The sequence below is a fragment of the Canis lupus genome, chromosome 15, assembly GCF_003254725.2.
Source record: "Canis lupus dingo isolate Sandy chromosome 15, ASM325472v2, whole genome shotgun sequence".
NCBI lineage: Eukaryota > Metazoa > Chordata > Mammalia > Carnivora > Canidae > Canis > Canis lupus.
This window is the reverse complement of record NC_064257.1, coordinates 40883299-40944246: the sequence shown is the minus strand read 5'-3', so window position 1 is coordinate 40944246 and position 60948 is coordinate 40883299. Positions and strand designations below refer to the sequence as shown.

The 60948-nt window shown below is 36.8% G+C and overlaps 1 protein-coding gene and 1 long non-coding RNA gene across 5 annotated transcripts; one reads left to right on the top strand and one right to left on the bottom strand.

The window, feature by feature from the left end:
* Positions 1 to 1472: 1472 nt before the first annotated feature.
* Positions 1473 to 6579, bottom strand: LOC112654780 (uncharacterized). The gene is made up of 2 exons (XR_003133361.3): positions 5731 to 6579; positions 1473 to 1887 (listed from the first exon to the last, which is right to left on the bottom strand). It is a non-coding gene; the product is annotated as an uncharacterized LOC112654780 (long non-coding RNA).
* On the top strand, positions 6566 to 51309 carry WASHC3 (WASH complex subunit 3). 4 transcript variants are annotated; one of them, XM_025439391.3, is made up of 7 exons: positions 6566 to 6729; positions 7346 to 7444; positions 14153 to 14218; positions 16241 to 16348; positions 20040 to 20150; positions 37478 to 37542; positions 51060 to 51309. In XM_025439391.3, the coding sequence occupies exons 1-7, from the start codon at positions 6679 to 6681 to the stop codon at positions 51142 to 51144; spliced, it is 585 nt and encodes a 194-aa protein (XP_025295176.1). In that variant the 5' UTR covers positions 6566 to 6678; the 3' UTR covers positions 51145 to 51309. The 4 variants fall into 4 exon arrangements, with proteins under 4 accessions (XP_025295176.1, XP_025295178.1, XP_025295180.1 ...); XM_025439393.3 differs by having other exon boundaries at positions 6572 to 6729; positions 20043 to 20150; XM_025439395.3 differs by lacking the exon at positions 14153 to 14218 and having other exon boundaries at positions 6572 to 6729; positions 20043 to 20150.
* Positions 51310 to 60948: the final 9639 nt, after the last annotated feature.

Below are 60948 nucleotides of genomic sequence, written 5' to 3'. Positions count from 1 at the left end.
GAGGAGTGGCTTCCTCTTCAAAAGTAGGAAAGTTAAGACACTTGGAATTCTTGGAGCATCAGTTCCTCTGAAGGGGGGTGAAGTGCTTCAGGGGTTGCTGAGCAGGAGGTGTGAGAGTGTGGAGGGGTAGTAATTACACACACCCCTGTCCAAATACCCTCCCGTGGCTTGCAGAGCCAGGGGGTAATAGTTTCAGCAAGGCTCCTTCCCCTCTGATCACTTCTTCAGAAATTGAATGAGACTCTAGACTCAGAAGTGAGGTGACTTGCTGAAACTATTACCTAAAATCCACATACTGAAAGGTGAGTGTTCTGTTTTCTTAGATTCTGTATTTATCTTTTTAGCAGCCATTCATCACAGGACCAATTATATTAATGTATAATACACATTTTTTTTTCCTGTATTCTTGCAGCTCTGGCATTTGTGGCCTTGCAGACCCTGAGAGACACCAATCTCCCGTAACTAGCTAATTCCTAAGAAGAGTAAACTAACTGCCTTGGAAGTACATTGTTTCATACACAAACCAAGCAATCTGGAGCCCGTTAGCCCCAACAACCTCCTCATCTAACTCGTATGCCCAGCAGTATTCCCGTCCTGTACCTACCCAGAGCCGGGTACACACAGTGAGGGACAGCACAGATGTCTCGGAGCTCAGCGGAAGACTTCAAACTGCTTCCCCTGCCCTGCCTTTCCCACTGACACACCAGTAAAGACTCTGGCCTCTGCCTTCATCCAGCTCCTGCCTCTCTGCCTCCTTCCCCAGCTCCGCTGTTTCCGCTATGGCCACGTGGCGTGCTGTGCCCTTCTCTGGGGAAATGTAGCATCACTCTGTCATCACTTAGTTACTCCCATAAATTAAAACCGGTGGGTACAAACCACTGGTGAGAGCACCCCCCTCCAAGACTCATCAAAGGAGGGATCCCTGGGTGGCGCAGCAGTTTGGCGCCTGCCTTTGGCCCAGGGCGCGATCCTGGAGACCCGGGATCGAATCCCACATCAGGATCCCAGTGCATGGAGCCTGCTTCTCCCTCTGCCTGTTTCTCTGCCTCTCTCTCTCTCTCTCTGTGACTATCATAAATAAAAAAAAAAAAAAAGACTCATCAAAGGAAGCAGGATCCTCACCAGGCTATAAGCTGTCTTCCTGGGGACGGGGACCCCTCTTAAGGTAGCTTTCCAGAGGCAATCCAGCGTCCCACGTAGAGGATATAAGCCTACAACCCAATTCGCTTAACCAAGTCCCAGTTCACAATCTGTAAGATACATAAGTGTTGGGAGTAGAGTGGGGAATAGGGGACATTGGACTTCATTTTCCCGCTCATCCAAAGGAACACTGCACCCCTCTAACTGCTCATCCTGAACCAAGCAGGAAGAGATGCAGAAGAAAAACTGGCACCCTGTTCTCATGGTTTTGCCTACCTAAGAACTTACGATAAAATTAAATTATTTTCTAGCAATCTGCTATGATAACAAAGTTCACTGTCGAAACATCCTCAAGGTTTTTTTATTGAATAGATACATGTGGGTGTTACATTTAGTCTCTGCCCTTTGGAACCAGTATTGATTCCAATCTACTTGTTTTGCCTCCAAAATGCACCACAGCACATGGAATGTAATCCATCTCTGCTGGAAACCCGGAGGAAGGGGTACGCGGCAGAAGATTCCCACTAGCTGGCTGGGACTTGTAGCCACCGGTTGTTTCTGGTCGCCCTGGCAATCCAGCAATCCAGTCACTAAGCTGTGAAGGGCACTGCTGTCAGGAGCCACAGGTGACTCATGAACAGTATTTGCCAGGGATCCCGGGAGGCAGAGAAAAGCTGCCACTCTTCTTTCTGTTAACCAGAAATCACATCCAGCCTTTGGTGTTTTGTTTTAAGAAAGCAAACTGCTCTGAAAAAAAAAAAAAATTGTCAATTGGGCAACTGAGAGCAGGCTCATGTCTCTGTGATTCTAGACGATAGCTGTCCTTGCCTGCTGCTTACATATAACCCATGTAACCAGGAAGGCACGGTCGGGGTTGGTTCTCCTCTGCTCAAGGTAAGCTGGTTCAATGGGTTTACACAGAATTAGGGTGCTGGCCTAAATCAAAGATCCATGGAAGATCAAGTAAGGTGGAAGCACAGGGGCATTAGGCCCAAGAATCACTTGACAGATACTTAAAGATTTTCTTTAGGTCACAACCCCTGCCCTGAATCAACGGTCTAGTAGGGCATTCAGGCAAACAAGTGAGTCTAGAATGTGCCAGCGATAACATAACACAGAAGACACTGTGCAAGTATATATTCAGAGGTACACTGAGTCCAGCATTGGTGGATCAGGGAACGCTTCTCCTGGGAGAGGATGATAAAGCTTCTGCTACCATTTAGGAGATGGAACGATGTGAGAAAGCCTGTCACATCTGTGCTAATAAAAAGTGACCAGATAAAATAAAAATCATATTTTTCCATGGGTTGTTAGAAAGCAGTGGGTGGAATAAGACCTTAGTGAACTAAATTCTACAGAGAAGTCTGGGTCTAGGGGGATGGAAGTGTGTAGAGAGCTGTCACATTACCCTGCTCAGGGAGGTCTGGCCTAGCTACGGGTAGGGGAGGAACAAGCCTGTGACACTCTGAGGGACTCTGCAGAGTCAAGAAGAAGCCAGCTGAGATTTTTTGCCAACAGTATAAGCTGGTGGGACAGACTTGGGCCTGGAAGGACCCCAACCCCTCCAAAAAAAATTCACTTGGGCCTCCATCCCACTCCCTAAGATTGTTAAGATAGCAGCAGTAGAAGGAAATACGTCTGGTAAGTAAAAAGAACACTAAAAGTCTTGCACATTCTCATAGGTTTAGGGTCCTAGGCCTTGCTGAAGTTGAACACAAAGGTGAACCAAAATGTTCTGACACCATAGACCATTCCCCTCCAACTCAGACACTGACAAGATCAAAGAGTTCCACTCTTCACAGGAGGTCAGGAGTTGGGCTAACTGCAAGGGAATGCAGTCTGATTAAAACTAGAGCCCAGCACCAGTTCAACTCAATGTGTGAAGTATCTGAAGGCTCAGTTCTTCACTTAATTTCCACTGTTCCTTTTTTTTTTTTTCTCAGAAGGTCCAGAATAAAAATTAAAAATATGTGACATCCCAAAACAGAGGAAAAAGAACCCATAGTCAAACCTAAAAGAAGCAGACATATAGGTGAACCAGATACTGGAACCATTAGATAAGAATTTGAAAGTAACAGGGGTGCCTGGGTGGCTCAGGGGTTGAGCGTCTGCTTTTGGCTCAGGTTGTGATCCTGGGGTCCCAGGATCGAGTCCCACATCAGGCTTCCCACAGGGAGCCTGCTTCTCTCTCTGCCTGTGTCTCTGTCTGTGTGTGTGTGTGTCTCATGAATAAATAAATAAAATCTTTTTAAAAAGTTGAAAGTAACAATTATAAATTTGTTTTTAAAAATATACAGGGAGGGGCGCCTCAGTTGGTTAAGCATCTGACTCTGATTTCAGCTCAGGTCATGATCTTAGGATTGTGAGATCAAGCCAGGCATGGGGCTCTGTGCTGGGCATGAAACCTGGTTGAGATTTCCTCCCCCTCTCCCTCTACCCCTCCCTCCTCTCTCTCTCTCTCTCAAAAAAAAAAAAATATATATATATATATATATATGTATATATATATATATGTGTGTGTGTATACATAGACACACAGGGAAAGATGGGAGATAGGTGCAAGAAATTTAATTTTTTTAATATTTTATTTATTTATTCATGAGAGGCACAGAGAGATAGAGAGAGAGAGAGAGAGGCAGAGACGCAGGCAGAGGGAGAAGCAGGCTCCATGCAGGAAGCCCGACATGGGACTTGATTCTGGGTCTCCAGGATCACACCCCCAGCTGAAGGTGGTGCTAAACCGCTGAGCCACCGGGGCTGCCCGTTGCAAGGAATTTTAGGAGAAAAACAGAAACTCCTAAAAATGGACATTTTAGAACTGAAGAATCTAGAATCAAAATTTATTGGATGAGTAGTTTCATAATAAATTGAACCCTAGAAAACAAAGTTTCAGTGAGCTTGAAGATAGGTTGATAAGAATTACCTATTCTGGGGAGGAAAAAAAAAAAGCAGAGCATCAATGAACTGTGGACAGTACTAAGCAATCTAACATACATGTATCTTGGAGTCCCAGAAAAAAGAAACATGACAAAAAAAATCTTTTTTTTTTTTTAAATTAATGGCTAAAAAAACCTTCCAAAATTTTGACTTAGAACATCAAACCACAGATCTGAGAAGCCCAGCAAACTTCAAGAAGGATGAACACAAAAAATATTACATCCAAGTACCTTGTAGTCAAAGTGCTGGGAAGCAAGGATAAAGGAGGCAGCAGACAAGTAAGCAGGGGCAGGGGCAGGGGCGGGGGCAGGGGGGGGGGGTGGGGGGACAAGGGGCAGGCCACAGGCAGGGGACACAGTGCATTTAAGGCCCACAGCAATTTCCAGTTTCAAGAATTTAGAGATGTTCCAGGGCAGGGAGTTAAAAGGAAAGAAGAGTGGGAAGCGAGGTTGGAGAGGTGAGCAAGAGCCAGGCCCAGGCCGCGGGCCTCGTGAGCACAGTACACTGAGGGCAACGAGGAGCTAAACCACATCCCGGGATGGCCAGCACATCTGGTGTGTAAACAGTAGCTACCGGGCCGCAGGTGCTGAGGCTGGAGGTACACAGATGGGGCAAGAGAGGCCACTGCAGGATCCCGGGAGGCAGAGCACGTCGGAAGGTGACATGCGGCCTGAAGGTCACCTGAGCCTTTCGGGCAGATTCAAGAGCAGAGCAGGAGCTGAAGGTGCGCAGCTTGATGAATGCTTAAGCACAGCAGAGGATGGAGTAAAGGGTGACGGTGCAGCTCGGCAGCTTCTCCGGGGCTGCCACCAGCGCCCCTCATTACCTTGTGCCTAATACAATGACTGTCCTCAAACACAGTCCTGATCTTGCCACTCCCCTGCTCAGAGCTCCCCAGGGGTCCCCTCAGGCCTCTGCCTGAAGTCTTCCCGCCTGCCCACCTTCCCCGGAGAGCCAAAGCCCTTACAGTGGACCACGAGGCTCCCCATAATATGTCCCCACACGAGTTTTATCTCCTCCAGTTCCCCACCTTGCTCACTCTGCTTCAGCCACACTGGCTTCCAGGCTGAGATGGCGCTTAGATACATCAGTGTGGGAAACTCCAGGGGTTGGGAAAATGGCAAGGGACTGACAAAGGAAAGACGAATGGCCAGAGAGGTGAGAGGGAAGTCATGAAAGAGTGAATCATGTCTCTCTCCTGCTCAGAATTGTTAACGGCCTCCAGCACCTACAGAAGAAACGTCGTGACATTTCCGTTTAGAATAAAGGTGTGTGTGTGTGGGGGGGAGGTATAAAATGCAGATTTCTAGGCTCACCCCCAGAGGTGCTTGTTTTTCTAAGGTTAGTCCCTGGAATGCATTTTAAGAAGTCCTGACAGCTCCCAAATAGCTGATACAGGTGGTCCACGGATCACACCTCAGAGAAACCTGGAGTCTACTATCAAATGTGGCACCAAAGGCCTTTAATGAGCTGTTCTACTTCTCCTGACTCCTTTCTTACCATTCTCCATTTCTGGAAATTTTTTTTTTTTTTCCTCCAACAGAATCAAGCAGCTTCACGTCTTCCCTACATACCATACACACCCCAGGACTCTGTGCCTTTGTAGAAAAGTCCACCCCCAACTGTCTGTCTGCATCAACTCCACTCAAGTACCTGCTAAAAGGCTATCTTCTCCGGTTTCCTCAGATTTAGGAGCACCTGTTATCTGCGGTGTACCTACAAGTACGGGGCCACGCACACCCACGTGGGTGCAGATGCACAGCTTTCTCAGCGCTGTTAGCACCTCTGTCTAGATGCAGCACTTCTGGACTCCGTGTGTCTGCCCTCAACTAGAAGTTTTCTGAAGTGAGCCACTATTTCTGCATCTTTTCAGTGCTGGGTGTCCTGGTTGGTGCACAGAAAGGGCTCCAAGATTGGTTGGTGGCTGCCCTGGGTCCTACAGGTGCGGAGCTGCACGGTTAACATGGGAGCCAACATCTTCAAATCCCTGATGCCAAGTTCGGTCTCGGGGTCTGTGTGTTGTACGTTTCCGACGATCGAAGCGGCTGTCACCTCCGTTAGTGTACGCCTCACTTGTAGCGTCTGACTTTGTGTCTCACGTTCTAAAGCCCTAAGGAAACCAGTTCTGTCTCCTCCTTCGGGGCATAAAGAAACCCCTTCAGGGCAAGCAGGCTCAGTATCTGCATTCCCCACAGGACCGAGGCGAGCATCCGACACTTCCCAGGTATATACTTAAATGTATATACTTTTTATTACCGAACGACTTAGCTATTTGCCCGACGGTGGAGGGAAGCAGGGGTAACCCCACACGCGCCGCCCCCTTCTTAAGATCCCACAGCTAAAGCCGCGGTCTGGTCCTACCCCGCGCCTTGCGTCTGACGTCACAGCCCAGACTTGAACTACCAATCCCAGAATGCCGTGCAAAGAGGCGGGCTCTCCGGGAGCGGTCGCGTGATTGGCGGGCGGAGGTGTTTCCTTCCGGTGGGAAGGGCGCTGGGGGGTGGGCCCAGGGGGAGGTGTTGGCACATCGTTGCCGGGTTGGGCGGGCCGGGTTTGGGAGGGCTTTGTGGGCGAGCCTCTGGTCCCCCACCCGCTGACAACATGGATGAGGACGGGCTTCCTCTCATGGGGTCAGGCATAGACCTGACCAAGGTTTGTAAAAGGCCACGTTGCATTCAGGCGCCCTGGGAGGAGGATGGCCACCGGACGCTCGGTCCCAGGGACGCCCCATCTCTCCGTGTCCACGTCCGTCCTGACCCCCGGCCTCTCCGGTCCCGTCCTCGGTGGGGGGAAGCCCCACAGTTCACTGTAAAGATGCAGGGTCCTTCCTGACCCGTCCCAGCTGGTGGGGTGCCTTTCCCGGGGTCAGTCAGGGGCGCTTCCTGAGTGCGGACTCGCTACGCACGGGTTACGCGACGGCTACAGGGGCAGGTCGCGACCTCTCACCTCACCTCTTCTGTTTGATCCCCAAGTGTTCCGTGTGTCTGTGTGTCCTGCCGTTACCTCCTAAAGTTCGCACTTGTGAATCCAAAGCTCCCTCTTAAACTTTGCAGCTTCTGTCATCATCGGACACCACACTCCCACAGTGTAGGAAAACAAGTTCGTGACTATTTCTAGTACTTCGAGTAACTCCTATAGCATAGGAAAGAGGCCTGTTATTATTACATGGCAAGGAGTGTGTGTGTGTGTGTGCATAGATGCAGATGTCAGTGGGTTTGCATGGTGTACTTTGTCCTGTACAAACCATGTTTGTCTTTACATAACACAGGTGCCAGCTATTCAACAGAAAAGAACGGTGGCATTTCTAAACCAGTTTGTGGTGCACACTGTACAGTTCCTCAACCGCTTTTCTACAGTTTGTGAGGAGGTAGGTCCGGTGATAATGGTTTAATGGGTAGCTCAGGAACCATCTTACACTTTGAAAGGTGGCAAATGAGTAAAACAAGAATTGCAGTCTATGTGTTCATTTACCAGGACCTCTCGCTGTCCAGGTGTCCTGGTAACCTTCCTTACTTAAATCCTGCTCCATTCTGTACCATCAGTCTTGCACCCCACCTCTGCAGAATTAGTTTCTGGAGGCCTTCAGAGATAGTTTACTAAGTCTGTGACTAAAGAGAACAAAAAGGAATTCACAGTCAAAAACATTACTTTGAAATTTGTTTCTATTACCCCAAAGATTTACATTGTTTTCCCTGAAGATTTACATTTTTTTCTCTCAAAGATTTACATTTTTAAGTACACATTATTTTCAGTTTATATTAAAATTATCGGGGCACCTGGGTGGCTCAGTCTGTGATTAATCACTGCTGCTTTGGTTAAGCGCATCTGCCTTTGGTTAGATCAGGATCCAGGCACCTGGCTCCCTGAGCAGGGAGTCTGCTTCTCCCTCTACCCCTCCCCCTCCACTCATTCTTTCTATTAAATGAATAAATAAGTAAAATATTTTTTAAAAATACTATTTAACATTCCTTGATGCAAATGATGGTTGGGGAAGTAGCCTCAAAACATAACTTTAGTATCAAATATCCTTGATATCAAATATCAAATATTATGAAAATAATAAAAATACTTTTAGCAAATAACCAGTTAAGGATTAGGTACCAGGTTCAGGGACCCCTGTTTTTTCTTCAAAAGCCAAAAAAGAGAATGGGAAAGAAATGGAACCATGGGTTTAAATTGGGTTTAAGAAAGGAGAAGGAGGAATAAAATGAGATCATTCACAGGTGAGTCAATAAAAACAGTATTTAGTTCACTGTTTTATTTATAAGGTATAGCTTTAGCAAGTAGTTTTTGTTAGATGAATTCCTATTAGCAAAAATTTGCATGGAGACAGGGAAACTATTTTCACATGTATAGCATATGTTATTTTTGTCTAAATTAGCAATCTCTAGCCAAAATCTCTTCTGCCTTCTCACTAAAACAAAAGTGAAATATGATAATTGATAGAGTCAGGGACTCTGTTCCATGTATTTTATCGAACAGGCCCAGAAGTTAGGTGCTTGCTCCCATGAGTTTTATCGTATATTGCTGCCTCTCTAAATGGGATATAGAATCTACTGACCACAGAGCAGTAAACCAAAGATTACTGGATTTAGTCCCTCACTTTTTATACCAGGATAGGCAGGGTGGAGAGAGAGGGTTCAAGGATTGTTAGCAGAGAGGAGCAAATATTCCATCCCCATACTCCTTATCACCAGATTAAAAAAATAAAACAACAACCAGCAAACACACCTATGAAGGCAACTCAGTTAAACTGCCCTGAGACAGGGGCAGCCCCTTACTTTCCTAGTGTTTAGTAATTTTCACTGCCTGGATAGTGAATCCTATTTACTAAAGACTAGATCAAATATAACTAATCCTCTCCTGTTTATTTATTGCCTACGTATTAGCAAAACCACGTGATTCACTCTTTAACCCCCTTCTGTCTCTCTCTCTCTCAGCTTCCCCTCAACTGTTTTGAGTGTCTCACTAGTCCCTACTTCTTCTCTTCCTTAAACCCTAGAGAAAAGTTTGTTGACCAAAAACTCGTGAAGTTTGAAGGTAGTTTATTGCCACCTTCTTCTTATGGATGGTAGTCTAGGGTTGACTCTAACTCATTATTTGCAAATTCATATTTTAGCAGTTTGGATATTTATGTCAATTGTTGACTGGTGTGATGACACTAATATTTATTGTCTGCTTATTCTGTGCTAGGCATTTTACTAAGTGTTCTACATGTATTCAATCATCACAGCCCAGCCCTTTGAGAAAGGTCCAATTTTCTGTGTTTTAGAAACACAGAAATTGAGATGTAGAGAGATTTAAATCATTTGCTTAGTCCTTATTCATTCATTCAACATATATTTGTGTGCATAGTATTTATAGCTGGAGTCACTACTATTACTTGTGTGGACAAGTATTACTTGTGTCCACACTCACATAGAAAGTAACAGAGTTGGGGTTCTAATTCTGATCTAATAACTGGAAAAAATAGAAGTGTTTCACTGTTCTGTTACATTACACCTTCTGATCTGGTTAGGTACTGCAGTGAGCTATTTAAAAATTTGTTTTTTTTAGATTTGTATTCTCTTCTTTGCTATGCCATATTCATGGATGTGATGTCTTTTTTGATGTGATAAATTCCGAGGATATAATGTATGTATTCAACATCAAGTGCCATTTTTTTCCTCGAGTTAAGATCAATGTGATTTTTCAAAATGGGTTGTTTGTTGATAGCACCTATTAGACCTATAGTCCTTGTTTAGTGAAAGCCTTAAACAAGAGCCAAAATGTATTTTCTCCCTCAGTAAAAAAGGAAACGCAGATGTTATTTTTTGAATTGGAAGTGAACTGTGACAAGCGGGGGGGAAGGAAACCTTTGTTTGTTGTTTTTCACATAATTTGATTTGAACCAAACCCACCTGTAACAACTTCAGTCACAGCTAAACTCAAACTGGAAGTAAATTTGAAACAAATGATTAGGGCTCTTTCTTCATCAATAATACTGGTTTTAGAATTCTCTAATAAAGAGAAAACTGTAGAACTTCACTTTTTAAAAACTTTCTGGATACCAGGGTGCTTTGCAACTCTTTTAATGACTGTAATCAGGGTAAGAAGAAAGGTTGGAAGACAGAGAAAGGAAAGTAGTTGAATCAGACTCAAGTTACAAAGTTCTTCCTTCACAAATCCCAGTAAGCATTTCTGTTCTGGGCCTAATCAGAAAAGTCTTATGGTGGTCCATTGGGTTTGCAAATTTAAAACAGGATGGGATGAGGAGTGCAATGCAAGTTCTATGCCTATTACAGATAAAACTGAGCAGAAATTTAACCTTATAATGAATTTTAAATTCAAAGCTCCTCTATAAATAGGGCAATCATATGTGTTATTTTGACTCCAACTTGTAACATGTCTAGAATACAGAGTATTCAGCCAAGTTTAGATACTCTAAACTGTTTCTTTTTTCTAAATTCTTTAAGAATAGAAAAAAATACTGAGAATTTTCATATAACCTAACAAAATTTTATAGTGCTTATCTTCTGCATCCAATTTTTAACCCCGCTCTTGGATGTAACCTTCAACCAAATAATCTTGCTTAAAACTGTATTTACTTCTACAACTTTTATAACTGCTTTTACAACTTTTACAAATGCTGGGTTTAAGTGTCAGATGAAAATTAATAAAACCATTGATTGCTTCCCTTTCTGGCTTATAAGATGTATTCGACCCAGTGTGATATACCAAGAGATCCATTATTTTAAAGTATTGTTTCTCTTTTAGAGAATTGGATATGCAGACTGGATATTTTACAAACCTGAAAAGCCACAGTGTTTTATTTTTGTTTCCATGTTCAGCTGTTAACTCCAGATTTCTTCCTTTCATCTTCCTTTTCACTTTAATAAAATGCATTGCCTTAGAAATAGGTGGATGATAAATCAAGAAATTTTCAACTTATCTGGCAAACTTCAGGTACCTTGCAAATTCCCTTATTGTCCCAAACCAAGATATTTCAAGTTTGCTTTAAATGCTTATAAAGATAGGATGGTTATGTGGATGGAAAAACTGTTGTTTCAGTTTCTTCTTTCTGCTAGAACTTTCGGAGGTGGGGACAGTTACCGTCATTGATCATGTTATTTAAACCCATAGTCCTCTACGGTTTAAGCAGTGGTTCTCAACCAGGGGACATTTTGCAATGTCTAGAGATGTTTTTAACTATTAAAACTGGCATTTAGTTTGCCTGGGTGGCTCTATTGGTTAAGCATCTGCCTTCAGTTCAGGTCAGTTCAGTTCAGTTCAGATTATTTTACTTGTGTGAAAACTCAGTTTTCTCTCTAAAATTGGCATGATAACAGTTCCTGCTTTATATGTTTGGTGTGAGATTTCAAATGATATATTGTATGCACAGTGTAGCATAGTTTACAATGATGGTGATTATTGCCTAAAAGTACATTTATCTGGGGCCACCTAGGTGAGCATCTGACTCTTGATTTTGGCTCAGGTCATGATCTCAGGGTGGTGAGATAGAGCCCTGCATTTGGGCTCCTTGCTGGGCCTGGATCCTGCTTAAGGTTCATTGTCTCCCTCTCCCCTAACCCCTCCCCCCTTTATCCGCTCAGGCGCCCACTCTCTCTAAATAAAGAAACAAATAAATAAAAGTACATTTATATAAAGATATCTAAACAAAAATTAATTTTTAATTCATCTTTTTCTGTTTTTATTTTAATCAAACCAATATAAGTATTTTTAGATAAGCTAGAAAGTATCTCACTTACAAATTAATTAGCTGTAGGATTTCTGTAGTTACTAATCTTCTCTAATGAATTAAAAGACTAATGAAATTTGCAAAAATTTAATTTCCATGATTTCTAGGACAACACTTATAATTTGGAAAGGAATTCATTCATATGATTTTTCTATAAACCTATATTTATGTTTACATTAAAGCTTTATATGAACAAATGCTAGAAATCAAACTTAAACTTAGCTTTAAGTGCCATTTAAAACTAGATTCTAGGGGCACCTGGTTGGCACCGTCGGTTGAGCATCTGACTTATTTTGGCCCAAGTCATGATCTTCAGTTCATGATATCCTGTCCCAAGTTAGGCTCTATGCTTGGCATGGAGTCTACTTGAGATTCTCCCTCTCCCCCTCCCACTTGTGTGCTCGCTCTCTCTCTCTCTAAAATACCAAAATGTTTTTTAAAAACTACATTCTAAAATCTTCCAACATTTAAAAATCCAGATCCAGGCTTGAATCACTGCTGTACAAGGCAATACTCTCTTTCTGGACCACATCTGTGTGACTAGGCCACAGATGTTGCCATGACCACTCAATCAACACACCCAGAACAAGAAACTTAATTTCTAAATCCAAGCTTGTTCCAAATCCTCCTGGGGGAGTAAGCTAACTCCTGGGCACCTTCAGCAGAGTAAAAAAGCCTCTTCTTTTATGGCAGTAGCCCTATGTTTTTTTGTTTGTTTGTTTGTTTTTTTATTGGTGTTCAATTTACCAACATACAGAATAACCCCCAGTGCCCGTCACCCAATCACTCCCACCCCCCCGCCCTCCTCCCCTTCTACCACCCCTAGTTCGTTTCCCAGGGTTAGATTTTTAAATGTTGGACGATTTTAAATAAATGGGATTTTTTTCCTCTAAAGATTTAAAAAAAATTAAATTAAAGAGGATCATGTATGATAACTCAATGGGGTTCATCTGAGGAACACAAAGTTCATATAACATTTGAATATCTATCAATGTAATTCACCACAGCAGCAAATGTAATAAGAAAAAATATGATCTCAATAGATGCATAAAAATCCTTTGAGAAAAAAAAATAAAAACTAGATTCTAATGTTTTATTTCTAAATTATAGATTTGTAGACACCAGGATGCTCATCTTAAAAGTGTCTGTGAAGAAGCTTTAACCTGTGGCTGCTTTCTGGTTTCCCCCCCACCCCCCTAAATGTGGGCAAAATGACCATTACTTAGGGTGTTAAAATTCTGCTTAGGAGTTAGTCAGGATCTTGATAATATCCCAGAAAGCAGTCAGAATGCTGCACATCTGCCAACTAGTAAACGGGCCAACTGGTCTTGGACTGTGTCACTGAGTATAACAGTGTTTAGGATTAGGGAGTTTTAAGTAAATGCTCTTATGGATCATATTTTGTGATGTTATTTTTATTTGTGTGGCTGTAAATAGTATATACACATGGGTAATTTAATTGTACAGAATAACTAGAGCATGGTAAGCTTTTGCTTCTGTTTTATCTCGGATTTGATGGTAGGTTGATTCCTTTTCCTTTTTAGTACTCTAATTTTTTCTCTTTGTTTTACTTCCTTCCAACCTGAACTGGCTCATCTTTTAACTTCAGGTTCTTTTAACTTTCAACTTAAAAAATTTAAATTTGGATTAATTGCATAAACGAATTGTATATACTTGTTAAAGTAACTTAAAAAGACAGATTTTCCAGAGTTAGGAGGAAACGAACTAGGGGTAGTAGAAAGGGAGGTGGGCGGGGGGTGGGGGTGACTGGGTGACGGGCACTGAGGGGGGCACTTGATGAGATGAGGACTGGGTGTTATTCTATATGTTGGCAAATTGAACACCAATAAAAAATAAATTTTAAATAAATAAAAGACAGATTTTGTTCCAGGCTGTCTTGAGCTAATTTTTATTCTTTCTATGAAGCATTCCTTCATTCATCAACAAATAATTACTAGATTCCTGTTAAGTGTCAGATACTGTTCTGGGCATGGGGGATATAACAGTGAACAAAACTCTCTATTCTGGAAGAAGTTTATATTCTGGTCCCAATGACTGATTATGTCTCTCATAATGACTTTGATAAGGCTGATAATGTAACTTTTGCTTGTCTGTGAATAGAGCTTTATAAAGTAGCCATGAAACATGCTAATGAAGATAACAGAATCCTTGAGCTCCCATTCCTACTCAATGTAAATGAGAGAGTAGTATATTAGAAAACGACTAGTATCTAAACCATAGTTTTTTAAAAATTATTTTCAAATTTTCCCTTTGTTATCCTGTTAACAGTTCATTTCAATCAGACTTTATACTTTTGTTCTAATCTTTCTTTTCCAGAAACTAGCAGACCTTTCTCTTCGTATCCAGCAAATTGAAACAACTCTCAATATTTTAGATGCAAAGGTTTGTATTTCTGAATAACTTATAGTATAAACTTTGCTCCACATATACCACTTTCTCAGTCATACTTTAATTTCATTTGGGAATGAATTCAATTTAGCTCCTGCATCCATAAAGTGGTACATGTTTTTTGTTTGTTTTTAATTTATTATAACTGTTAATAAAATGATATCATTATGAACTGTTAACTGAGTTTGTTTAAATGTACATGTGAACTAAAATTTCTTTCATTATTCTTCGTCAAACGCATGTGAGTAACATGCTAACAAATTGGGGTGTTCTATAGTTCACTCCATTTGATGGAAAACTCACAATTTTCTTAATAGTAATCATTTGATAACATAGTAAAAATTATGTAAAACTTCAGGTGTTTCCAGAGCAAAATTTGGAGAAAATATCAGCTATTTCCTATTTGCAAATATACTGAATGCTAATGAAGAATACCAATTTTGATGTCAGAAATTACACAATATAACTAGCAAAAAATAGGAAAGAGTTTTTATTTGAAACCTTGCAGTTTTATGTTTTCCCCGATTATAAAATAGTGGAGACATTAGTATATTTTTGTGACCTTGTCCTTTTTTAAAAAAGTTGATCTGAAAAAATACTGAATATTTATGGAGAAGTAAAATGGCTAATAGCTTTGGCATAATGATCAGAATGTCTAGTTTGTACTTTCTGTATCTTGTGGACATAAGCCATTATATTTCTCTCAGAATATTTCTGTAGCCTGAAAATTTTAGAATATCTAGCCTTGGCTGTGTTGAAGATACTCTTCTAGCAGCCATACCTACTTGAAACTGGGCCGTGGCTACTGTGCTAAGTACTGACATCAGTCAGCAGTTCTCAATGAATACTGTTGCTTTAGATATTACCATTGGGTTGGGTTTTTTTTTTTTTTTTCATTATTCTTCATTATGAGCATGTGCCTTATTTTAATGTTTGGGGGAATTCTTGAGTTAGAGTCCATAGTTACAAGTTAAGTTACTGTATGAACAAGTTAACCTTAATTATTTCCATAGCCATAAAATTAATCCCTAAAGTTAGCCAAACATCTGACAAATGTCTATCACTGATCTCAGAATGAAATCAGAAAAGAGCATTTGCATGGATCTTGCAAATCCAACCTGAAATACATAACTACTGACAACATTCCCATCTTTTGTATATGAAACAGACACATTTTAGTAACATTTGGTGGTAAATGTTTAAAGAAAGGAAAAAATAATGGGCTGTGTCAGACATTAAAATGTGATGACAGAGTCTTGTCATTTCCCAGATAATTCAAACTTAAAATGTACTACAAAGGACTTTTTTTAAGTACAAAATATGTTTAATAAAAATCTATTTACAACAACTATTTGAGGTAAGTTTTCTTATCCCCACTTCATAGGGGAGAAAATTGATGTGTACGGAGATTTATAGAAGGTCATATAGCTTGTGACTTAACCCATGGGCAAAGCCCATGCTTTTATATCTTATACTAAGATCCCATATATTTTTTAAAATAATTCCTGGGAAAAAATGTTTATATGAGTGAAGTTAGATTTATGAGAAATTATTCAAAAATACTTTATTTTTGAATACCTTTCACTTTTAGATAGTTTATGGCATGGAGAATTTCAGACACCAACGATGAAATTTTTTAAACCCTATTTCTATAGGCTTAAAAACTTAAGATAGCTATCTAAAACATACACTCATTTGGAAACTTAAAACGGTTAAGCAGCTTAATATTATCTTCATATACTAGCATTAATTTTCTTTTTTTTAGCCAGAAGAGACCATTAATTTAATTTTATTTTTTTATAATACATTTATTTTTTATTGGTGTTCAATTTACCAACATACAGAATAACACCCAGTGCTCATCCCGTCAAGTGCCCCCCTCAGTGCCCGTCACCCATTCACCCCCACCCCCCGCCCTCCTCCCCTTCCACCACCCCTAGTTCGTTTCCCAGAGTTAGGAGTCTCTATGTTGTCTCCCTTTCTGATATTTCCCACACATTAATTTTCTTTTCTCAGTTGTCATCCATTCCAGGCCTAGATGATGTCACATTTGAAGTATCTCCTGTAAGCGTCACTGGTATCACAAATGAATCACATTCTGAAACTACTTCAGAGAAATCACAGGTAAGTTTTTCAGTTCCAGAAAACATGAGCAGATCTTTTTGGTTAAAAGAGACAAACCTAGCGGCAGGCTTGAAGGAAGAAGTTAAATAAAGATGTAAAAGTTGAATAGTAACATTTCAAAAGCTTGAGATAGAAAATGAAGTTTGAAAAAAGTTAACTGTTTTATGGTTCTTTTGAAGAACTCCCTGAAGTTATTTATTTATTTATTTTTGCCTATAAAAGAGAAACTATATAGAGGACTAGGAGAAATCTTGAACATAATAATATTCTTCAAGTTCACTATGGACATTTTCCATACATTATGATAAGAAGGATATTTTTAAATGTTTTATTATAAAAACCTTCAAACACACACAAAAGTAGACCAGTACAATGAAGACCTAAAGGCACATCACCCAGATCCTCCAGTAAAGATTTTGTTACATTTGCTTCATCTAGTTTTTTTGTCACTTGCTAAAGTGAATCCCAGGCATCATTATCATTTCACCACTATGTAATTCCTTGAGCGTCTCTGAAAAGTTCTGGAACTTTCCTGTATAACCACATGCCTGTATCATATATACTATAATTAACAGTAATTCCCAACTGTCATCTAACCCTCTGTTACTCAAAGTATGCTCCAAGCACCAGCCTGGGCATCACAGAATCTGAGGTCCATCCCAAACCTACTGAATCAGAATCTATATTATATATATAGTAAGATTCCTAGGTGACTTGTAGGCTCCTAAAATTTGAGAGATGCTGACCTAGAAATATCAAGTATCTAAAAAGTGTGGTTTTAGAGTTGATTTGTTCAAATTAGCATCCTAGTAAGGGCCATACTTTAATTTACATTTGGTTCTTAATGTCTTGATGTTCATTTATGCCCTGTATACATTTAAATTTTATATTACTTTTTATGTCAACAAATGAAATTTCTTTGTTGCAGAATAGATAATTTCTAGTGTATTTCAGTGAAGTATTAAAATTCAAAATAAAATGATCACTTAAATAGTGATCTGTCTAGTAGTACTGAACAAATAGACTTCTTATCTATATGGATTCTGCATTTGCACCTGGAGATACTTTTCACAGGATACTTATCAGGTTATGAGTACATTGGGTGTGACGATAATGACTAACAAGCAGAAGGTGCTTACCTACCAGGCATGCTTCTAAGTGCTTTTCAGAAATTAACTCATTTAATTCTTACAGCAGCCCTATGAAGTAAATACTGTATTATCACTGCTACCTGTGTGAAATTATGTACATCATTACGTAACTTGTCAAAGGTCAAAAGAACAAGTGTAAGAGCTGGAATTTTAACCCAGGCAATCCAGTGCCAAAAGTCCTAGCTCTTAACCTGCTATACTACACTGTCTCCAGCACCTGTGTTGAATTCATTAAATATATTGAACATACATGTATGAGGCCATGAGAGGAGCCATAAATTTAATTATAATATGTTTTTGGGGAATAATTAGATGACCATTTATTTAATAATTAGATATTAGAAAATTTAACATCTATCTAATCAACATAGTAGATTTCATTATGGCCACTGGAATATATATAATATGGAAGAAAAAAATCCAGATGTTTTAAAGGAGTTTAACTTCACAAGATCCTTTCAATTAAATATGAACCATGCTTTTTCTAAAACAAGGCATGTATAAAAAATATTAAGAAAATGTTTTCACTCTACCTAATAGTTATTCTTTGATGGATATTAGCTGTCATATGTCTTTAAGTAGTTTTTGTTTAATTTCGAATATTGCTTTTTCCAGGTGTTATTTTGAATGCCATCTGTAGTATGTATCCTAAAACTTAAGCAGTTGTGTTGGTCCTGCCTATTTAAAGTCTCAAAAAATTGATTACAAGTAGTCACAACTAAATTTTCTAAAATTCAGAATAATTGGTATATTTTGGCAATTTTATTTAAAAACTATACATTAATTCATTTGAAGAATTTATAAAGTTCTGTTGGCTTCCTGGGTTTAAAAAATTGTGGTCAAGTCTTGTGTTGAGTAGCTTAATACCTGTTTAGCATGTTCTTAATATACAAATCAACATCTTACTTCTTCTCCATTGTTATTATTTTTTTATGTAAAATATTTTGAAATGGATTTAAGTACTGCTTAACACAGAATCACTGGCATTACAGTCAGCTCACTTACCTGGTAAAGGATAATCATGTACTTTTTTAATCACTCATCCATTTCAATCTCTAATCTATGTGAGTTAAAGAAGGACCCAAGGTTTATATACTGACCTTTCTGCAACTTTAATTTCATAGTTCGGATCTTATCATTACTCACATCCAATTGTGCAAATTGAGATTGAGAATAAAATGAAGGACAGTTGAGAGATATGATAGAGTACTTAATGGATCATTCAAATAGCAAAAGTGTAAGAGCTGACATAATTAAACTTTGTTGAGATCTTGGTTATTAGGCAAAGTTAACAGCCAAGTTTTGAAAATTCATTGGTCCTGTGTGTAATTAATTCTTATTTGTTCCATTGTGCTATTGTATGGGTTTATTGTCCATAATTTTTTAAAAAAACATACTTGGGTCTTGTTTGAATTTTTTAGTTAATTAAATGTTTTGGATGTTTTGTATTTATGTATTTTAAAGATTATACACACACACACACACACACACATTCATTTTTGTATATTTAGTGTCATATAACAGGAGAAACCTAAGAGATTTGGGGATGTTTTATTTACTTCAGTGTTTCAACAGGTTTAATATATATTTGAATTATCTGAGGAAAAATCTTAATATATAATTCATATTCTAAAACCTGTAAACATTTAAAGATATTTCTTGATTTATCTACATTTCAGCATAGACATGTAGACATATAATTGATTTCATTCTGTTGAGGAGCATCCTGTAATGCTAATATATAGATAATGAGAATTCACAAAAGTAAACTTACTCTAAATGTTCAGGTTGATAGAAGAAGCAAGAACTTTATACAGACAGTCCTAACTTTGCATTCTGAGGACAGGATTCCAATATGGACAATTTTCATTTAACACAGTTCCATGCAAAATGAGAACTGCCTATATGATAAAATCATTTTTATCCAAAAAGACCATTCCCCAGTATTTTTTATTGTAAGTGGTATTAATATTAATAGTTCTATATGTAGCTGAAAGATACAAACTAGATAATTTTGTCTGAAAAAAAAAAAGGACTTCTCTTCCACAAATTCTCCATGTATTGCTTTCTAAGATGATAGAATAGCCATATACACTTAGACTAAGATTATTTAATAAATGAGGAATACCTAGAAAATCAATTTACTGTCTGCTAGAGTTGAACAGTTGGCAAATCAAATAGTTTTATTAGCGTTATTAAAAGCTTTATTAAAATAATGTGTCCATTTATATAATTATGAAAACATGGGGGACAAATAAAGCAGAATTCCAATATTTTTTAATGCCATGAGTATATTTACATTTTTAAGGAACAATTATAAGTTGATATTAAGTGGAATTTCCTCCAAAATCATATTTAAGTATTTGTAAATATTTGGAAGCATATATCCCATAATTACATTATTGGTATATAAATTTAGAAATATGATTTTTTTCTGATATTGATTGTATTAGAATTATAAAAAGATACATCCCTTTTAAAGTAACATAATGGACCCCTCTGTGAATTGTCTGAAGATTTACACGCAATACTCTCTACAGCAGAACAGTTTACAAGACTCTGGACCACAGAGAAGTGAAGTAACACCAGAAAATATCTTAACTGTAGCCAAGGACCCAAGATATGCGAGATATCTCAAAATGGTTCAAGTGGTAAGCTAATTTGGTCTGTCTTCTCTATCAGCCTCATTTGAAATTCTTAACCTTAGAGGTCTCATTGTTATTTTTTCTGAGAAAACTGCTAAACCGAGTGACCAAGTTTTCTAACACTCTTACTTCTTTCCTATGTTTAATTAATGCCCTGGTAAAAAGTAAGTTTTCCTAGTTAAAATTGATCTTTCTAGTTAAAATCTTTCTAGTTAAAATTGATCTCCACTTCAGACTAACACAGTTTAATATTTAATATTTATGTAATTTTTTTTTGCTTTATATAAAGTTATCATAGCAAATCTTAGATGTATCAGAAGAATGAAAGTGCACTATTTATTAAATCATGTGGCTTTGGCTTAATTCCTGTATGCTAGTACAAATAATGGGTTTTGTGTGTTTTTATTCTGAATTTCTTCTGTCACTGATTTGGTCATAAAAAAGAACCTAAGTCTTTTGGCCATTTAAGGTACAGCTTTTAATATTATATGACTTTAGAATTCATTTTTTTTAAATTTTTATTTATTTATTTATGATAGTCACAGAGAGAGAGAGAGGCAGAGACACAGGCAGAGGGAGAAGCAGGCTCCATGCACCGGGAGCCCGACGTGGGATTCGATCCCGGGTCTCCAGGATCGCGCCCTGGGCCAAAGGCAGGCGCCAAACCGCTGAGCCACCCAGGGATCCCAGAATTCATTTTTTTTTTCTGAGAAATCATTCCATGTATGATACCAAAAATATCTACAATTGTCTATAACAGCAGAAGTTAATTTCTTTTTATTTTTGTATAAAGGCCTATTGCAATGGTTGAAGGAATTAATTGAAAAAATAATGTATTTCTAAAATTCTATCAAGCAAAAGAAATATTAATATTAAAGAACGGTTAGATATGCTGTCCATGACATTATTTATCATCAAGATAATTAAAAAACAAATACTGTCAGATAATCAGAGTAGATTGGTTCATTTAGAAGCAACAGAAGTGACACTGGGGAGAAGAAAGTACATTCACTTTTCCTGGCTGTCAGAAAAAGTGGATTTGTCACTTTCAGAATTCTTCATTGACAACCCAAACCCTGAGCTCTAGGCTTTAGAAAAAAAACAAACCAGACTTGGGGATGAAAATACATAAAGTTCTTTTTATAAGAATAAAGGGCTAGTTTGAGTATGAATTATGATAAATTTTTAAAGCTAGAACCCAGTAAAACTGTTTTTATAAAAAATATGGACTATTAAAACCTGTGTCTTACTCTTTCAAATAACAGAGGAAAAGTTTCAGAATGACTCTGGAAGACTTTTTATTTAGTCTTTTCATGCCTAACATATATAAAATATGAAATAGGAACATCTACTTGATGATATTGATAAAAATGCCTTGAAATCTTTGATAGAAGACTACATCTTAGGATAATTGTTATATTCTTGATACCTTGCTTCTGACTTTTTGAGAAGTTCAAAAATTTATTATCCTTTTCAGTGTAAATTTACTGTCCATTTATTCCACAGATATTTATTATACACTCATTTTAAGGTAGTATGTTAGGAATTGTTTATATTTATTTAGCCAGATAGGGTTCCCAGACATCACTTGACATTTTTATTTTTATTAATTACTTAAGACAAATTCCATTGTTTTTCAGAATCATAAATATACTGTGTGTTGTGTGTGTGTGTGTAAATGACTGTAAATATTCACACAGCCTATGAGACCCTATCCAATTTAGCTCTCCTATTGCCCTTTTGATCTCATATCTTCACTCGCTCTGCTCCAGCTCTCCTGGCTGGTTTGATGTTCCTTGAATAAATATATAGACAGTCTCCTAGCTCAGCCCTTTATCTCAGCTATTCTACCCAAAACACTTTTTCCCAGGTATCTTGATGAAACATTTGCTCCACCACTTTTTTCAGATATTACCTTCTCTCTGGCCCATTCCTTTTACCGATTCCCTGCTCTTTTTTCTGATATAACTGGCCAATAAGATAAAAAAATACTACATATTTTACATACTTCGTGTCTCTTCTATCACTAAAGTACAAACTTTACGAGGGTAGGGAATTTTTTGTGTACTCTACTACTCTCAATTCCTACCTTGCACATAGTATTTACCTATGAATGAAAATAGCTACAAAATTCCTCTGTGCCATTTTACCTTTAGATAGGTTTTGGTGATAGGTTTCTTTTTTATACCAGCTCAGTGGTTTTCAGATTAGGAAGCTTTATCAAAACATGTTACTGATTCTTACCATACTAAATAAGAATCTCTAAAGTTGGGACTTGGAGCTAGAGCTATATTTTTAAAAATAGCTCTTTTGATTGAAAGCTATTTAAAAATATGTATAACATCGTTAAAGTATTTTTTATTTTAAAACTAAGAAGTAATAGTCTTGTTTTTATATTTAATTATGTGGCACTGCTTGGCACTTAGCTTCAGCCTATCCTTTTGCTTGGTGTCACTGAGTATGAGTAGGGGCTCAGTTTCTTCTGCCTCAGAATTTTCCTGTTTTTAGCCCAATTTTCCTGATTTCAGTCCTTTGCCTCTCTTTTGCCTTTGGTATGTGTGTTTCTAATTCCTAAACATTTCCAAGGTTCTGGAAGTGCTACTTCTTTGTGGTATCCCCTCTTCCAGCACTTGGACTTGGCCTTCCTAAACTATGCTAAGTCATCAATCATACTTTTATCTGCTTTTAATTTCCACATGTTATGGTTAATATATGCTGCTTTGTCATTAAAATTAGTGTTTGTATTTTATTTCTTTTTGCCTAATTGTTTGGGGGATAATTTTCAAGAAGAAAAAGGGGAGCAGCATCTTTACACTGCCATCCTAAAACTGCAAGTTCATCCAAGTTAAATTTAATTTTATTGTTTTCAGTTTATTGTGCCAACCTGAATCCCAGAATCTTATTACCCAACTTTTGTTTCCTTCTGCTTTCTATCCTGCATTTCATTCTTCAGACAAAACCACAAACCCTTCTCAATATTAACTTCATACTTTTCCACCTCTGAATCTAGATTCCCCTTCTCTTGATTACTACACGTCCAAATGCTGCTCATCTGACATGTTCCTATGAATATTACCTTCTGAACCCACCAACACATAAAGCTAGAAATAATATCTCCCTTCAGTGATCTGTCTAACCACTGAAGTTTCTTTATGGAATTTAGCACTTTATATCTTGATAATATATACATATTTTTATTGCCCCTGTTGAAAATGAACCATTAGACAAAATATTTATCTTGACTCATCGTGGCATTCACTTTAACATCTTACCCATAATGGTACTCAATCAATATTTGTTGTATGTTCTATTTTATCCTGCATATTAACTCTCCTTCCCACCTTTGAGTCACCTGGAAACAGAGATATATTACTGTTTTTTCAAGTCCCTTATTTTATTTTATTTTATTTTATTTTTTTTTTTTTTTTTATTTTCAAGTCACTAATTTTAAATGTTTTATAGGACCAGATTAGGAACAGAACAACTAGAGGTCTCCCTGAAGGTTGATAGGAATCTGCCAGTCATTATTCTTTGGATTATGGTCATTAAGCCATATATAAATCCACTGTTTTTCCTGTTTTCTAAGAATATCATGAGTGACTGTCAAAATATCCAGCCACAAATGTAGTTACATGTTTGACAATGTCCAGGATTGTCTTTCCTTGGCATGGTCACTACCAGAGCTCCTATGGCTTCTGCATAATCATTCAGTTCTGGGTTTTTGTTTATATTTATCCATGAAATAGTTAAATCAATTCCCTTCATTACATCCTTTATCTGTTGGAGGATGAAATTTTCAGCAAGGTGACAAGAATTTATCAGCAAGGTGACAAGAATTTACTCTGATTTGAGTAAAATTAAGCTGCCAGTACATGTGAATAGCTAATGCCCCCATCATGGCTGTATCTTGTATTTGTTTGTAACATGGTTTATGAAAGATTGATCTAAATCCTCCATCTGGTCAGGTGATCAGACTCCATTTGATAATACAACCATTGCCTTCTTTTAGCCTCACTTGGCCAGTGAGTCGGGAAGTTTCCTTTATCCCACGTTCAAGAATCTCCATGGATGTGTGTATATGTTGATTTATAGACATCTTCCATGTTCCATTGTAAAATATTGTAAGACATTCTTTTCAAATGCCAGTTCCCATTTATGAATTCCTTTCCAGTAAGTGTTAACAGTCCCTGAGATTTACTTATTTTGATATTGCAAGCTTGCTTTCTATAAACACATACTTTTTTTTTTTTTAGGCTATTGGATTTGTTTTCTATTTGTTTATATTTCTCCTCTTCATAATTACCTACTAGTTCTTCCACTCTGTTTTTTCTCCTATCATATTATTGTTACTTATAGTCATACAGTTTTAACTGAAGATTATTTTATTCTTTGATTTTAATTTAAAGCCCCTTGATCATACCTGGGTGGGTCTTTTTTTTTTAAGATTTTATTTATTTATTCATGAGAGACACACACACAGAGAGAGAGAGAGAGAGAGAGAGGCAGAGACACAGGCAGAGGGAGAAGCAGGCTCCATGCAGGGACCCCAACGTGGGACTCAATCCTGGGACTCCAGGATCACACCCTGGGCCAAAGGCAGGCGCCAAACTGCTGAGCCACCCAGGGATCCCCTGTGTGGGTCTTGTTAAGCATAATTTTTTGGTTCTTCTGAACTACTTAACACTTTTCCAAGAGTATAATCATTTTAGTGTTGTAAGTCATTCATTACCTAACATATGGTTCTTTGGCAGCATCTGCATAGCTGATTGTGTTTCTTTTTTAAATTTTATTTATTTATTTGGGGGAGCGAGAGAGAGAGAAAGAGAGAGAGCATAAGCAGGGAAAGTGGCAGAGGGAGAAGCAGGTTCCCCACTGAGCAGGGAGCCCGATGTGGGGCTCCATCCCGGAACCCTAGGATCATGACCTGAGCCAAAGGTAGAGACTTATCCAACTGAGCCACCCAGGCGCCTTGCTAGTTGTGTTTCCTAAATCCATACCTTTACAAAGCTATAACTTTAACTGGAAGAACAGATGACAGTACCAACTTGCTTTAGAAAATTCCTCACAGCAGTAAAAGAGTCATATAAAAATTTGAATCATTCAATTTCTATCAGTGATTGTGGGAGGTATCTAGATAGCTTTGTATCTCTATACTTAGGGTAGTAAATTGCCATCCTATTTTCTGTTTAGTCTTCTAATCAATTGTTCATTTGGCTGAGATGGTTCAGTTCCTTGAGTATAACTGAGAACAAATAGGATTCAGAGAGATTAGATAGAAAATCGAATTTAACCACTTACTATACGAAGGAGCCTAACCTCAGCTAATTCGAAAGGGTAGCTTCATTAGAAATTGCCTTATCTATATTGGAAAGTATTTCACCTCCCAACAAAATTGTAGATTTTTATTTAAATGCCAATTTTTCTCAACCTCAGAGGGTTACTAAGGTTCCTCTTTTTTGTCCACGACTAAAAATTGCATTTTGGGATACCTGGGGGGGCTCAGTCCTTTAAGCATCCAACTCTTGATTTTGTCTCAGGTCATGATCTGAGGGTTGTGATATCGAGCCCCATTTTGGGTTCCACACTGGATGTGGAATCTGCTTAAGATTCCCACTCTCACTCTCCTGCTACCCCTACCAAAAAAATTGGTTCTAGTTACTAATGTAGAGAAAGACCAATATACGCATAATCCATCATGTGAGTTGTATTTTGGCTATTGGTATGATCTTGAGTAGTTTGTCATCCATTGTACACATTGCTACATGTTGTGTTAGAAGTCTACAATCTGGAATGTAGGAAATTGTTTGTATTAACAAAAGAATAGAAGGTAGCATGGTCTCAAAAATACCTGTGTTTCTGAAAAAATCACTATATACCAACAGTATAAAATCTCTAAAATCCCCCAAATAACCATTTCTTTTTTTTTCTTCAAATAACCATTTCTGTACCCTGAAAAGGAAATTAACAATGCCATAAATTCTCTCACCTCTTAAGGACAATAATAGGATTTCTTCCATTTTTAATTGCCTTTATAATTTTGTCATTTAAAAGTATGAGCTCCTGCTCCATAAGCAGAGTCTTACATCTGTAATTCTATTTATGTTGTTTCTTTTCTTTTCCAAAGTGTAATATTCTTCTACTCAGTGCCTTAATACTTACTAGGCCCTCATCCCTCTTGTAATCTATCCTCTTGCCTCCTTCTTGAATTATTGTCTAAAACCATTCCATTCTTTCTAAGACAGGGAGTAGACAAGTATTTCTCAAACCCTTTAAGCTTCTTCACTAGTATAAAATCTTGAATTTGCTTTTACTTACTATCCATGTAGCAATCACTCACTTCAGATAGGAAGACATAAAAAGTCCTACAAGTTACAAATACAGATTTTTAAATAATTTTATTTATTTTAGAAAGAGTGAGAGCAAGAGGCACACAGAGGGAGAGGGAGAAGCAGAATCCCCGCTGTGTAGAGCTCCCAATGATGCTGGCCTCAATGCGGGGCTGGATCCTAGGACCCTGAGATCAGGACATGAGCTGAAGACAGACACATAACCAACTGAGCCACTCAGGTGCCCCTATAGCTTTTTTTTTTTTTTTTTTTTTTTTTAATTTTCAGGCTTCTAGGATGTCAGGATAAAACTACAGTCTTTTTTTGGCTCTCTAAGCTTCCATGCAAATTTCCTCTTCCTGAGTCCTGGCTATCTCCTAGAATGTACTGCTTTGGTATTTGCCCTGCTTTGCTTGCTACAGGTTTTAGTTTTAGAAACTAGGCAATTCATTTGCAAGTACATGGATGGAGCTAGGGTATATTATGCCGAGTGAATTAAGTCAGTCAGAGAAAGACAACATATGATCTAACTCATGTGTGGAATTTAAGAAAGAGAACAGATGAATATATGAGAGGAGGAAAAAGAAAAAGAAAAAGAGGAGAGAGGGAAATAAGCCATAAGTGACTTGTTCTTAACAATAGAGAAGAAAGAAACTGAGGATTGATGGAGGGATATGGGTGGGGGATGGATATTAAGGAAGGCACTGGTTGTGATGAGCACTGAGTGTTGTATGTAAGTGATGAATCACTGAATTCTACTCCAGAAATGAATATTGTACTGTATGTTAACTAACAAAATGTAAATAAAATTTAAAAAATTTGAAACCAAACCAAAAACATTAGGTAGTCAAACCTGCTTAATTATTAAAAACTTCTTTGAACAGAAGCCAACAGAATCTTTCAAGCATCAGAAGTATCAGTTCACAGAGAAGTAAATAGTACCTTGCTTTTTTGGTCTCCATTATCTTTTTCTATCACTCCTACGTTACTACCCTCTGTGAGGTATAAGAATAATCATGTTTCCAAAAAGAAGTTGTTTCTCTGTGCCACAACTTGAATGCCTGGGAGTACACCTAGATCTTTATTCTACTTCTGGGATGCAACATGGTATAGTTTCTTAGCTTTGTCATACAGTCCTATGTGACCACATTCAGGCCATGTCACCTCTCAAGTCTTCAGGTTCCTCATACATAAAATGAGACCTGAAGTTCCCTCTAGGTTTGAGATCTATTAATTGATCCCCAAATTTGGATCTCATTATTAATGAATGTTCCTGGAACACCTGCTGGCATTTTCCTATTTTTTTTCCCTTTTTAAGAAAGTTTTACACAAGATTTTTCAGTGAGTAATACTGTTGTCTTCCAAATGTGGCAGATAATCGATTCTGATTTAATGTTTGTTGTCAAAATAGTGCAGCACAAGCCTTTACTAAATTACATATTGCTTTTATAACTTAACTGGAATTGTGTACATAGATCACTTTCCCAACAGTTCTCCCCTTTTTACTGGCAAAGTTTGGTGAATCCCTTGCCAGTAATAAATTGTACATTGGGAAAGTCCGACTTCCACATTAAGCTAATGACTTGTATTTTTTGAAACCATATTTGCCAGTCTCTTCGGACACTTGGACTTTTTTAAAGCTCTATTTTCTTTGGCTGGCTTAAAATGTGAATTGAATAATCTCCTTGGTTTTGGTGGTTCTGATGCATCTGTTGCCAGCAGTGGATGTTGGCTTGGGGAAATGTGACTTCCATTACCCAACGATGAAGAATCTCCAACTGATTATTAAAGATGTTCATCAGGACGTTATATACCTTAGACCTGGGGAAAATAATCAAGCATGAAGTAGAGTGCTCTTTAGATAAGGTATAGTTTTTGTAAGGTAGTTAGTTAAAGGCTTTAAAGCCTTGTTTGGGATATGGCCCCTGGTGTGACCTCCCATGGTCTAGAGTTCCAGGGTAGGTTCCTCATCACTGATCAACAGTGTAATCAAAAAGGAGGAGCTACTATTTCATATATAGTCAAAGTTGTGGAGAACACTGGTATAGATTTAGTGTAACAAGTATATGATATTTTTTTCATTGCTTTTAGACTCAGTAAATATTATGATATATTAACATGTGGTTTTAGTTTCCTTTATAATACCCAAAGTTTACTGCTCAATATCAAGGTCAGTATTTTTTCAGTACATAAAGGTTGGGGTGCCAGGGACAACTTTCCATGGTGTTTTAGCATCTCACTGTGCATTGAAGATAAAAGCTGCATGTATAATGATTGATTTCCTACACATATGAATGTGGATGAAGTTGGATACAGAAAAGATACAAGTGAACATTTGCCCATTTAATTAATTGCCCTATTTAGTCAACTTTGCCAATTGAAGAGGAACAGCCAGGTCCATTTGACTACAACTAAAAGAAAAAAGCAAAGCTTAGCAGAATGGTAACTTTGAACTGGGGTAAATGGAACTCAAGAGAGGACAGTTATCCTCCTTCCTCTACATTCTGTCTTATAACGAATGCAAAGGGGATTAGATGGAGATTTCCCCAAAGGCAGAAAACTGTGACAGCCACCATTTGGGAGCCCTTGAGGTGTTATCTCTGCTTTTCCATAGCCTGAGTATCTGGAAAACCTAGAAATAGGTAACTTTTTGTTGTATTTTTGGCCCAAGAAAAAGAATTACTTATTCTCTGCTAGTTAGTGAACTAGCCTCTAAGGAAACCATGTGTGAAGAATTATGCCAGTTTTACTGGAAAGTGTTTCACTTTCCCAAAAAGATTGTAGATTTTCATTAAAACTTTTTTCAATGATTTCAAAATCACTTAGGATTTTTCAATATTTTGTGGATAAAGAAGATGTGGTTTATGTATACAATGGAATATTTTGGCTACCTTTTGAACCCTCTCCAAGGTGCCTTGAAAGTTAGGGAGTTCAGAGCCTGTCATACTACATACAGTTTAATGTTGAGAAGTATTCATTTTAAATTATTTATTCGCCCTTTTGTTTATTCTTTGCTATTTTATTTTTCTTATATATGTTAGAGAACAATAAACAATCATATTGCTAACTTCAGGTTTTAAATTTGCTTTTTCTGATACATTTGTTTTCCTGATTTCTCCTTTTCCTTAGAATACTGAAGGAAAAAAATGTAGTGGGCAGGTACTAGTAAGTTAGATGGTTGTCAGTATCCATTTGGTAATAGTCTATGCACCTGCCTTATCTATGCCTCATATATTCTTTGATAATAGCACTTTGCCATAAATATATAGCTGATACCACATATTTTTCATTGTAGTTTTCTTTTGTGGCAGTCATTTGCTAAGAAGATGTTGATTTGAGTAGTTTGTTTCCAGAAACTAGTTGTTTACCAAAACTATTTCTATTTATGGAACTTCTAATCTCTGGAAAAATACATTTTAAATTGTGAACTGCAGGAGCATTTAGAGTCCTCAACCATATTTAAGGAATAGTCACATGCCAACAAACTGGTGTATGTAGAAATCAGTGTTCCTTAGAGTTGTAGGAGGATATCTGGCTGCTCTAGACTCGAATTTTTTGTTTTTTAATAATATATCAGATAATTAAAAATCAAATTTAAAAACAATTTAAAAGGAGAAATAAATGGAACTTGAGATTATTGAGATTACAAAATAATCTTTTAAAAATAATCGATAAGGTATTACATTTAGTATGCTAAATTGGGAATCCCTGGGTGCCGCAGCGGTTTGGCACCTGCCTTTGGCCCAGGGCGCGATCCTGGAGACCCGGGATCGAATCCCACGTCGGGCTCCCAGTGCATGGAGCCTGCTTCTCTCTCTGCCTGTGTCTCTGCCTCTCTCTCTCTCTCTGTCTCTCTCTGATGACTATCATAAATAAATAAAAATTTTTAAAAAAAGTATGCTAAATTTGTCAGATCCGTTTTTTCTAAGTATAAAAGTTATGTATGAAAAGAATATATTTCTTTAGGAATTTATTTGCATATTTTTGTGTGATTAGTATCATAACTAAAATAATTTACATAGGATGGCCTATCTGAAACAGTCCTTTAAAACCAAAACATTTAATTCTTTATTTCAGTTTATTTTGTGGAATACCAGTAAAATTTATTTCATCTGCCTTAAATTCACTGTAACACAATACCTCTGTATGCCTCTCCCTGTAAAAGAAGGAAAAAGGAATTAAGCAAAACAGGAGAGAATATTTGGAGGATAAGCTTAAGGTAGTTTTGAATTTCATAGGAATCTCCTTTGAATGGCATATAAAATAGGAACCAACAAAGATGGGCTAAATGCAGAAAAGTATTTTAACTTTAAACTTCATATCTTTCATTCCAACTCATTTAAACAACTCTAACTTCAGAGGTTGTGACAAAAAGAACAGTAATCTATTATTAAGGTTCTTAAGGAAGCTTCTGAAGATACATATTAATAATGACAGTTTCTATAGTTGCTGAAATGTGTGTTATAGTTCTTTTATTCTGATCCAACTATAATTTTTTAGTCACTCAACTTCGATTTCTCAGTGTCCTTTTATCTTCTTTGCTACTACTAACCATTCTGCCAGAAATAAGGGACCTCGCAAAAAAGTTTTCCAAAGAGGAGGAAATAAGTGAAATAATAAATTATGTAGTTATTTACTTAGATTTACTCTTTTCAAAAATACTGTGATTCTCACCATAACTAAAATTTGTCTAAGATTATGGTTTATCAACAGGAGGAAAAGTAAAAGACCAGAGAAGCAAATGAGCTATAATAAGGAAGTAGGCTCAACACTGGTGGCAGAGAAATGTCTTAAGTGGTTTTAGAGACCATCAGCTTGAGAAAGACATTTTAGCACCATATTTAACAGAATCTAATAGTATAAACATTTATAAAAATGGGGTAGACAACCCTTGTCTAAAATGAAAGACACAATATTTCATTTGTAAGTAAATTTTTTGATAAGGATTGTTTTACAGTTTGGAAAAATGTGAATATGTTAACTATGTTTTAAAGGGAAGTAGATTTCGAAATATTAAATTTCATATTAATGAAAATTATTTCTCTACTTGAAGATACCTACATCTTAATACTGCAATTTTTAAAAATATCTCCAGATGTAAGTACATCTTACCGTAGCTTTTCATCATATAAGACAGCATCACAACTTTTCTCGTTGTTTTCCTAGCCCAAGTTCACAAATGACTTTTATTCAGTTAATTGGTTAGATCATGTGATGATGACACACACTGATAACAGATTCAGGACCCTTCTTCATTGTCGTTCTATAGCCATGTTGAATGGCTAATACTGATCATCCGTCTTTAAATGGGTACCTATGGATCACTAAGGGCACTGAACGAGACTCATGACACACCTGTTCAAACACATTATCACTATTGAAAAATTAGTTCAGAAGTGACTATTTTGTCGTTTCAATCAGTAGAATCATCTTTGTAATTAATTGCTAAGAATTTTATTCTTTACAACTTTTATTGCTATATTTGGAGATATTTCTTTGAATCTCCTTAAATAGGTACATGTAGTAATTTTCAAAAACTGAACAAAAGGCCATCTGAACTTATTATGCTTTTAATTTTGGTAGTGAATTCCAAAGTGATTTGTTGTAGAAATTTTTTTTAAGTTTTTATTCCTAGAAAGTAGAAATATAGTTAAATTTAGGAAATTTTAATGAATACATGTTTCAAAGAACAAATGTCATTTGAGTGAAATGTGGTGTAGCAAAAAAATATATAGCTGAAGTATTCATAATGGCGTTCTAGTATTGATTAGCCTATTAGAGCAAGTCTTTTAATTTTAAATATTATTTTACATTATAATGAGGGGGGAAATGGGTTTTTCATAGCACCAAATTGTCCTTAAATCAACAAATCCCTGATTAGCTACAAAATGCAAAGAAAACACAGTGCAGCATGATCATTACACATGACATTTATCATGTTACAAGAATATCAACGGGAAAAATCAATCACATGAGGAAATTGATGCAGCTGTATTTTTATGACTGATTTTTTTTAAATTTTTATTTATTTATGATAGTCACAGAGAGAGAGAGAGAGAGAGAGAGAGAGAGGCAGAGACATAGGCAGAGGGAGAAGCAGGCTCCATGCATCGGGAGCCTGATGTGGGATTCGATCCCGGGTCTCCAGGATCGCGCCCTGGGCCAAAGGCAGGCGCCAAACCGCTGCGCCACCCAGGGATCCCGCAGCTGTATTTTTAATTGACTCATAACAATAGATCCTTCACCTTTTGAAATAATTTCTTTAAAGGTTTTTCTTGATAGGCATTTAAGTTAACTTTAGTTCCCGTTCCCAAAAGGCACATGGGATATTGGCTAATGTATTTATTTTTATGAATATACTTCACCAGTGTCCTGGGGTCCTAGTCAGGACCAGTGTCATTTTTATCTATTTTATCATGGAATTTGTTCCTTCATCTGATGAGCACTTAGTGAGAAATACTTTCTCACTACAAAACTTATCTCTTGAGATAATCAATGAAAAAGGAATAATTTACTCTTTGTTCCATATAAACCACTGTGTATAGCAGTAGTCAAGATATGTGAACCTCTTTTATTTCCCCGCATATTTAGGTTCAAATCAGTGACCCTTCATAGCAACAGTATTGGAGTTAATATCAGAGTCTAGCATTTTCTAAATCTACCCAAGTCATTAGTGATAAAGCTTCCCTTTTTTTTAGATAGCCATATTCATTTTACATGACTAAGAGATATATTTTAAATTAGTTTTGTATCCCTGTACAGAAAATTTCCAGAAGGAGATCAGTGATCATATGCTTGCTTCTGTGGTAGGATTAGTGCAGTATACATTTAGTATCTATTATATAGAATATTTCACCTGAAGATTTTATTCTCATTATAGCACCCTACTTAATATTTTCATAAAAGGCAGTATAGATATTTTTAAGATGGCACTGTTGAAAATTAAAAAGGAAAGAAATGGTTGAGTCCATTTCACTAAGTTAAAATTTAATTAAACAACCTGATTAGAGGACTGGGTTGCCTTTTTTCCAACCCATGGCATCTTTTCAACTCCTATTCATTCCCTCTCACTGCAAGGAAAAAAATACTAATTCACCTGTCAACTCAGCAGATCATTTTGTTGTTGTTGTTGACCTAGGTAAGGGAAAGAGACTTAGTATTTTACCTTTTTAATAACTACATTGTTGTGATTCAAGCTCATAAACTGAGAGGAGAAACCGAAGTATACAGAGCATTTTTTGTTACTTTTTAAAAAAGTCATTTATCCCTATTAGATTGAGTTAGGATTTTTCTTCTCCCCTTCTAATCTAAAACTTTAGGAAAACCTCAGTATGTTTTACAAAAGAATTCAGTAGCTTGTCTTTCATTAACGCAATAAATATAAATACTGGCAACTTACAGTTTTTGTGATACAAGAAAACTAGTAACTGTTAGTGTTGCCATCATAATTTCATTAGTGTGGCTTCTTTACACACTTTCTCCAGTGACGCAAATACAGACGTGATTTTTTGGAACATCAAACTTATGGCTGCCTTCTCTCTTCTTCATTACTTATGTTGGACAAACTGCCATTTTCACTTGCCAAAAATAATCCCACAGTTCAGTAGACTTCAGTTTTGAGGTCTCTCATGTCCTCCTTAGACCACCAGTAACTTTGTCTCTTGGAGAACAGAAATTGCACACTTCTTTTTGATGTTTAATAAACCTGACTCTTTCCTTAACCCCTGAGGAAGAATACATCAAAACAACAAATTTTCTAAGCAATACCACTGGAAACATAGCAGCAAATCCCTTTGGAATGCATCCTTTGGGACACAGGCCAAATTATTTTTGTATCAAACTTTATGAGATTTGTTAAAGTGATAATAATACTAAAGTCTCTATTAGGGTAAGATAAGTCATTGGTATTTTCTCTTATCTGTATCCATATACAGAAATGACTAAAGAGTCCCCAAATTTTGGTAGTATCTGTATTCTTGTGCTGTAAAGAGCTTTAAGAAACTAAGGGTAAATTATGGAGTGTACATAGTTAGGTTTCTCGTATATACTATAACCAAGGCCATGAAACTCATGTTAAAATAGGAAGCTTATCTAATTCTACCAACTTCCATTTTCCCCATTACTCCCTACCCACTGCTTCCCTCACTACCACCTTATACACACACTCTGCTATATTTTAGGAAATGTTTTTTTCCATCTCATTTCTCCTCCCTTCTGTTTTCTTGGCTTTCCAACTTACTTCTATAACCTTTCCAATGATACCCTATGGATTATGCTAAAGTATAATAAATAAATCACATACTTTACTTGAGTCTGTAGAAAGACCTTATACCATCAAACCATAGTTAATAGAAACTGAGAGGTCTTTTTAAAGAAGTGTAACGTAAAACTCTACTCTTTTTCACATCTATCCTTAGCACTTTAGTGTTTTTTATGAAATGCTTTATAGTCCTAACTTTCCTGGTTCTACTAAATAATTAAGTAATAGTTAAGTACTTAATTATCAGGTAAAGTTCCCAAACTTATTCAAGTGTCAGCTTTCTCTTCTACCATTAAAATTAATGAATTTTAGTATGAAGTAATTATTAAGTACATTTTGTTTAAAAACCTTTCTCTCAGGCAGCCCGGGTGGCTCAGCAGTTTAGCGCTGCCTTCAACCCAGAGTGTAGTCCTGGAGACCTGGGATTGAGTCCCACATCGGGCTCCCTGCATGGAGCCTGCTTCTCCCTCTGCCTGTGTCTGTGCCTCTCTCTCTCTCTCTGTATCTCTCATGAATAAATAAATAAAATCCTAAAAAAATAAAATAAAATAAAATAAAATCCTTTTAAAAATTAAAAATAAAAACCTTTCCTAGTTCTAGGAAATATATTTTAAAAGTGGTACAAGTTTTAAGCTCATGCTTTTTTGGTTCCAAATATAAGTATCTGTTCACATTGGATGCCCCTAAGCAAGTTGCTGCCTTTTTTCTTTCATTTATCCTTAAACTTCATAAGCTAACAAAAGGTTTTATCTTCTACCTTCTTTGTCTTTTAAACCTACCATATTTCACTTTTTAAAATTTCTTAAAGTTTGCACCATGAAACAGTATTACTTTCAGGAGTGTGACTTTGAAGAGAGTTATGTGATGGTACTATTTTCATCTAACACTTGGGGTGCATTTAAGTGTCCATTGCTTTCTGAGTCTTTTTTTGTTTTTGAGAGAAAAAGCCCACATGTGAGAAGAGTGGTAGAGGAGAGGAGCAGAGGGAGAAGAAGAGAAAGAATCTAAATCAGGCTCCACACTGAGCAGGGACTCTGAGGTCATGACCTGAGTCAAAATCAAGAGTCAGTTGCTTAACCCACTAAGCCACCCAGGTATCCCACTTTCTAAGTCTTAACAGACTACATTTTATTGATTTATAATTTAAACATAACAGTTATGAAAATAAATACTATAAAAAGGCCTGTAAATAACAGTCTTGACTTTGCTGCCTCTCAGGAGAGAGTCATCCTGATAACCTATAAATTTGAAAGACAGTCTTGTTTTCCCAACCTCCTTTAACCTCTTTTCCTATAGCCAAAATAAGAGACTGGGTGTTAACCCATTATCTCACACAGTTACAGGGAAAAGAAAAGAAAAAAAGTTCTCATGGTGATAAGAATTCTTAGGATCTACTGTCTGAAGAAGTTTACTATATACCATACAGCAGTATTCGCTGTAGCCATCATGTTGTACATTACATCCCTACTATTTATCTTATAACTGGAAGTTTGTACTTTTGACCACCCACCTCCCCATCCCTACCTCTGGTAACCACAAATCTGGTCTCTTTTTTTCTATGAGTTTGGTAGTTTTATTTTGTTTCTAGATTCCACATACAATGAGATCATGAAGTATTTGTCTTTATGTGTTTTAGCATTATGCCTTCAAGGTCCATCCATGTTGTCATAAATAGTAGGTTTTTCTAATTTTTTATGGCTGAATAATATTCTATTGTGTGAGATACATCTATACCACAACTTCTTTCTCCATTTGTCTACTGATAGACACTTAGGTTGTTTCCATGTTTTGACTATCATAAACAATGCTGCTACAAAAATGGACTTACAGATATTTTTTTGAGTAGTTAGTATATTCATTTCCTTTGGATATATTTCCAGCACTGGAATTGCAAAATCATCTGGTAGTTCTATTTTTAATTTTTTGAGAAATCTTCACACTATTTTCCGTAGCAACTGTACCAATTTACAGTCCCACCAACAGTGCACAAGGGTTCCCTTGCTCACATTCATCTAACATGCATGAGATGATATCTCATTATTTTTAATTTTCATTTCTCTATTAACTAGTGATGTTGAACATCTTATTGTGTACCTGTTGGTCATTCATATATCTTCTTTGGAAAAATGCCTATTCAGGTCCTTTGCCCAATTTGAATTTGCATTATTTACATTTTTTTACTATTGAGTTGTATGAGTTCTTTATATATTTTGGATATTAACCCCTGACAGATATATGGTTTGTAAATATTTTTTCCCATTCTTTAGGTATTTTATTTTCACTTTGTTGATGGTTTCTTTTGCCATACAGATGCTTTTAGTTTGATATAGTCTCACATATTTTGTATTTTGTTATTTGTGCTTTGGGTGTGATTTCCATAAAATCATTATCAACTCCCATATCAAAGAGTTTTTTTCATAAGTTTTCTTCTAGGAGCTTCATGGTTTCAGGTTTTAAATTTAAGTCTTTCATCCATTTTGAGTTAATTTTGTGAGTGGTATAAGATATGGATCAGGATCAGGCTTCGTTTTTTTTTACATATAACTATTCAATTTTCCCAGCACCGTTAATTGAAGAGACTGTCTTTTCTCCATTGAGCGAGTATTATTGGCTCCCTTGTCAGATATTAGTTGGCCATCTGTATTTGGGTTTATTTCTGGGCTCTCAATTCTGCTTCATTGTTGTATATATCTGTTTATATGAAGGAGGCATTTTTAATAATTGATTATCTTATGTCCTTTGCTTAGGGTGTTCCAGTGATGGCAATAAGAAACAAAATGATATCAGAAGGACTAGACCCAGATCTTCTTGAGTAAGTAATTATTCTAATATCATATTATGCCAAGATGTTAAATTTATCAGTTATAATAAAAATATTCCAAGCTTTTTTTTTCCCACTATACAGTATTTTATGGTTGAGGAAACCACCTCATAGATAGTGTCTCTGCGAATGTTAGAAAAATGAAAAATCTCTCTTCTTCTACTAAAACCAGCCTTTGCACATTTTAGGAACAGTTTCAATAGATAATTGATGAATCTATATATCCAAAAGAGATGGAATTTGATGACAGTTTTGCTCCACAGCAGTAGCGGCCAACAAAAATTTTTTATGCTACCTTTTTCTTTTCCTTTTTATTCTATTCTTTCCTTCCTTTCTACCTCCTTTATTCCTTCCTTCCTTTCTTCCTTTCTTTCTCTACCAGATTTTTAAGACCTTAGTGTATAGAAAAGTTACCATGATCTAAGTTGAGCCAGATTGAGAAATAAATAGGATAAAGCCACTCTAGGTCCGCATTAATAATTGCTGTGAAACTAGATATCTGTTTGTGTGAATTTTATTAAAAAAAATGTTTTTGAGAAATGCTGACAAATTGTGGGTTAGAATTTTGACAATAATTTATTCCATCCAAGGAAACCTGGCTACATCGCTCATTCTGGATAAAATATATCTTAATGGATTATTCAGAGCTAGTCTGTTTTTCAAGTATCTAGATATTTGTAAAGTGTCCAGTTTGGGGTTTTAGTTCACCCTGATGTATTCAGTTATGTTATCCAGACATTCATACTCTACTAGCAATATACTTTGAAATTTTTCTTGGCGCTCAGCCCTTCAAGAAAATGTGTGCATTTTGGAGGTAAAACACAATAAAAGTCTTCTTCTCATATTTTATCTTTTAAAAACAATATTTAAGAATTTTTTAAAAGTCTGTAAGAACAGATTTCACACATGTATCTACATTTAGTATATATCCAAGTAGCAAACAGTTCAAATACAATGGCATATATTGGTAATTTGAACTCAGACATCTCCAAGATATTTGGCATTTGTTCTGGAAATTGTTTCTGACACACACTTTAGAAACAGATGGTTTGTGACATATATTTTAATGTGAATTGAGCATATGGGTCCAATCCATTTTGGTATTCATTGGAATATGTTATAAATATATTTAACATTGACCATGACCTCTTTTTTGCTTCTGGATACACAGTAGACCTTCTACAATAACAGAGCTAAAATGACCTTTAAAATTATTATTTTTCTCTCTAGAGAAAATGTAATGGAAAACTAACCATCCAGTTAGCATCAGCATATGTTGGATATCCAATCTCTTTACCCCCTACCGGCTTCATTTCATCCTCTTCCCAGTCTAAACCTACTTCATAATCTTTTACTTCAATCAGCTACCCACACCAAGAACTTGAAAGTCATCCTTCAGTCTATCCTATTCCCTGTCCCTATCAGTCACTATGATTTTTTTCATTTTTAATATCTCTCACAGCTGACCACAGGACTCCATGCCTATTGCTGTTCAGCTCAAGCCCTCATCATTTCTTACCTGAACTATTATTATAGCTCCCAATTGGTTTCCTTAATTCTCTTTCAGTCTGTCACTAAAGCCTTAGTGAATCTAAACTTTCTGTGACTTTCAACTGCCTTCCACACATAGTCTTACACCTTAGAATTGCAAATAGATGTTTTTATCATCAAGACCCAGACTCTGTTGCTTTATTTCTTGCCTCTCTTCCATACATTCCTATAGCAGATGACTGGCAGCTCTCTGAATGTTATTCTCCTATTCCCTTTTAGTGTCTTTGATTTTTTTTTCTCCTTGAAACTCCTTCCCCCACCTTATTGGCCTGGCTAATTTCATATTTGTCAAGACTCTATCTAGGTATCACCAAGGGAGGAAGTCCATGGATGACTACCAAGGGGAGAATCCCCAGCACCCCTAATACTTCCTTGATGTATCTCATTTAGCAAGTTTGAGGACCCATCATTGTCTGTAAATGTTGAGAAACATTCAGTTGCAAGGTGGTGCCAAGTGTTGGGATAGAATTCCAGTAACAGTTAACATTGTCTTACAGAAAAGCTTCTCCTCAACCACAGCCTGGAGCCTGAATTCTGATCCATTACCTCATAAGTACATGCCATGGGTCACAAGGGTTGGAGTGGGGGTGACTCACTATAACCTATCACCACTACTACTAGAAAACCAGCTTCAGCATTTAGCTAGATACGATAAGTGAAATCAAAGTGAAATCAACCGTCGTGTTAAAGAGGGATTCTGGCATTTGGGGAATTATGTTTACAGAAAATTTGGGAGCCTCACTTTGGGGAAAAAAGTCTGAGATGATGAAGGAGAAGAAAATGTATCATCTGAGGGAAGAGTATACTTTTATTTAGAATTTTAATACATATTAAGCCTCAGCCAAGAACTTTCAGTAAACATTGTCTTGTTTTTACTTTAAAGTATAAACATACACTTTTTAAAAATTAGCCTTAGGTGGTAAGACAAACTCATACAACTATTAGAGGAAATAGTTTAGATCTGTCTGCACTGAGCAAAAAGCAAAGCTGAGGGTAATATAGAAATAAAGACTGATCACAAATACATTATTATTTGATTGACTTGTTTGTATAAAAATTTGGAAACTAATTTTAAAATAGTTTACATAATAAGGGAGAAGAAAAGTTGGCTATTTTCCAAGAAAAAATGACTATCATTGAATTTTAGAAAGTCTGTGAAACTGAAGAAAAGTCCTGATAATTAGCAAATAAAATTTGTTTGCTAATAAATGATTATTTTTAAAACTCCAAGTTTTTGAGAATAACAATAGTGCTTATATAACCAAGAATTATTCCTGTTTAGCTTGTAAAAATTAGTTTCCAATGCTACTGAGATAAAGACATGTGAAAGAATACCTTTGTAATCATCATACTCTAAAGAGTTTAAGGGGAGACAAAATGGAAATCTTTAAGGTTAATTTGTTTTAGTTTTGAATTCAGAACTGTGCAACAGGTAAATTCCTTTAATCAATGCCTAATCTTATGGGGCAAGAGGGAAGTTTCTCCCTTATCCTATTCTTTTGTATACTTGTATGTCTCAGAACGATAGTTACTATTATTATCTAGCAATTACTACTTCTACTATTCTAGAATACATAGACTGCCCCCTGGACCTGCCCAGTAAGAGATGAAATTCATAATGGTTAAGGCACAGGCTAAGACAGACTTTAGAAATGGTTTGCATATTCAGATTCTGCTCTGCCACTTTCTAGCAGTATGACGCCAGACTAATTATTTAATTGCTCTCTGCATAAATTTACTCATCAGTAAAGCCAGAAGAATTCACCCTTCACAGAGTTGTTCAGACTTAGTAAGAGAATGATGTAAGCACTTAGCAGAGCTCTAGACAAGCAAGTCCAATAAATGTTAGTTGTGATTTACAAATGCTTTAATGAGGGATTATGTAGCAAGTTGTAAACAATTGGATTTACCAGGCTTTTGGATCACAGCTTATTTATAATAATTTAGTTGTCTATATACCATTTTATTTTCAACAAGATGTATTTAACATACACGGAGTGGTTATCCTTTTGAATTATTCTGTTTTCTCAAACTGAAAAATCTGTATTTTGAAATTTGCAGTAAGTAAAGAATAGACTTCTGAAAATGAAATTCAATTGGTCACACTCTTTAATATTAGTGGAGGAGTACAGTTTGTAGCATTTTTTGAGGTAAAATTAGTATATAACATTATATGTTGCAGGTATACAGCATTGTAATTTGACATCTGTATACACTACAAAATGATCACCACTGAAAGTCATTACCATCATCCATCACCACACTTTATTCACTCATTTCGCCCACTCCCACCCCACTTCCTCTCAGGTAACCACCAGTCTGTTCTCTGTATCAATGAGCTTATATTTTTATTTTGTTAATTCATTTGTTTGCTTTCTTTTAGATTCCACATGTGAGTAAAATCATTTGATATTTTTCTTCCTCTGACTTATTTCACTTAGCATAATACCTTTAAGGTCTATCCATCTGTTTTGTTGTAAATGGCAAGATTTCATTCTTTTTTATGGCCTAGCTGTATTCATTGTATTCATTGTATACAACCTCTTTAGTAGTCATCCATCCAATGATGCACATTTAGCTTGTTTCCATTTCTTGGTTATTGTGAATAATACTGCATGAAGGTGCAAATATCTTTGTAAATCAGCATTTTCGTATTTGGATAAACACACAAGTCAAATAGCTGGATCATGTAGTTCTATTTTTTGAGGAATACCCATACTTTTATCCACAGTGGCTATATGGATTTGCATTCCCATCAACAATATTTGAGGGTTACCTTTTCTCCACATCCTCACCAACACTTGTTATTTCTTGTCTTTTCAGTAATATCCATTAAATCCAATGGGAGGTGATATCTCATTGTGGTTTTGATTTGCATTTCTCTAATAATTCGTGATGTTCAAGATCTTTTCATGTGCCTGTTGGTCATCTGTATGTCTTCTTTGGGAAAATGTCTATCCAGATCCTTTGCCCATTTTTAAATCAAGTTGTTGTTATTTTGTTACTGAGTTTTCTGCGTTATTTATATATTTTAGATATTAATCCCTTAGATACGTGATTTGTAAAGTCTTCTAAGTTTGTTGCCTTCTCATTTTGATGATGGTTTCTTTTGCTGTGCAGGAGCTTTTTAGTTTTTGTTGTAATCCCATTTGTTTATTTTTACTTTTGTTTCCTTTGTTTTTGGAGTCAAATCCACAGAAATATCACCAAGGCCAATGTCAAGGAGCTTATTCCATGTTTCCTTCAAATAATTTTATGGTGTCAGGTCTTACATTCAAGTCTTTAACCCACTTTGAGTTAACTTTTTGTGTGTGGTATAACATAGTGGTCTAGTTTCATTCTTTTGCATGTGGTTGTCAAGGACAGAACATGAGACTCCTAACTCTAGGAAATGAACAAGGAGTAGGGGAAACAGGTGGGCGGGGGGATGGAGTTGACGGGCACTGAGGGGGGCACTTGATGGGATGAGCACTGGGTGTTATACTATATGTTGGCAAATTGAACTCCAATAAAAAAAATATACAAAAAAAATTTAAAAAATAAATAAAATACATGTTTATTGAAAAGACTTCTCTCTTCTCCATTGTATATTTTTTGACTCTTATAAGTTAATTGTCCATTTTGTGTGGGTTTAATTCTTTGTTATCAGTTCTGTTCCATTGATCTCTGTGTCTAATTTTATGCCAATAACATTCTGTTTTGATTATTATAGCTTTGTACTATAGTTTGAAATTAAAGCCTGATACCTTCAGCCTTGTTCTTTCTCAAGATTGCTTTGGCTATTAGGGTTTGGTTCCATATAAATTTTAGGATTATTTGTTCTAAAAGGCCATTGGGATTTTGATAGGGATTGAATTGAATCTGTAGATTGCTTTGGGTAGTATGGACATTTTAACAATATTAATTCTTTCAATCCATGAGCATGTGATATTTTTCCATCTTCTTCAGTTTCTTTCATTAGCATCTGACAGTTGTCAATATACAGATCTTCCACCTCCTTAAAGTTATTACTAGGTATTTTATTCTTTTTGATAAAATTATGAACGGAATTATTCTAATTTCTCTTTCTTTTCAAATTAATAAATTTTATATTGGTTACATGTTGAAATAATATTTTGGATTTATCAGGTTAAATAAAACATAGTAGTAAATTTTTTTATTGGAGTTCAATTTGCCAACATATAGCATATGTTGCATATAGCATATAGCAACACCCAGTGCTCATCCCATCAAGTGCCCACCTCAGTGCCTGTCACCCAGTCACCCCCACCCCCCGCCCACCTCCCCTTCCACCACCCCTAGTTCGTTTCCCAGAGTTAGGAGTCTCTCATGTTTTGTCTCCCTCTCTGATATATCCCACTCATTCTCTCCTTTCCCCTTTATTCCCTTTCACTATTTTTTATATTCCCCAAATGAATGACACCATATAATGATTGTCCTTCTCCAATCGGAATATGCTGTATTTCACTCAGCATAATACCCTCCAGTTCCATCCAGGTTGAAGCAAATGGTGGGTATTTGTCGTTTCTAATGGCTGAGTAATATTCCATTGTATATATAGACCACATCTTTATCCATTCATCTTTTGATGGACACCAAGGCTCCTTCCACAGTTTGGCTATTGTGGACATTGCTGCTATAAACATCGGGGTGCAGGTGTCCCGGCATTTCACTGCATCTGTATCTTTGGGCTAAGTCCCCAGCAGTGCAATTGCTGGGTTGTAGGGCAGATCTATTTTTAACTCTTTGAGGAACCTCCACACAGTTTTCCAGAGTGGCTGCACCAGTTCACATTCCCACCAACAGTGCAGGAGGGTTCCCCTTCCTCCACATCCTCTCCAACATTGTTTGTTGTTTCCTGTCTTGTTAATGTTCACCATTCTCACTGGTGTGAGGTGGTATCTCATTGTGGTTTTGAATTGTATTTCCCTGATGACAAGTGATGCAGAGCATTTTCTCATGTGCTTGTTGGCCATGGCTATGTCTTCCTCTGTGAGATTTCTGTTCATGACTTTTGCCCATTTCATGATTGGATTGTTTGTTTCTTGGGTGGTGAGTTTAAGAAGTTCTTTTTTGGATAATTTGTTATTATTATAGGAACACCACAGATTTCCATATGTTAATTTTGTATCCTGGTACTTTACTGAATTCATTTATTAGTTCTAACAGTTTTTTTGGTATGGTTGTTTGAGTTTTCTATGTATAGTGTCATGTCTTCTGCATATTGTGACAGTTTTACTTTCTTTTCAGTTTAATGCCTTTTATTTCTTTTTCTGACCTAATTTTTGTGGCTAGGACTTCCAATACTGCGTTGAATAAAAGTAGGGATAGTGGGTATCCTTGTCATATTCCTAATTTTAGAAGAAAAGCTTTCAGTTTTTCAGTATTGACTTATGTTAGCTGTGGGTTTGTTATATATGGCCTTTATTATATTGACATGTGTTCCCTCTATATCTACTTTGTTCATTATTTTTATCATAAGTGGTTGTTGAATTTTGTCACATGCTTTTTATGCATTTATTGAGATGATCATATGATTTTTGTACTTCAGTTTGGTAATGTGACCTATCACATTTATTTGTGGATGTTGCACCGTTCTTGCATCTCTAGAGTAAATCCCACTTGATTGTGGTATATGATCCTTTTAATGTATTATTGAATTCAGTTAGCTAATGTTTTGTTGAGGATTTTTGCATCTGTGTTCATCAGGGTATGTTAGCTTGTAAGGTATGTGTCTTTGTGTATGTGGTGTCTTGGTTTTGGTATTAGGGTAATGCTGGCCTCCTAAAATAAGTTTGAAACCATTCCCTCCTCTTCAATTTTTTTTGAAAGAGTTTTAGAAGGATAGGTATTAAATCTTTGGATGTTTGGTAGAATTCACCATGACTGAAGCTGTCTAGTTCTGGACTTTTGTTTATTGAGAAGTTTTGATTACTGATTCAGTCTTCTTACTAGTAATTGGTCTATTTAGACTTTCTATTTCTTCAGTCTTGGAAGATTGTATATTTCTGGGAATTCCTTTCTTCTAGGTTGTCCAATTTTTTGGTAATTGTTCATAGTACTCTATTATGATCTTTTGTATATTTATGATGTCAGTTGTAACTTCTCTTTCCTTTCTATTTTACTAGAGGCCTCTTACTGTTAGTCTAGCTAACATCTTGTCAATTTTATCTTTTCAGAGAACCAGCTCTTAATTTCATTGATCTTTTCTATTGTTTTTTTATTCTGTTAGTTCCATTCTGATCTTTTTTTTTAAGATTTTATTTATTTGAAAAAGAGAGAAAGTACAAACAGACGGAGCATCAGAGGGAAAGGGAGAAGTAGGCTCCCTGGGACCTTGACCTGAGCTAAAGGCAGATTCTTAACCAACTGAGCCATCCAGGCACCCCCCCCCCACACACTCTAATATTTCCTTTCTTCTGCTGACTTTTAGTTTCATTTTTTCTTCTTTTTCTAGCTCTTTTAGGTGCAAAGTTAGTTGGTTTGAGATTTTTTTTTTCCTTGTGGTAAACTTGTATTGCTATGATCTTCCCTCTTAGAACTGTATTTGCTGCATCCCATAGATTTTGGTATGTCATAGTTCCATTTTCTTTTGTCTCTGGATATTTTTAAATTTTTTCTTTGATTTCTTTAACGATTCAGTGGTTGTTCAGTAGCATGTTATTAATCTCCACATTTTTGTAGTTTTTCCAGTAATCTTAGTAATTGATTCTACTTTCATACCATTGTGAGTGGAGAAGATGCTTGATAAGATTTCAGTCTTCTTGAATTTATTGATTTGTTTTGTGCCCTAACATGTGATCTTTCCATGTGCACTTGAGAAGCATTGGTATTCTGCTACTTTTGGATGGAGTGTTCTGTATATCTATTAAGTCCATCTGATCTAATGTGTCATATAAAACTGATGTTTCCTTATAAATTTTGTTTGGATGATCTATCCATTGATGTAAGTAGATGTAGTATATTGATTTGGCTAATGAAAGCTTGTAATTGAATCAAGCTATCATGCAGTCTTTAAACTAAACCAGCTCAGTTGGCATTTGCCCTGAGGGTATTTATCCAAAAGACATTTATACCTCCTCCCAGACTATGGAATGACCACAGTTACGGTTGCCAGAAATAAAAGTAACCACCTCAGCCTACTTATCGTTTTCCGACAAGAGGGAGTTTACTAGTGGTAATCGAAAGGATTCTAGAAACCAAGAAAACTTTCTGTCCAGCTCCCTAAGGGAATTCCTTATCTGCCAGTGATCTTTTCTACGTCCTGCTACACAACAACATAATGGATTAAAGTTTGGGCTTTGGCTGGTTGAGAACAGGATAGACTGCAATTTTTCAACTGAATGATTCCAAAAATAGTTTTTCTGCTCTTTTTTAAAATCCTTGCTGAGCTGGAATCCCATTCAATGTAAGTGTCACTTCTCAACCACTGGCTGGCAGACTTGCTAGAAAGTACAGAGCAAGGAAAAAACAATGTCAAAATATTGTTATTGGTCCAGAGCTGGAGACCTTGATTACAAGAAAGAGAGAAATAATAGAAATACTAAAGATATGGTATTAAAAAACATTGTGATCTACCAATGACTAGTGAGCAAAAGATAAGGGAGCAGCGGGGAAGTAAAGGACCCCAAGATAAACAGCAAAAGCCAATCTTTACTGGGAAAGCTGGCTGTCTATTTTTTTTTTTTTTTTGTAGTAATAGGCATTACATTTTCTCCCTATGTACCACAACAAAGGACAGGATATATGTGTATTGATGGGCATTCAGATGGGAAAAGACCAAAGTATGTGTAGTCTGAATAAATGTAATGCTGAAGTAAGTCTCCCCGGCTACTATAATATCAAAGTCTGAATTGTCATTTTTATAACCACCTCAGAGGTCTTTATATTGTCAGTACAATCTTGGTTTAGGAATTTAGTGTTTTGCTTTTTCTTTAAGACCACCTGTTTCCATTGCATAGAGCTATGACTGAACACTACTAATTGACAACAGGATCATGTGACATTATAGGTTTATGTGTGCTATAGTTGATATTGAAAAGTAATTTGAATGATAGCTACTATAATCTCTCCCCATAACCTACTCAGCAATATTTTTACTAACAATGTTCTTGGCACTTAATCTGCTTTAAATTTAATGGCTTTTAAGTTTAAAGAAAATAAAAAAATACCTTTAAACTATTTATCTACATCAATAAATGTTTTTCCAAAGTATGTTTATATGTTTTGTGTCCTTAAAGTAACTGTGATTTTAAACACGAATATAAATATCTCTTTAATAAAACAAATTAAACCAATGGAACTTGTATGAGTTTAAAGTTTTTGCTTTTATTAAGACTTTTATGGATAATCTTGGTGCCACAAATTATATGTTTATTAAAATGTAGCTACCAAGGTAGCGTTTTTTATTGTATAGCCCCTAAAGATTGAGATTTTTAAAAAAACATACATGATACATCATGAATACACGAACTTTGTATGTGTTTCTGCATTTTGCTGATGAACTCTTTTTTAGTGATTCACTATATATTTGAGACACTGAGAAACTGTTATAAAGTCCTCATCTTCCCATTTTAATAGTGAATCTTGAGTTTTGAAAAACTAAACTTCAGGCCAGTACTTTAAGGTAGCAACCTTTTCGAACATATCTTTAAAACTTCTTTGCATGAGGGCACCTGGGTAACTCAGTTGCTTAAGCATCTGCCTTCAGCTCAGGTCATAATCCTGGGGCCCTGGGATTGAACCTGCATCTGGTTTCTACCTCTCCCTCTGATTCTCCCTGCTGCTTGTGCTCACGTACTGTCTCTCAAATGAATAAATTTTTAAAATTTTTTTTAAAAAACTTCTTTGCGTGAAAAACAACTTAAAAGATTCATATAAACAGGATCAAGTAAGAGCAATTCTGATCATAGCACAAAAAGCCAAAATTTTGTTTCCCTCATGAATATGAATATCCAGTGTGGAAATGATACTGTTGTAAGCTTTATTATTACTATTAACTTTCCTATTAAGCTTTTCATAAAGTATTTATAAAATACTTTCATATACATTACCTCATTTGATTCTCATAGTATCTTGAAGTTTTTCTCTTTTTTATATCTGGGTGGATGCTTTTTCTTTTATCCTAGCAATTCCAAGTCAAAGTAGCCTAAAATTTATTTTTAAATGAACGAAGACAAACAATAACAAGTATTCACAGAGATACAAAGAAAATGGAATCTCTGTGCACTATTGGTCGGAATGTAAAATAATACAGCTACTATGGAAAACAATATTGCAGTTCCTCAAGAAATTAAGCATGCTATTACCATATGGCTAAGGAATTCCACTTCTGGGTATATACCCAAAAGAAGTGAAAGCAGGGACTCAGACATGTATTTGTATACCATATTCATGGTAGCCCAAAGGTGGAAGCAGCCCACATGCCCACCCATAGGTGAATGGATAAACAAAATGTAATGAGTGCAAACAAAGGCTTATTATTCATCCTTTAAAAAGGAAGGAAACTCTCATACCTACTGCTCCTACCAAATGGCTTAATGTCATCGAATTTAAATGCAACATCCTTATGTTCTAGCTCCCAAATGACTTATTATAGTTCCCAAATGCAGCATGAATTCCCTTTCCCCCCCTTTATTCAAAATACTCTCATCCCCACTTATTCCCACCTTTTCTGTTTCTGGGAAACTCCTACTCATATCTGAATGCCCTTCACAGATTCCACTTCTCTGGAATCTTCTCTAACTCAACCTTGTAGAGTAAATTGCTTTTTCTTTTCACATAAGCATAGTTACTACAACTATATTCCTGTATATCACACTGTATAATAATAATTTGCATTTATGTCTCCCTCTAAAATATCTCCCTTAAATATCAGCTTCTCAGGGCAGGAACTACTTGTTATTCATTTCTCTATCTTCAGCACCTAACAGAATCCCTGGCAAAATTGTGGGTATGTGATGATGATATGATAGAAGATAGAATTTATTTAATATACTTACTATGTGCCAGATACTGATATACTTTACTAATAGCTCATTTTAATCATTAACAATCCAATCAGTTGGTTGGATCCAGAGTGGTTACATAGCTTCCCCAAAGTTGCTCAAATGTGTAGCAAGACTAGGAGTTGAATCCAAGCAGTCTGGCTCCAGTATCTGTGTTCTTAGCTACTATGCTATACAGCTGTGTGATGATCACATGTATTAAAAAATGGCTATACATATAAATTATGTAATTTCAGCTCCTTCTAGGCTTAAGAGGCTTTTGCCTTTAAGTAGCATTTATTTTAGAGACATCATATACATTGTTTTTGTTTGAGTTGCCATAGATATAATTTTGATGTAGTATTCAAATAATTCACTCTGATAATTTTTTCCTTTTTAATAAAGTAGAAACAGTAAGAAATCACCTATGGCAAAGAGAAATTTACTTGAAAAATGTGTCCAGTATTCATGCCCACTACTTCTAGAGTTCTTGCTTCTATGGAGAGCAGTGAAGACTGTGGTCTTGTGTTAGTATTTTAGACAGATGGAATATCAGTCAAAACTTAGAAAGTCAAAAACCAGCTTTAAAGTTTTAGTATTGAGTGCATGTGTCTTCCTTAATAGTCATTATCAATCTGGAAGCAGAACAAATGGATTTATGTTTGACCCATTGTTGGAAAGCAGTGTCAGCATTTGTTTTGTAGCATGACAGAATTTTTAAAAACTCAGCCATAATTTCTAATAACTGAATTTAAATGATACATTTAAATTTAATGTACATTTTTTGAGTAATAGTAATTACATTTGTGGCAAAGAAGACTCTTATTGATTGGTTTCCTAATTCTTTAATAAGAGTCAAGGAACCTGAGGGACAAATAAATCTGGTAGGTTTTGATTATTAAGGCTGGCTACATCATTCTTCCTTTCTCTCTTAATTTCCCCAGTATACTTTACTCACTTAATATACTTTCTTAGTAAGAGTGAATAGAGGCTGAATGATAGTATTACCATAGCGATTAGAATGACTTACTAACAAATAGTATGGAGACTGTCTTAAAATTTAATTTGGTTTATTATAATATATCTCTGCGGGGATCCCTGGGTAGCTCAGCGGTTTAGCGCCTGCGTTTGGCCCAGGGCACGATCCGGAGTCCCAGGATCGAGTTCCATGTCTGGCTTCCGGCGTGGAGCCTGCTTCTCCCTCTGCCTGTGTCTCTGCCTCTCTTTCTCTCCCTCTCTCTCTCTCTCTCTCTCTCTATCATGAACAAATAAATAAATAAATCTTTAAAAAATTAAAAAAAAATAATATATCCTTGCAAAGTTGGAGTTTAACCATTCCCATGTCTCTTTGTTGTGCCTAAGGAATCTTTGAGACATATTTTTTACCAACTCATACTTTTTACATTCATTCTATGAAGATAAAATATAAGTGAAAGCCCTCCACAAATATTAAGAACTTCTTTTACCAGGCCCTCTTCCCCCTGCAAAATTTCCATATGGCTTGGGTTTCTTCATAGCTATTCTTTTACTCTCTTCCATTTTTAAATTTCTGCAGCTCTCCTGGAACATGAAGATTTTCCTTTCTTTCCATTTCTAGTTTTCCTTTCTCTGTACCTTCGGTACACTTGGAGGCTGCAGAGATGTAGCACTGGGCATGCCAGCCTCTCTACATCGCATCTGTGTCTGTAGTTGGGTCTCCATGGTAATAAGCAGAAAGTGCTGAAGTAGCACACTCTGTAGGGACTGGCAAAAGAAAGCAGTGCTGTGGCCCATACAGGAACAGCCCTTAATCCCCGCAGTGCTGGGGAAGCCAAAGAGGAGAGCACGCTGTGGAGGAGAGCAGGAGACTCTCAGTTAAGGATGAAGACGTGGCAGATTTATTAGCAGCAATATTATAGGATGAACCTAATTTACATATAGTAAATTTTTTTTTCAACTGGAAAAATTTTTCATTGTTCCCTTCTCTTTTAGGAGGCCAGATGCTCCAGTGCCTGATGGTGAAGGTGAAAAAAATACAGAAGAAAGTTCAGACAGTGAATCTTCTTTTAGTGACTAAGCTTAATTTTGATAACAGTAACATATACATGTGTAGGTATACATATACATTCTATAAGAAAGAGAACCTGAACTTGAACTCTTAATCATAAAACATCAAATGGCCATATATCCACCACCAAACTTCTTCTATGTTAAAAATAAATAAAGCATTTATAACCTGGCAGTATGTCTTGTTACCAAAATACGGAGCTATTACCAAAAAATAGAATAACCTAAATAGAGTGCCTTTAGTGCTACAAATACCAAGGTGTGGATATTTTAGGGATGTGGTGAGCATTGAAAATGAAGGCAATGTAATTTTGGCAATCAAAGATAGACTCAATGCAAAAAAAAGTGAATTTGGCTAAGTGAATTATTCAATTTTTGTGACTATTTTAGCATGGAAAGTATTATGTGCATTTGTAGTATGAGTGTTGTTAAGTTTCTGGCAGAGATTAATACCAGATTTAAATTTTCTGTGACAACCTGAGGCTTATATGTCATAAAATATGAATTTGGAATTTATTGGTCATATTTATTAGAATATAGAACTTTTTACCACTTGTCCATTAGTTTATATACTATCAAAGTGTCAGTCTTAGAATATTTATTATCAGTTAGAAATTGAATTGAAGGTAGTGTCAGTGTGTTTTAGAGTGAGCTAGCATCATGTGATCAACTCTTTTATTGCCAGTTAAACAGGTAGAAGAAAGTACTTAAAATGCTATCTTCACCTCATTTTGCAAATAATTCTTCATGAATAATTATTTGCACACTGTAAAAAATTCCTAAAATACGTACATGAAAAGGTATATAAATGTATTTGGTTAATGGTACTCAGTTTAGCCCACCTGAAAGTAGACACTGAGAAAAGGGCTTGGGGATAAGTTGTCACTTGTGAGGTGGTCACAGGATGCAGAAGTGAGAGAACAGGAAGAGCAAGAGGAATAAAAGCCACACAGAAGTATATTGTTAAGGTTGCCATTTTTGGCTCTAAAACCTGTGGAGCTTACAAAATGCCTCCCCAAAATGCCCACCTGATACAGAGAGGATAATTGTTAACCAGTTTCCATACTCCCTTAGTTGAAAGTTACCACCAGGAGCATTGACCACCCCAGCACTTCTGGGCTACACTCTTGTGTGGGAAGGCAGGCTTCCCCCACATTGAAAAGGGACTTGGAACGGAAAATAAAAAGATGCATGGCTCACACCTGTGATGTGATTTCACCAGCAAAAAAGCTCAAGTCTGAGCTTAGAACTATCCATGCGGTTGTGGCTCTATCAGAAGTTGACAATGGGATGCAAAAGAGGTATTTGTTGCTGAATAGTCCTTGCCTGTCCAGAACTGCTTGAGTCCCCAAGTCTTCGAGGCAGTGGTCAGGCACATTCTGTAAAAGACTACCCAGAAGGATTAGACAAGCTCCATTCTTGTTAGTATTGAACCCAAGGCCAAAATATATTCCTTATCCTTCCCCTACCACCCATTTGAGGTTTTCGTTGCTCTCTGCCAGAAATTCAGCTGGTCTGGTTTGGTCAACTGCTAGAGTGAACCAGACCTTCTTCCCTTCAGGGACCTAGGGTCCTGGTTACTTTGCCTTTTTTTAGGATATGATTTTCACAGTTGTTTGTTCTCTGTTCACACCAGCCTTGAAAACATTAAGACATGCCCCCAATGAATCACCTGAGTTCCAGACACTCCTGTTTCATGTTATAGTCACATTCCTAACTCCTCGTGTTAACCAACATATTAATTGCCCTTTCTTGCCTGTTGTCCCACAGACATGAGCAGCCCAACAAGACCAATTGGCAGCTATAGCTTCAGTTTTCTGGAATCCTTACAGTGCTTCCTGGTGGAAGTGTGCCAGCTTCTTCCCTTTACCCTGTCAGGATACAAGACCTCCAATCCAGCAAAGCCTAAGGTGATAGGAATGGAAAACACATTCTACAAGTAGCTCACTGGGAATGGTGGTAAGAAAGGCCAATCCTATTTCTATCCTCTTGGTTCCTGCACCTCACAGCTGGGGACATGGCATCATATACTGGCCATTGGTATAGTGCATGTATCATCTCCTGGAAAATAGGACCTTAATCCTACAGGATGTTATACCTGAGCTGTTGCCTAAGCTGACCCTATTAATAGATCATTTCGTTGTTCTCCTAGATTAACTGCTTCTGGATAATGCTGTATATGTAGGAGCATTGATCTAATCATTCAAAGCTTAGTTCCTGGATCTAAGGCATTGTAATGCAGGATACCATGTTGGTAATAGGCATTCTGTAGACTACCAGATAGTAAAGATGGCAGAGGTATTGCTGGAAGGGAGAGCAAACCTATACTAAGAGTACAAATTAATTACCGTAGGAATGAATTACTGCCTCCTTCAGGGTGGAAGGAAATTAATGCACACGAGTTGCTACCGAGTAGCTAGTTGATTTTGATAAAGGAATAGTATCAAATCCTTGATCTCTGCTGGTGACAGATCACCTATTCAATAGTGGTAGTAACTAGATCATGCTTAAGGAGAGAAAACCCAAGCTATTGGGCCCATGCCCATGCATGACCTCCATCGTGTCACCATGATTACTCCATTCATGGGTTTGTGGTGCAAGCCTGGAGTGGTCAAGGACATGACTGGCTGAAATGTACTAGAATCATCCTGTTTGCCAATCCTTACTTCCTATGTAAGTATGTAAGTGTTCTCTCATTGACATTCCATGATACAAAAATCTGCACATTTTGCCATAATCAAAAAGACTTTATTCTTTTTTTTTAAGATTTTCTTTATTTTTTTCATGGAAGACACACAGAGAGAGAGGCAGAGACACAGGCAGAGGGAGAAGCAGGCTCCCTGCAAGGAGCCTGAAGCGGGACTCGATCCTGAATCTCCAGGATCACATTCCGGGCTGAAGGCGGTGCTAAACCACTGAACCGCCCAGGCTTCCCAAAAAGACTTTATTCTTAACTCAAGCCTTGTCTTTCTCTATCAGCATGGATGACTAAGTGTGCTGTTTGAAACTGTCCATCACGAAGACTTTTCCCTCACCACTAATCTCTGTGGCCCCCTATGAGAGAGGCTATAGCGTAGAACCCAGCCATTGTTGGCTCACACCAACATATCAAGTTGGTCCATCCACGAACAAGGCCTACCTCTTCCTTCCTTATCTGTCAGCTGGCAGGTTAATATTGCAAAAAAGAGCTTCAGGTGCTCACCTCTCCCTATCTCCATGCCTTTTGCCATATAATTTTATGTCACCTTCCCACTGTGGGTGGAGCATTCTACACCTTTTGATTCTGAATTTAGCCATATGATTTTGCCTTGGACCAATAGAATGTTAGCGATGGATCCAAGCAAAGGTTTGAAAAATATCTGGATGATTGGTGTTGTCTTCTCTTCTGCCTTTGCTATCGACATAAGGACATGACTAGGATAGTGTAATGAAGAATGAAAGCTGTGTGATGCAGAGCTAAGTTGTTTCCGTCACCCAGAAAGCCAAGCTCAAAATGTGAGCAAGCCCAGCCAACACCAGAACATATGCCTAGCCAATTCCCAGCTGGCCCTATATGTGTGAATAATAAATGCTCATTGTTGATTCTCGTAAAGATGTTTTCGATTATTATATGGCATATTGTAGCAATAAATAATTGATACAACTGATCATAGGGAATTCTCCATGAGATTATAGGAATAGGTTGAAGGAGAAGCATTAATGCAAGAGAGGTAAATGATAGGGGTAAGTAGGCTACCTGTCCATGTAACTTGCACATGCCCTCTGGACTTGCTCCGGCTTGATCCCAAATGCATCATTTGGATGCACAATGGATTCCTACTGTGACTACCTGACTTTGTGATTTAGTGACTCTGATAGCACCCACCTCATGATGGGCAGCTCCATTTAATCACTGACATCAGATTTTCAGTTTCTAATAGGTACAGAGGCAGGCCAGGAGTTGCTTTTCAAACAATGAAAAGGCATGACTGCTCCAGAACCTAATATCAGTGCTGTCTATTAGAACTTGCCAGGGATGCTACACAGTGTACTACTCAGGTATCTGTAGGGTCAGTGGATACTCTGTCATGTAATCAGCTGAGCAGCAGGGCAGCTTATGTCATAGCCTGAACCTAGAACACAGCATTCTCTGCTACGGACTCCATTTGAAACTGACAGCCTTCCAACTCTCCCCACAGATATGTGAGAGCAGTGTTTGGCTTTCAAAAACCAAAGCCTCCCAACATGCTATACCTTTATCTTAATGGTAGAGGATACAAGTTCAGTAACTTGTCCTCTACCCTCGAGGGGATGTCCTAGCATCCTCCAGACCATTGGACCCCTAAAATCTGCAAGGATCTGAATCTTCTATCTTCTAGCTTGTGTCTTACAGGGCACCACAGGTCCTTTCCCCTTCCTCTTCACTAAATCTGATTGGCCTGATTTACCAATACAAGTTACCAGCATGAGGTTTTGTGGAATATTAGGATGAACAAGATACCAGCAGACTACATAGTGAGGGAGGAGGAGAGTTAATAGAACCCTCTGATAGATTAGCATGCCTTGCTGTCCTTCCCATGTATATATAAACACTTTTGATGTTCTTAATGATTGAAAAAAGTTTTCCAGATCAACAGTCATCCACCAAAAAAACAAAACAAAACAAAAAAAGGGATACACCATGTCAGAGGCTATGTTGATATGTCCCAGGAAAGTTGTATCAGGCACAGGAGCCATGACTGACACAACCACTTGGTTCAGTTTGTGATGGTCCTTTGACTTCTAACCGTGGTCCTTGTAATTTAGTAGGTCATGCAGGTGAAGGGGGGGTAGCACCTCTGCATCCTTTAAGTGTTTGAAGGTGGTGCTAATCTCTGCAATTCCACTCAGAATGAAATATTTTTTTTCTGGTTTACTATCTCGGCTGGGGTGGTAGGGTAATTTTAGGGATTTGTACTTGATCCTCCCTACCATAATGGATATTATTCCATAGGTCAGCGAACCAATGTGAAGCAGTTAAGAATATCCCAGTTGTGTACTCATAGACCAGGGAAATAGCCACAGGGACCTATTTGCTCTGACTGAAAGTATTAAAGATGGACTGGAGCCCAGATTTTGTTACCTGGTGTCCATAATGCCCCACTCTTAATTAGGGAAAATGATGACATCTTTGATTGCTTGATATCAAGTCAGTTTGGCCATCTATCCAACAATATTTAAAAGGATTAAGTATGTGCCTTTCTCCATTGTATAGTTACTTTGACAAGTAGCTTATAGTTCTTTAGAGAAAGACTGAGCAAATATTTTTTTATATATACTTGTAGTGGCAAAGGTGGCATTTTTTTTTTAAGATTTTCATTTATTTATGGGGTGGAGGCAGCAGGGCGCAGAGGGAGAGGGCCAATTAACAAGACCTGAGCCAAAAACAAGAGTTGGCTACCCAACCAACTGCACTCAGGAGTCGCAAGTGGCATTTTTCAAAGCACTTTGGCCTCCTTTTTGATGGATGGACATGAGATAATAATTATAGGAAAACATTTATAGAAGCTGACATCAAAAAAAAAAAAAAAAAAAAAAAAAAAAAAAAGAAGCTGACATCAGCCTTCTCACCAGCTCATGCCTTTTTTTTTTTTCCTGGCTTTTACAATGAAAGCTACACTCTAGTCTACTGCCTTGTACCCTGAGCATGAGGTACGCCATGGTATATTAGTCACCACCACAGATCTCTGCTCACCAAAGAGTCTTGATTGCCACCTCAACTCGTTGCCACTTCATTCACTGATGGTAGAATGTCACTAACTGCCTCCCGCCATTATGGAATCCTACCCTCCCAGTTAATACCACAGAACCTAATTCGGTGGTATTATATCCTCTCCTGTGAATTCTGGCCTCCAGAATGTAGCTACCGCTGACTTTTCTCAAAGATGTCAGCACTAGCCTCATTAGTTACATTCTTCATTTCCTTAGTAAACAGAGTTCTGTAGATCCTTCCTGAAAAAATAGTAGGTTGGCTCTCTCAACACAATAAATAAATCCATTCTAACATTCCTGCCTCTCAGGACCTGACCTCTTCCTCAGTACTTTGACAAGGTGATTTCAGCATCTCCATCTCACTTAGTGTAGGCCATCATGACCAAATTTCATGAAGTCATCCCAACAGCCTATTAGCACCAGCAACACTGCCAGGATGTTGAATCTTTTGTCTTAAGAGAGTGCTCTCATGTTAATAAACTCTCCTCCATCCTGCCTTATATTCTCTGTCTGGTCTGACATGCTCAAGATCTATCCCTACACATATTCTCCAGATGTATGCCAATACTTGTCAGCCAGTTCCTAAAATTCTTTCAGTAAATAGGCTCTTTCTTCCCAGATCAAGGACTATCTTTTCTCTCTCAGCTGAAACTTGACGTTAGTTCTCAAAGCAACAGAAGAAAAGAAGTTGAATCTTGAGGTGGGGTGGTAGGGGTCATCGTACACAGAAGGCATCCACTCCAACTGAACATTGCATAGCCTCCAGGTAAGACAAGGCAGTTCTCTAGTAAAGGAGAAAGGGCTGCTTTGGCTGGCCTGATATTCAAACTGCTCAAACGCATCCATCCAAATTTTTCCATCTCAAGTCTGTCAATATCAGGGCTGTGACTTTAGCAAAGCTGACTGTGGAGGCTTCATGTTTCATCTCCTTTGCAGGTCCGCCACTCTTAGACGTTGGGCCTGATTTTCAGCACAGCTGAAATCAGCTGTGAGAATAATGGTCTCTTTAAATACTGCAGAAGTGACCTTTTGGCTTTCTGTGTGTGTCCTATGACAATAGTTGGTGGAGCTGAGCCTTTTATATCCTTTTTTCAAGGTTTCCAAGACAATTAACAAATGCTAGTCAATTCTACAATCCTTTGCCCCCAAACTATCCTAGTGACAAAGCTACTGGCTAACTCATGGCTTCTTGTCCCAACCCACCACAGGTGAGATTCTTATGAATTGTGATGCACAGCAGAGATTACCATCATCCTGTTTATTCTAACCATAGGATAAGGGACCCAGTTCTAGAATCCTATCCTAAGGATCTGCTTTCCAGGGCCACTATCATACCAAAGTCCTATGTGGTATTCCTCCTAAAACAGATCTCAAGATAAGCACTTAGGCACAATTTGATTTGTAAATTAATCCCAGGACTCAGGAGTGAGAGAGCAGGAAGAATGGGACAGGGAAGAAAATACAATACAAGGGTAGATTGTCAGGATTTCCACTGTGAGTGCTTGGGACTTGATTCTAAGACCATTACCTCCTTAGGAATGAACAGATGCATTAAAAAAAACATTAATTCACATCTTCTATATCTTTGATGAAGTTTTTGCCTGAGAAGGATGTTTTGGAAAATATCAAACACTTTCTACAATCAGAATGTATTATCTTTATATTGGACAAAAATATGTTTTGTCTTATAAGACAAAAAAAATAAAGTATAAACAAAACAAAAAGAAATGAACAAGTGCTTCCCAGAATTGTCCACCAGAAGGACTATGGCTGAATCATCTGTCTGCTAGCCCTGCACCCGTTGATTGAGGGTATTACTCCTCCACACTTTGGGAAATAGTTGCCTATGCAGTTAGGTGGCTCCATGCCCTTAGAAAGAATACTTTGTTAGAAACTAGAGAAATGGGATATTCATTGGAGATGAAATAAAAGGTGAGTCTGAAATTGAATAGAAGTCTACTACAGCTGTGGCTGACATCCAAGGTGGGACTGGGGGATGTGTTGCAGGGCACTACCAGAAGCTTCCACTGTGGATGATACTACTTTTAAAGCACCAAATTGACTTGGACTTACTTTATTTAAAATGTTTAATTTTCATTTTAATATAAAGAAAATTGGATGGTGAGCCATGGTCAAGATTTCCAGAACTTTTTCATTACAAATTTTAGTCTTTAAAATCTTCCAAGAATGAGCAAAGGATAAACAATGACTAAATCTGTATCTTTATAGTTTGTTGTAATTATAATATAATTTTTAAATGTTTCCTTTTACACATACCCTGCAGAGTTTCTCTGTGAAACTTTTATATCTGAACCAGAGCATGGCTCCTGTTAGAGAATAAATTGTGTCCATGTGCTCTTGAAGAGTGCCCAGACAACATAACATTCAGTGAAACTGTTTTGTTTCTGATCAAGTTCTTCACAAAAACAAGCTTGATTTCCAGGATCCATGAAAAACTTAAATTCTCATGGTTTAGTCCTGTACAGTTTAATAGCTGCTGCAACAGTGCCAACGTGTCTTTTCAAAAACATTCACTTTTACCTTTCTTGTTAAGGTAGGTTAATAACAAAAGCACTGACACTAAAGCTAGTGTCACTCTGACTTGGATTTCGAATAGTTTAAACAAGAGACATTTATTTTCCTTTGGAACATGAAGTGTAAGGATTTTATTTGTGACTACATTTTCTCTCTTCCCAAAACAGTATTACATTAGATTTTGCAGATTACAAGTAAATAAATTTGGGAAAAATTCATCTTATAATATCTACAAATTATTCATCTGTATATACTTATGTTCAAATTGATATAAGTAGATTAAAATACTTTAGAATTAATCTCTTCATTTCATAGTTAACTGCAAATATTTTTTCTCAATAAATTTAAGTGTTGGAATATAACATTTTTAAACCTGGAGTAAGTCTTAGCAAATGTCTAATTTCCTCTTTTTCACAAATGAATAAGTTGAAGCCCAGAAGAGTTGAAGGATTCTCCAGGAAATAAAAGAAGTTTAGTTGCATAAACAAAAATACTTTATAAGTAATATCCTTATCTTAATTATTAATGCTTTTGTTATCTGTACAAAAGCAAAATACTTAAATTTTTAGTAATCTTATTAAAAGTTCAATTGTAATCTGCGAAGTGGAGTTGTGAAATTTTTTTATGTTTAAAGATATTCTCAGATCAGTCTCCATTTTTTTCACTTGTATAACTATATGTGACCATGTGGCAATCCAGTAAAGTTACTTCTGCAGTCTCTTAGGGTCATCTTAACCATACTGGTTTCTGCTTTGTTATACTGTAATTCTAGTTTTCCAAATCAAACCTTGGAAAATTCTAAGCATAGAATTTTTAGAATTTATATGGCCAGCATAAACACAGAGTACCTAGATATCAAAGTCAAAAAGGCCCAAGGGTAAAATGAAATAATTCCATAAAAGAAACAAAGTTTCAAAAATCACTCCAAAAGAATAATCTGGACATCCTTACACCTAAAAAGAAGTTAAATGTATAGTTAAAACATTCTCATAAAGAAAACTGGACACCACATTACTTCAGTGGTGAATCTTACCAAACATTTAAGGAAAAAATAATGCCCAAATCCTACCACACATAAGGAAGAAATAATGCTAATTCTACACAAACTCTTCCAGAAAACTGAAAATGGGGAACTACTTCCTAAGTCATTCTGTCAGACCAATATTAATCTAGTACCAAAATCAAACATTATAGTTAAACTACAAACTAATACTCCTTATGAAAACAGAGATAAATGTTCTTAAATTTTTCTTTGCAAATTGAATTTAATACCATAGAAGATACACAGATGTTCACTAGAAATATGACAAGTTGGTCATCATATATCAATAGGGAGATACAAAAACAAAAACAAAAACAAAAAAAAAACCACGATGAGATTATACCACTTACCTATTAGAATGACTAAAATCCAAAATCCTGGTAAGACTAGATGCTGGAAAGGCTGCAAAGCAATGCTAACACTCCTTTATAGCTTATGGAAATGCAGAATAGTGGGACCAGTTTGAAAAACAGTTTGGTAGTTTCTTAAAGCTAAGCATAGTTTCAC

Excerpts from the sequence above, each read along its gene's own strand:
- WASHC3 (XM_025439391.3), top strand. The coding sequence starts at position 6,679 with ATGGATGAGGACGGGCTTCCTCTCATGGGGTCAGGCATAGACCTGACC. Across the intron at positions 6,730-7,345 it reads CAGGCATAGACCTGACCAAG|GTGCCAGCTATTCAACAGAA; the intron begins GTTTGTAAAAGG and ends TACATAACACAG. Across the intron at positions 7,445-14,152 it reads TTTCTACAGTTTGTGAGGAG|AAACTAGCAGACCTTTCTCT; the intron begins GTAGGTCCGGTG and ends TTTCTTTTCCAG.